This window comes from Vidua macroura, chromosome 2 (assembly GCF_024509145.1).
Source record: "Vidua macroura isolate BioBank_ID:100142 chromosome 2, ASM2450914v1, whole genome shotgun sequence".
NCBI lineage: Eukaryota > Metazoa > Chordata > Aves > Passeriformes > Viduidae > Vidua > Vidua macroura.
In genome coordinates this window covers 62,804,395-62,876,483 of record NC_071572.1, presented here as the reverse complement: position 1 = coordinate 62,876,483, position 72,089 = coordinate 62,804,395, and the positions used below count along the sequence as shown (strand labels likewise).

At 38.7% G+C, this 72,089-nt stretch overlaps 2 protein-coding genes across 4 annotated transcripts; one reads left to right on the top strand and one right to left on the bottom strand.

Annotated features, from left to right (window-relative positions):
• Window positions 1-43,705: 43,705 nt before the first annotated feature.
• Window positions 43,706-49,180, top strand: LOC128803997 (T-cell receptor-associated transmembrane adapter 1). Its single transcript, XM_053971373.1, has 5 exons — window positions 43,706-43,811; window positions 44,947-44,983; window positions 46,405-46,466; window positions 47,731-47,789; window positions 48,923-49,180. Exons 1-5 carry the CDS (start codon window positions 43,709-43,711, stop codon window positions 49,178-49,180), a joined length of 519 nt encoding a protein of 172 aa, XP_053827348.1. The 5' UTR covers window positions 43,706-43,708.
• A 3,101-nt stretch (window positions 49,181-52,281) lies between these two features.
• On the bottom strand, window positions 52,282-71,721 carry HJURP (Holliday junction recognition protein). 3 transcript variants are annotated; one of them, XM_053971993.1, is made up of 13 exons: window positions 71,445-71,721; window positions 70,559-70,625; window positions 68,727-68,791; window positions 67,737-67,764; window positions 63,974-64,020; window positions 63,346-63,385; window positions 60,321-60,379; window positions 59,066-59,164; window positions 58,264-58,324; window positions 55,766-57,357; window positions 55,206-55,269; window positions 54,959-55,046; window positions 52,282-52,911 (listed from the first exon to the last, which is right to left on the bottom strand). In XM_053971993.1, exons 1-13 carry the CDS (start codon window positions 71,523-71,525, stop codon window positions 52,866-52,868), a joined length of 2,337 nt encoding a protein of 778 aa, XP_053827968.1. In that variant the 5' UTR covers window positions 71,526-71,721; the 3' UTR covers window positions 52,282-52,865. The 3 variants fall into 3 exon arrangements, with proteins under 3 accessions (XP_053827968.1, XP_053827970.1, XP_053827969.1); XM_053971995.1 differs by lacking the exon at window positions 63,974-64,020 and having other exon boundaries at window positions 71,445-71,535; XM_053971994.1 differs by lacking the exons at window positions 63,346-63,385; window positions 63,974-64,020 and having other exon boundaries at window positions 71,445-71,720.
• Between the last annotated feature and the right edge of the window lie 368 nt (window positions 71,722-72,089).

The window sequence follows — 72,089 nt, the reverse complement described above, 5'->3', positions numbered from 1 at the left end:
ACCATGACCATTAAAATGCTCAGATGTTTCCTTACCCCAAGAAACATCACTTACAGCTCATTGAAGCTTATCACCCCAGTGCAAACATTTTAAAAATACAGATTTTGATCAGTAATTTTCATTGCCTGCAGCTCTAACATTCAACATCACAATAAATGGTAACCCTTGAGAAATGGATTTGCTGATGCAGCTGGCTCATTCTATGTCCAAATGAAACATGATCTCCCTAAGGCTAAAGGTTGTTCTAAAATTATTTGCTTCAAGATTGATGGTATCCATGGGCTTTTTTCATTATTTCATTACTTATTTTGTTAAGTTTCCCCATCTCTGCCTTCTCTTACCAGCCTCTCTAAGAATGGTTTAGCTTTACATTGACTCCGTAGTTAGCCCTTCATTTTTCCACTGAAAATCCCTACATGAGCAACTGAAAAATTTGTGTACTTTCTTCATAAACAACTGATTAGTAGAAAAAAAGCTAAGTTACACTTTGTGTTTATATGGGAGATGCCACTTTTCTCACTTGGCAGCCACATTAAACAATGTATTCACAATCTGTTTTTGAATTGTTGTACTTTTTGTAACTAAAACTCATTGGAAGAAATTACGTGTCCAGTGTGAAGGTATGGGATTGATATACTTGTTACAAATATATATATTTTTTTCCCTGTTGGCACTGTCTGAACTTTTATTTGATCATTATTATGTTGATTCTAATAACGAAATTACTATAATTAGTGCTTTTTATGTATTACTAATGGAAAGGGGCAAACTTAACTTGCATTCTTTTCTTCTTAAGCATATTTGGGTGTTTTCTTCAGTGAAAAGGCAGATTTTCAGGATTCTTATGCCAAAAATTTGTTTATTTATTAGTAGCAGTTATTAGGCTAGTTGAATGTTCCTGTTCAATGTGGTATATTTAAACTTTGAGAACAATAGACAGACAGAAAATATTTGATTTTTCATGGAATCTATCATATAAAAATAATACTAGAGTGAAACAACATTTAAAAAACCAAAACCAAACCAAACCAAAAAAACAAACCCAAACCTGACACAGTAGTTGATTAAAAAGATTTGCCTAATGTTTTGTCTAAAATCTCTTTCCCCTTCCACTTTTTTAAGGAAGAGAATGATTTTAGAATGAAAGAAAGATTTTGCTATTAATTGCATGCAAGTCAAGAATAAAAGATCTAGAAGTAAACTTTTCTGAATCAAAAAAAAAGGACAAAATGAGTTCTTTAAGAGAAGTTCACTGATTAGTAGTGACATGCTAACAGAAAAAATCCAGCAAGATGTAGGTGGGGTGAGATGGTGGTAGGAACATCTTCATTTGGGTTACAGCAATCCAGCTCTCAAGAAACTGGTCAAAATCTGATCATATACATTTCTTTAGAATAATTGTCTGTGTTCTCAACACTAGCTGGATTTCTGTGTGTAGAAGTCTTTCCTTTGAAATTTATCATATCAGCATTCAGGACTGAAAATTTAACTACTTAGTTGCATTGCACTGTTCTGTACACTAACAGTCCCCTGTCTGTTAAATATTTGTAGCCTGGGAGAAAGGCTCATAACTAACAGTGGTTGTATGTAACTAGCAGCTTTGGTGGTTTCTGAAGAGTAAAGCAGTGCTTGACAGTGACACACCAGTGTTTCTCTCTGGCAAGTTCTGTTACTTTATTTGCAGTAAACAGGTTCTTGACAGCTGAGAATTGCTCTGAATGTAATCCAGTTGAGTGCTCAAATGCATCCTTAGCTTTAACTATGCAAATATCCCTGCTGAGTTCAATAGGTGCATTTAAGACAAAATATATGCTACTCAGTGCTTTGGTGAATCATGACCAGAATGCACAAAACCTGCAGGATTGCATCACACAGGCCTTATTTTCATTGTCCTTGATACTCACACTGATATTTATGGGGATATCACTTTTAATGATAATATGGACTGGAAAGCATAACAGTTTGGTCTATGAAAGTAAACAATTTAAAATTTCAGAGTGTATACTGCATATTTGACACTAGGAATCATACCTAGACAAAGTGGGATATTACAGTTTAGAACAAGAATCCCAGCCAGAAAATTACTTTTAAATGCAGAAGGACACTCTTCTTTCCAATTGGAACCTGTTTTGTTCTTCTTTTGGTGATCTTTACAGAACTAGCATAGTTAGAGAACTTCTTTTACTTGACAAAAAAAAAAAAAAAAGCCATTTGTTTGATAAGAGCATCTATTACAGGTCTTACATGGTTATAGAACTTTGACAGAAATAATTTTGCTATTGAGTTAAAAATACAGACTATTTCTTCTGCTGGTACTCACAACTTTAAACCCATGAAGAATGCTATAGTGGATTGGAACCTGCTAAAGCAGTGACAAAAATAGCCAGTGACTCAAACTGAAAAGGATTTTAGGCTTTTGTCACATGAAAAACACATAGGGCTTAAAGCAAGACCTTGACATGGCCATTCTCTTGCATCCCCTTTTCCATGGCTGGAACAAGCACATTCTCCACGAACTGCCTGTCTCTGGATCCACAAGATTCAATAAATAGCAAGTTAATCCCCATGGCTATAATCCAGGATGGGCCTTAATCTGAAGTATTTTTTATGGCTCTACTTGGAAGACATAAACATAATTGCAGCTAACTCACTGATGTGAAATGTTTTCACATGTGCAAGAATTTGCAGAGCCATTTCTATAGGCACAAGTCGGAGCCAGGATGTACTTTTGTATTCAATTGTAGGATAACAACAGCCTTCAGAAATTCTGCAAAATTAAAGGAGAGATTTGTTTGGTTCAGGTTATCCCTCAATTTTCCAATACCTTTTTCATCCCTTACATGCTCTGAGGGCCTCTACTGCTTACACATTACCTTTCCTTTTCTCTTCTGGGCCTTTGCAGGAGTGCAGTAGAGAAATTTATCTGTTGGGGCAGGTGGCAATAGGCTGATCAAGATTTAGGCAGGAAAAACTAGAGGTGAAATTAGAGGAGGGATAAATCAGACTCTTCTTCCCTGCAGCTTTCATAAAGCTACTCCAAATCCTTCAAACAGCCCAGTCTACCTAGATTTTAGAACTTCCTTTCAGCCACAGGTAGCATAACTAAAAGATCTAAAATCATCTCCCATTTTATCATCTATTCAGAGATTCTGCTGTATGAGGTACAGCAGGATGGAACTTTGGTGTTTCTTAGCACCTGGATTGAGCAGAGAACTATTTTGCATTTCAGTTTCTATCTAAAACATCGATGTCGGCTCTTCCCTGTATCATGAAGAACATCATGCCTATATATGCACTTTTACACCTGGATACTGCACTGAAAACAGACCAAAGATAGACCTTGTTACATGTAAAACTGTAATACCTGGGGGGGGTGACCTGCTTCCTTCATAGACTGCAAGCTCTCCTTTTTACTCAATCTGCTGGCACGTCCCTGAACGTCTCCATCAATGTGGAACACTGAGGCTCCTCCTGAGCAGCTCGGCTGTCTGCTGCAGGCAGGCAGTGCTCTAAGTCCATGCCGATTGCTCCTTCATCTCCTTCATTTGGTGAAATGTGGGATGCATTAGTCTTCGACTGACTATGTCTCACTTGCTCCTACCTCCTCCGCCCCCCCAAATTGTCTTTCTACTTAATATGCATATGAAATTACAGTGAATTGATTTCATCTGAATTTGAAATAATTTCTGCATTAACTTTGCTTTCTTAAAATTCTTCATTTTCAACTACACCTCTTATGACCCTAATCTAAGACTCTGTTTTTTTTTTTTTTCTTTTGTAATAGGAAAGACTGGTATTTCTTTGTAAAAACAGTTGCAATAATGATACATTTATATTCTGAGGATGAAGCACATTGAAACTTCCAGAATTCCTGTGCACCTGTATTCGTCCCATTTATGCAAAAAGCTCATGTTCTTAACCAGACATTCAGTTTTGTAATAAAAACCTCTACCTTGAAGCACTTGCATAGTTTCATGTGCCAAAACAAGACTTGTTGTGTTTGGAGTCCATTTAATCAGCTTGGGTTTTGGTCTGTGTACCTCTGAAGTTGAATGTAAGAGTGCTTCTTTCAGGTTACAGCTTGTGGTTCTGCTTAGTGAACCTCCAGCTATTTCAAAAAGCTTTAATAACTGGTGAGAATTTTGATCATTTTTATACATATTTCATAGACTGTTGAACTGCTCCCCCTTCCCATCTGCTATTTACTTTCCTGTAGTTCAGGTGAGCATTGTTATTCTATGTAGGACTAATGCAGTGTGATGGAGGAATCCAAACACCAGAAATAATCAAAGTAAATGGTTTACTTATTACCAGTGGGATGCAGATTCCTTCTCACCATCTGGGAAAATAAATAGTGGCTTTTTTTGTTTTTCTCCAGGATGTTTGTAAGAGAAAATGCACAGTTTTATGGGAGACAGAAAATGTTAATCAGCCCTTGAAACATCAAATACTGGCTGCCTTCAGACACAGCACTTCAGTAATTAAAAACTTAGTTTATCAGTTCAAAAGGAGAAGTAGCATCACAAACAACTTCTACTGTATAACTGCATTAAGTATCCCTGCTGCTATGACAGGCCATACTTTTTCTGGGAAGCCATTTTAGAGCTGAAGCAAATAAAAGTAGTTTACCTCTATTTGAATTCTTTGTCTCAAATATTTTAAAAATTAAATTTACACTGCATTTTTTTTTTGTTGGTGGTTGTGGTTTTTTTCCTAACACCAAGAATAAAACACATTCTGATTTAATCATGGGAGTCCAGGAGCTGGGTGGGATTCTTGGTCTAGATGTGGAGTGCCTATACGTCAAACCATTCAGCAAGGAGATTTCTATAAGCTTCAAGTACTCATCAAGGGTATTGTTTCTAGGCCATCAATTCAGTTCTATCATCACATCTAAAATTAAAGTTACAGACTGTTTTCCAAATGACATGTGTGTGAGCTTTTGATTTCTGCTGAATGCCTGACTGTATTTCACCAGCTTGTTCTTCAGAAAAAGAAACAGAACCTTCTGCAACACTCCTCATTCATCCACAAAGTAATTTGCAGACATCCCTAATAAAAGAGCACAGAAATGAAAACCAATTAATTGCAAAATATTTGAAAAGTCATTAAAGTGATCTTCACAGCCTTATAAATGAGAGGTAATTATAAAACGGAAGTATGACATATGATAAAAGTTTATGTTTGTTATTCCATGATGCTTTCAGACTAATTACTATGCCAAATTTGGGAGAATTCTACTGATTAAAAAGGGAAAAGAAAATAAATAATGTTTTCCTCATAGAAAATATACCTGTCTTGACTGAAAAAGCAAGAATTTACTCTAAAACCTCAGTTCTCATTAGTTGGCTGAAATGCTCCTGTTGTAGATGTCGGTGAACCCAATGGGAAGAATGATGATGTCTAACTCCATTTCAGAAGGCTGAATGATTTATTATAATTTTGTTATAATACATTAATATGCTATATAAAAGAGGATACTAAATACTACATGCTACTTTCTCTAACTATCATATCTCACTAACTCACAACTCATGACCCTGTTCTCTAGAGTCCAGACACAGGTGGATCTGATTGGCCATCAGGCCCGAACAATCCACCATAGTCCAACCAAGCACTCACTCTGGGTAAATAATTCTCCAAACACATTCCACAAGAGAAAAACAAGGAGCAGAAATAGAAATTGTTTTCTCTTTCATTTCTCTCTGTGCACCTCAATAAAAAATCCTGAGAGAGAGAGAAATGTGCTTGTCACACGCTCCACCTTTTCTCCACCTGCTTCTTCTTCCATGCCTCTTGCACAAGAATGTGGTGATTGTTCTGGCTATGAGCATTAAAAAAGTAAATTGAATTTTATCTGTTCTGCAGAAGTATTAATATATTTTTTGGTCTGTAGCCAGCTGCTTCCCATTTAGGTCCTAACCTAAAAATCACTTTTCACTCATTGTAGTGATTATTACACATAAATTTGAAAAAAAAAAAAAAAAAATTTGCATCACTTTCCTTAGTTATGTGTCCTCCCAGGATCCATGAATTAGTCCCCTCTCAGACAGTTCTGTAGGCTCTCAGCTTTTGGTGAAGAAATCTCTAGCTTTTTTTTTTTCTAGAATACATGCAGAAAAATGTACAGTTTTCTTGACTCAATAAACTAATGTGGGTAGGGCTATTTTTGGTTATAACATTTGAATAGGTAAATCTGAATTTAACATTTTCAGAAATGCTCCAGAGCCTTAGGAGCACAAAGGTGTGCTGACTGCTCTGAGTATTTTGCTGCTGTAAAGTATTTCACTGTTCATGTAGCACAAGCACTGCCTGGTACTTAGAATGTTCTTTGCAGCTCCACATTAAACTAAGCACAGCATTAACTTGCTTTGAAATATTTCACTTTGAAATCTCTAAGCCCTTGAATAGCTTGGAAAAATACAATAGCTCCCTCACCCTCTGAAGAAGCCAAGAACCAGTCAAAGGACTTTCCCACAAAGATGCTCTGGCTTGGAGTTTGGTTTCTCCAGTGCTTTGACACTTGTTAAAATTTGAGCAGAGTTTCATAGTTTCATTATCTCAGTGTAATGTGCACATGCATAAATGCCTCTCAGGTGAGAGCACAAAGCAGGATCCTGCTGCTGTGCCCCCAGTGGCCAGTGCTGTGGAAGTGCTCCAAATGACAATGAGTCCTACGGCACCTGGCTCCATAGAAAGGCAGATCACACAAACCTTTTTCAGTGGATGATGGATAGGACAGGACTATGGGTATCCAGCTCTGGTGCCTAATCAAAGCTAGACCATTTTTGGATGTGAGAGGTTTAGTTTATGTAGGTTCCCCTAAAAAACTCTTTTTACAGAATAAATTGGATGAATTACAAAATGAACAGGATTTTCCCCCTGTCCTGCACACAAACCAGTGATGTTTAACTAGTTGTTGTAGGACAACAGTTGAGCATCTCCCCACTCCAAGGCTGTGTAGTTGACAACTGCTGTACAATATTAACAGTGCTGCTTCCACAATCTTCACAGTGGTTTTAGGCTTAGAATAGAGGCTCTTTTTAAGTACAGTAATGTTAATAAGCGATTACACCAGGATATAAATGATTCTTTAAGCTACCACAAAGGCCTAGGAATAATTTTGAAACATTAACTGAAGAACTAGAGAAGGAGCAGATCAACTCCTTCTTTTAAGGTTTATTTCCCTGCACAGCCTGTGTTAAATATGGCACATCTGCACTACTTGCTTTTATGTTCAAGTCTCTGTTTGATGCTACGTTTGAAGTCTACTGGAACAGGCAGCTCCTAAAGAACACCCAGATGAAACTAACCCTGTATTCTGAGCACACACAGGCTGAAACTAAAGGCATCATCTCTGAACATGATGGGGAAAACAAGTTTGAAGGCAGTCTTCTGAGTGGAAACCTTGGTAAGACTCTCCAGCAAAGAGAAAAACCCTCACAACGATCTGGCATGCAATGAAAGAACGTTAAATTCACAATGATCTTAAAGCCTCAAATCTACAACAGCAGTCATGGACACTGAAAGCCTGTGCTTATCCAGAGGCTGAAACCCAGTATGACCACAAATAATTCACAAGTTTCCTTACAGTCCTATACAACACTCCTGTTTTGGCATGGAGGTGTGCTCCAGTCATGGGCTTAAAGCAAGTAAGAGACCTGTGGCTGCTAGAAATCCTGGTGGTAGCAAGGTGGTGGACAAATCATGTATTTCAGATATCAGTTCACTCAAAGTGACTTCTCGTTTATCAAAGTTTCTAAAGTTTACATCTTGGAATGAAATCCTATATGCCACACTTATGCCATGCAATCAGCAAACAGTGATGGCATATGTACGGATTTTGGTTTAGAGCTTGCCAAGGGGTCAGTTTCTGCCAATGTCTTCCCTGTTTACTAATATTCAACTTTAACAAAGTGATTTGAAGCAAAAAGGATTTCTGAAGAAAAGGTGTGGACATATGCTGTTTAGACACATTCATTTTTTAAAATCATTCCTGTCACAGGTGTGTGTTTTCAACTCCTTTCTAATCTGTGGATCTGGTTATAACAATGAAATCTTTTCACCTGTCCTTCCCTTTCCTCCCTATTTCCTGAATTTGGGCTCTGCTTGTAGCTGGGACAGATATTTTGACCTAATTTTAAGAAAGTGTGCAAAAGTTACCAGGACTGGATCTCAATCTTAAAGTTGTGCCACTCTCTGTTTAGGAGAAAAAAGATATCACAAGCCTCTTCTGGGACATCAGATGCAGTGTCTAGTCTGCATTACAGTTGTGGCAACTTGTACATCTGGCATAGTTACAGCCGTGGGTAGTCATGGGTAATTGTTTTGCTTTAAAGTCATATACGTCCTAAGTGGGGTGGAAAAATCCCAACCACCTCATCCAAAGCCTTAATTCACCTTAAAAAGGGACCCTATTAAGAAATTTTCGATACAATTTTTTCATACTGCCACAGTGGAATAAGGATGTAGGAGGTCTACAGTTACATCTGACTTTTCAAAAGTCAAACTTCACAAATTAACTAAATTTTGGAAAATCCATATTGGCAGAGATGTAGGTTCAGTGGCTTGGGGTTAGATACCTTGGAAGCTTTCTACAGTTTGCATCTGAAAGGAACATTGTATGGGCTCAACACTTCCCTTTGTTAGGGAGTGAGTAACCATCCTCTGCTGAAGAACTGGAGACAGGAACACCTCACCAGAGAAAACACAGGGACTAAAACCTAAACTGTATTTTTGCATTAACATTGCCTCCTTGAGTGCAAGTCATTCCTCTCTTCTCTGCCTTAGTTTCCTCTGTGGAGTGAGAGGCAGAAGTGACAGCTATGTAAATACTTTGCACTTCATGAATGGAGAGGCATCAGATTAAAAAACCAAAACCCCAACAATTACCAGGGCATTCACCAGAGCATTCTGCTGCAAGGAGTATCTGAAGGAACAGGGGCACCAGGTAGCAGCAGCACATCACCACCTCCTCATCCCTGACTAGTGAATTACAGGACACATTGAAAAGCAGTGGTAGGCACTCAGATGATCATATTCCTTGACAACGTTTTCAAATTGCAGAGCTCTCATAAATACTTCTCTTCATTTAGCTAAGAAAGAAATATCATCAAGCTACTGAAAGAAACAATTCATGAAAAATTTCATGCAAGATGATACCCAGATCAAAAAGTCTCCAGTGAAATGAATGTCTCCCCAAGTCATAACTGTCAGTAGAGTGACAGCCATTTATGCACAAGACTAGGGGCTGAGTTCTCTCATATTCTTGTCACGTTCCCAGTGCTTTTTATCCATCTTAAGGTTTTTTTCCTCATATTTTCAAGCAGTTCAAAAGAATTTGTTTGGCATTTTTTATTGTGCCAGCTGCTTATTCCTGGTGTTGTCTAATAGTATTAGGGGGATGCAGAAGGTGGGGATGTGCTGGCCCTGTAATACTTTGGGAGATTAAATGTTTTCTTTGTAATGTTTTAAAGTCTTATTTCATTTTGCAGCAATTTAAAATGAAATGATTTCCCCCCCTCCCCTCCTTCTCCACCTCGTCCTATGTTTGAAGAGTGGTGTGTCACCTTGAAAAACAGCATGTGGGATCGAGATGAGAGAGGTAGGAGAGAAAAGCTTTCAGAAGCAGATCTGTAGTCCTGTGAGAATCAAAACTCTAAATCTGAAAAGCACAGGATTAACTATAATCTGAGATTTCAGGAGAGAAGTAATGAAATTGCATGCTCTTCTACATTCTTGTTAAAAGTAGTTTTCTCCTTAGAAAGAGAGTGGCATAAAATATCAGGTAAGATTTATCATTGCATCTCAGAAGCAATTCAAAAGGAACCTGATACATTTGCTAGAATTCTTCAGTTTATATAGATATTTCTCTTTTTTTCTATAAATAAGTATTTTCTAACAAGTGGGGTGGTGAGATATTAAGAAACCCTACTGCCCAGTAGTTAATTAGAAGTATACAGCACAGGAGCCCACAGATGTGTCTACACAGCATCCTATGTAAATTAAGATACATTACCTAAAAATCCTATTACAACATCACTGATGTTCCTGTGTCTGAATGCAACATGAACAACTACAAGTATAAGATATTGTTCTAGGTAAGGACATAATGCTGTAATGGACACCTCTGGAAGCCTTTGTCCCTTCCATGAGCAGAGCATTTAGCAAGGAAGAAGGATCAGGGAGTAGAATATTTAAAGATACAAAAAGGCAAGAGCAGTTATGCTTCACAAGAGGCATTGCTTACTTTAATTTTGTCTCAGCTGCTTTCAGGTACAAAGCAGAGTACATTAAGTGAGGCAAGTGGCCAGGCTGCAGTTGGCTTTCACCCTGACTAGCAACTTAAACAGCCTTGACCTTCCATGCATGAGTCTCTCTTGTCACATCTAACTGCTCACACATGACACAAGTCAGGGCTAGCAGGAAGCAGCATTATTCCCATGCTGCAGATACATGCCAATTGCTCTTAAGGAAATAAAACTAAATCTCTAGGGCTTGGTCAGAGGAGTTACAGATCCAGGTTGTGGTCAAGAAGGCTTAGCTCTTTACTCTCTAAGTCACTCACTGTTAATTCACACATGGATTACTGTAAAAGAAAAAAAATGCATTAGTTATATGGGTTGCTTTGTTTTTAAGCTTTAAATTTATCCTTAGACTTTTCTGTATCCTGTCTCTTTCACCCTTCTTTCCTACCCTGTTCTCTATGCCATTTCACCTTTCCTACCAAATCTGCATTCTGCTGGATTTTAACTCCTACTTTTCCCTGTGATTGTGATCCGCACATAGGGAAAGTTAATGTTCAAAACCAGCAACTAGAGATATGTCAAAGCTGCTAAAATGAGCTGAATTGTGCAAGTAGACAGTCAGGTAAGACACCTGTCTTGTATCTATTTACTTCTTCCACAGCAGATTGGTCAATTTGCTATTGGTAGGAAGATGCTCAGCATAATTCTGAAGCACAGATTCCCATCTGTAGGAGGAGGGGTTGGGGAAGGCAGTCTAGGGTTGCCATGGGAAACAGCAGTTCTCCACCCCCTTTTGTAAGAGAATTGTACCCTCCCCCTGTCCTGTCAGTTATTGTTCAAGTCTGCCCCTTAGCCTAGAATCTTCTCTGTTCAACGTTTTCCCTTTGGTTCTTCCACCAAGAACACTCCTTTCCCTTTTCCCCACTGGTTAATTGTAGAGAGCTTGGCAGAAGAATGGTTAAACAGCAAGGGACATGAAACTGTAAAATTGGTCAAAGTATGAGGGGCTACGTGACTGCTGCAACGGTCAGCATGACCCTGGGTGTAGAAATCAGGATATGTAGAAATCAGAGTCTGCAAGAATCAGGATGCTGAAACTGCTTGGTATGTAGAAATAGATAGAGAAGAACCAAAAAGTATCAACCACAAGAACAGCAAGAGCAACCGAACAAGACAGTTGCGCAAATCACACAGCAACCAATCATGAGCTTGGCTTTTGCAATATGCATGAGCTAATTAATGAGTATATATAAACTTTGTAATTTGTTGCAATAAACTGAGACTTGATGATCATGATATCATGAGTCTTGTCTCCCACGGCACTTCTCCAACAACTGGCGCCCGGAACAGGGACATGATCCGAGGCAAAGGCGGGAGAGGTGCTCCGTTGGGTTCGGGTCCTGCAGCTGGAAGGACGGCGACAGAGCTGCCAGTTTTTGCTCTGCGCCCTGAGTGACCGCAGCGGTGGGCTCAGCTGATACATGCTGCCGAAGCTTGAAGGGGCCAGCAACGGTACCGACGCAACCATGGACAGGCAAGCAGCATATGATTTATTTAGTGCTTTTCTCAGAAAAAGACAGGTTAGGGGGATTGACTTAGATAAGGATCTCCCTTCGCTCTTACATCATGCTCATTCTTATGGCTTTTTTGTAAACCCCCATACTGTTCATGAACTTTCAGAATGGAGAAGATATAGGGATAAGTTGTGGGAATTAGTGTTAGATGATGATAAACTGGGCAAGAAAATGAGTAAACTTTGGAGAGTGATCCATAACGAACTGTTGATGTGTCAGGCAGAAAAAAAGGGCGGTGGAAGGGGTACGAACAGCTCAGGAGAAAAATAAGGAATATGAACCCTCGCTTCTCTCCAGTGAGCCAAACCCTCTGGTTCTCACAAGCTTTCCCGTCCCCATCTCTGCTTCTGCAATGCCTGTACCTCCCACAGACCCTGGTGGCATTGAAGTGCTACCGTCAGCTCCCCCTTTACCCCCACCGCCGCGTCCCCCTCCAGGCATACAAAACGTTACTGTAGCACCCGCCCTGCAACATCCTCCATCTCCCGGCCAGGAGCCTGTCCCTGGGGCAGAATCTGACCTCGCGGAGGCCATGGCTAAAGAAAGACGTGAGGTATGGGCTGCTATCGCACAGGAGGGTATGCAGACGGGGGACGCTGAGCTCTTCACGGCAGCACAGGAAACCCTTGCTTTTCCAGTGATATTTACGCCAAATGCTCAAGGGGGGTACACTGCGCAAGACCAGAGCCTTGACTGGAAAATTGTAACACAGCTGCGTGCCACTGTGGGGAGCTATGGTATTACCAGTGAGCCCGCTAGGCAAATGCTTGATTTTATTTTTAATGCTCATACCTTATTACCGTCCGATGTTAGGGGAATGGCCAAATTGATTTTTACCCCACATCAACGCTTACTCTTTGAGGCACGCTGGAGAGAGGAAGCGGTAAGAAGCGCCAATTTACCTAGGGCTCAGGGCGACCCTTTAGCAGGGCTTACTGTAGCCGAGCTTCTGGGAGAGGGTGCCCATGTACGTCTGGAACAACAGGCCACCCTAGGACCTGACAAATTAAGGGAAGCCACAATAGTAGCAAGAAGAGCGATAGACAAGGTCAAAACCCCGGGTGGAGTCCCAATGTATATGGGGATTAAACAGGGTAGAGAGGAGCCTCTTGGCACCTTCGTGGATAAGATAATGGAAGCATTGTCCAAAGCAGGGGTGGCCGATCATATGCAGGATGCCCTACTCAAACAGTGTATACTGCAGAATAGCAATTCTACAACCAGAAATTTGATTACTTCCTTTCCTGGGGATTGGACCGTCCAAGCATTGTTAGAGAAGGCTGCTTCAGTGCCAGTTGGGTCTCAGGCGTTAATAGTTAATGCTTTACAAGAAATAGGACAGGGGTTACGGGAACAAGCAATAAGCTCTCAAAATCAGGTTTTAGCAGCCCTTGCTCCCCTTCAAGCTGCAGCTGCGCGCCCCCGTTCTAACACTACTGGAGAGGCACGAACAAGATGCTACCGCTGTGGAAACTTAGGTCACATTCGAAAAGAATGCGGAGCGACAGGAGTTTGGTGCCGCAGATGCCAATCAAATACCCACAACTCCAATGCATGCCGAAAGAAGCAGGGAAACTCCCAGAGCAGCGCGAACAGCGGCCGCGCCGGGACACAAATGGCAGCTGCAGAAGCGAAACCTCCCAGCAACTCCAACCTGCCACCTGCGGGAGCCTCGGCTTGGACTTGGCAGCCGCAGTAGAGACTGATCTCTTGACCTCAAAATCATATAAGATTCCAACGGGAATTCATGGCCCCCTACAAATACACGGACAAACTATGGGAGGACTCATTATTGGCCGCTCTTCAGCCGCTATATTAGGCCTCTTTGTGGAACCAGGAATCATCGATGCCGATTGTTGCGGCGAAATTATGATCATCGCTCATCCGTCATATCCCCCGGTGACAGTACCAAAAGGTCAAAGAATTGCTCAGTTGATCCCACTCCCACAAATGACCAAGGGATTAGAACCTATGTCCCAGGTCCCTAGAACTCCGGAAGGATTTGGTTCGACAGGAGGTCTTGCATTGCTTACCCTAGACCTTAACACCCGCCCCAAAAAATCTTGCCGCCTGATTCATCAAGGACATAGCATTGTGCTTAAAGGACTTTTAGATACGGGTGCAGATACTAGCGTCATTGATCCAGGTCATTGGCCTGCGTCTTGGCCCACTCAGCCTGCAGCAACCACGGTGAGCGGTATTGGTGGGATGACACTTGCGAGCCGTACCCCGGTGCTGACTGTTGAGATTGAAGGGAAACAGGCGTCTGCAGCACTTTCTATAACAACTTTTGCAGAAAATGCTGAATGCACACCTTGTTGTGCAAAAAGAAAACAGGGGAAGTGTAGAGAGCTTGGCAGAAGAATGGTTAAACAGCAAGGGACATGAAACTGTAAAATTGGTCAAAGTATGAGGGGCTACGTGACTGCTGCAACGGTCAGCATGACCCTGGGTGTAGAAATCAGGATATGTAGAAATCAGAGTCTGCAAGAATCAGGATGCTGAAACTGCTTGGTATGTAGAAATAGATAGAGAAGAACCAAAAAGTATCAACCACAAGAACAGCAAGAGCAACCGAACAAGATAGTTGCGCAAATCACACATCAACCAATCATGAGCTTGGCTTTTGCAATATGCATGAGCTAATTAATGAGTATATATAAACTTTGTAATTTGTTGCAATAAACTGAGACTTGATGATCATGATATCATGAGTCTTGTCTCCCGCGGCACTTCTCCAACAGTTAATGTTATATTTCCCCTCCCTTTAGCCTTCTCCCGATTGTACCCTCGAATGCTAAACCCTCCTACCCCTACGCAGTAAAAGAATCCTCACCCCGCCCTTCGGGGCTCTCGGAATCTGCCTCCCTTCTGCTTCGTTGTCTCCCTGTTTGCCCCTTCTGCGACCCTTCAATCAACGAGCAGGATTTCAGCAGCCCGAGTGTCCCTCCCGTTCTTCTGGTGGACCCTCAGATGTACCAGCTATCCAAGCTTCATGCTGAGTGGCTAAAAGCCCCCACGGCTTGGCACCCATCCATCCTCCTCCACTAATCTTCGTGAGCATTTGGCTTGAAGGAATCCTTATATTCAATATCCAAATTCATCTCGCTCAACCTCTCTATTATACCCTTTTATTAACATCTGTGATGTGACTGAAGCATTCAGGGTTTCATTTGTAACCTGTACCAAACCTAGCTACAGACATTGATGATAAATGAAGCACCAGGTTCTATGTGAAACATTATTACACAATACATCCGTTTTATGCCAAAGTTACTGATGTTTTCATGGTCTCTCTATTCAGAGAAACTGAACTCACAGGGACTTCACAATTTGAATAGCAAGCATCTTTTAGATTGACAAAGTAATTTATAAAACCTGCATCATGACTCAAGGCTAGTTATGTAAATGAGTTTTTCTTTAAGTGAGAGTTGCTGTTGCTTTCTGTTGATGAATGTGGTCTGCAAGTTCTCTGGAGAAACTCCTAATCCCTACCAGTATCCTGAAAATAACATTATGCTAATGAAGGCCATTTTTCACTTGTAGTCCTACCCAATTAAATTTGAGCAATGGCTTTTTGCATATGGACATATGTAACTTGATTTCCTGAGCAATTATTTTCGCATGCCATAATCATTGTAAGATCCCACAAATTCCAAGGCACAATCCTACAACAGCTGTTCTGAGTCATGACAAAATGTATGTTTCCTACTTTGTCCCAACATAATCTGAAAAATAAAGGTTGAGATAAAGCAAAGAGTCTTCAACAAAGTATTTCTGAACCCTCTTGAGAAACCTGAGTTCAGCTGGTAGTCAAATATAACTGAGTAACTGCTGATTTTTTTTTCTCTCCCCTCTAAAATATGTTTTAAAATATCTCTTAAATGTATCTCCCAGGTGTAAATTAAGGGAAATTTGATTCAATGCACAGATGTGACCAGTTGCTAGCAATGCTAGATTTGATTAATTTTCTCAAACTCATCATTGCTTCAATGCTTCCTACAGGTTCCTTCTTCTTTTTCTGTATTTGTCACATTTCCTGTCCTATTGCTTTGCCAAAATCCTGAGAATCTGAACAAAGAGACACCCCGGCAATGCTATTGCAGGACATCATGGTGTGTTCTCACTTGCTGTCCTCGTTACCCAAATGCAAAGCAAGTGCACTATATAATTAAAGTTTGGTCTTGAAAAGTTTTGTCTTCAGTGTGACAAAGCTGCTCTGCAGGGTTTCTTTAATCTGAAAACAGGGAAACTGGAAGAAAGTCCCAGCAGTTTATCATTATAAACCACACAACCCTAAGCTGGTAACAATACATTGCCTTAAGTTTCTTCTGTTAATCCTGTTATTCTAATGTTCTACTAAGATGTGGAACAATATTTCAAGACAGCGTTAGGAAAATGGTTGGAAAGTTCTAAGTCCATCTCAAATCCTAAAATATCCAAGTGGGAATGTTTTCTATTTTCTTGATGCTGGAAATAAGGGAACAAATTCCCTTTTGGTGTGAGGCTAAGCAGAATGGTTCTGAATCACCCTTTCCTTCTTGCTACTGAAGCAGCGAAGGTCTTACTAGAAACTATAAAACTCAACTTGCTCCCTTCTGAGCCTGTTGCAATCTCTGGTTTATTCATGGGAGGCAGGAACTTTCCATATTTAAAGATTTTACTGTGTTCCCATGAAATACTCTGTTTTGATCTCCTTTTATATTTGAAAGGAAGAAGGATGAGCTTTGAAAAGGCTTCGTTTAATTATCAGAAGATATTATCTAAGAAAAGCAGCTGTAAGATTTAAATAACTTCAAGTGGCCATTTAGAGATCTGCAAAGCATTCAGTCTTTTCATATTATTTAACTACTGTAGGACTCATTCAAACAGCCATGAGAGACTAGAAAATGTATTTCTAGATTAATGAGAAAGTTATTAGGAAAAAAATCTAGCAGGTCAATGAAGATAACCTACCTACACTCTCTTCATTTTCGTGTTTCATGTTGAGCTAATTAGCACTTTCCAATGCAACATTATTTCACAGCATTTACATTCTAAGTGCTGGAGAAGGAACAATGACTCAGATTAACAGGTTTGGAAATTAGTGTATTGAAACGTTAGGAAATGTTTAAACATGAGGGGAATAAGAGGTACCATTTATAGGCTAGGTAGCTATGCTGCTGAAGAAGAGAAAGGAAAGTAAAAGGTACTTCAGGTTAGTGCTTTCCTGAAAGAAGACCACTTGAAAATAGATTAATAGATATTGCCTATGATCTGCATGAGGCCCAAACCTTTATTTAGTATCAGGCCAGAAGACTTCCCTGTTGTCACCTCATTTTTAGTTCTACCTACTACCTGACACTTTGCAACAACAGATTAATATAGTCCCTCCTCCAGGATCCTTTCTGCCCTCAAAGAAAGGAGCCTACTGGGCAGAAAAAGCAACAAATTGTAACAATGAGAAGATCTAATATAAATATTTGAGTAATTATGCCTTTAAACTGCTGAATTATTATGGGGGCCTGAGAGTGTGAACATACTGTTCACACTGTTACATATATGTAAGCATATATGCAAAGGAATATTAGTCCAGAACACTAAGTACAAAGTAGTTACATGGGTAGTTTGTGCAATGTTTAGAATATATAAAAGATTTGTCCTTTATTCCTATTTTCATGTTTTTGTAGTAATGTTTGGCAAGCAATGTAATACTGATAGTTACTTATGTATACATCTAGTTTTTGAGACAGCATTAGTCTTTCTGGCATCCCAGGAACTTTAACATCCTTACCTAAAATATACACATAATACCTTAATTACAAGGAAATCTAACTCCAGCCTTTTAATATGTATATTTACCAATGCAACTATAAAATAATGCATGAAATATCTGCAGATTTCCTTCATGTTCTTTCCAGCTTCAAAGGAAATAATCTGCCAGATGACATTTACAGCCACCAAGAGATTCTTTATTATATATGGATATGAATATTAGAAGACTTGTGGGAGGGGTCCCCGCTCTCCCTTAGGAGGCGGCTTCAGTATAGAGAAATTGTCAATCACCTGTTGCTCCCCTCCCCAGTTGAGCTGCCCATCAAAGTTTAACACACTCCCCGGTTCTGGAAAGTTCCCCTGTTCTGTTAACCCCATCGGACCCTGTCGACATGCCACTCCTCTCCTGTAACCCGATTGGTTCATTGTATGTCACCCCATCCCATCTCCTCCCCTCTGCCCGTTACCCATTGGTTAAGCTGTACCCTAGCCACGCCCATCCCTCTGCCCTTATATGCTCTGTCCCGCCTTTGTTCTGGGCTCCCGGAGCCAGTTCCCTCCGAGAGTGCTTGTGTTCCTTGCCTTCTCCTCCTGTTCCTGATCCTTTCCCTCAATAAAGCCTCTTGGATCCTACTGCTCGGGAGACGTCTCGTCACTCCGGGTTTCACCTACCCCTCCCTGCGGACCGGTCAGCCGAGGATCACTCCCCGGACTGGCTGGGAACCCAGGGAGCCCCCAGAGCGGACTTTTTATTACAAAGACTGAGTACCAAGACTGAAAGATGAATGACCCTGAACTAAAAAAAAAAAAAAAAAAAAAAAAAAAAAAAAGATCTCCTCCTATTCTTCCTGTAGCTTGCCAGGAAAGTTAAAGACAGAAAAACTTACTGGTATAGCACAGCATGCAAGTAGCACAAGCCTTGCTTGGTTTTTTTCTTGAGAGCTTTAAAATTTAATTTCATGTAGCAACTTGCAAGCCAGTCTCAGAGTATTTCAGTTGCCTGGAATAAAGGCAAATACCAACTCTTATAAATATAAAGGGACTAACTTTATTTCAAAAGCTGATATCCTTAGAAGTTTTTTGTATATTTTACAGGTTTTATTCTTTGGCCTGAAGAAAAAATAAATTGTCTTTCCCTTTAAGTGCTTTAATACAAATTATCTTAACAAGCCACCAATAATTCTTTTTTCCAATCAAAATAATGAAATCCTAAGATGAGCACCTCAAGGAAATATTATTTGCATGCTTTATATTTATTATAATTTATATTTATTATATTTATTATATTTATATAATTTATACCTGCCTTAAATTACTGACCACCCAGCTGATCCAGTGGGCACTTCTCACAGCAGTATATTTTTGAGACTTACCATTCATGTCAAGTACTACTTGGATGCTGGCTTTCAGTGTGCTTTCATTCATTAACACTGTTGATTAGATGATGGTTTTTTTCATTGGAACTCAAACAATATTCACTTACCTCTATGAAAGTATCAGTGCTCTTAGAGACAGCTAAAAACCCATGAGAGATGCTCAGTGACCATGGACCAGCCTCATACTTACTCTCAGACTGTGTGATATTTAGTCACCAGCCAGGGTTAAACCATGACATCATTAGTATGCAGGAATTACTGAACACCACAAATCACTGCTTTTCCTTCCCTCTTCTGCTAAGATAATGTGTTGCTGTTCACTAGCACCAGAAATGACTAGCAGGTCCTGTAATTCCTGTTAGTTTTGTATCAGCCAGCATTTGTAAAAGCAGTCAATAATTTGCATATTTACCTGACCTCAGTGGAGCCATCCTGCAGAGACCCTGCCACAGACTTTACTCCACATGACTGTTTTCCAAGCAGGTTTGCTCTTGGATGTCCTCAGCCACTTGACCAGCAGTCATGACAGCCTCCACATACTGCACAGCATCTAGCAGGAAAACAGCTAATAGCCCAAGAGACAGTTCCTGTGGATCTGTTTAATTTCTGTCCATACAAGGTACCGTGTGTGAAGATTTGAAGGTAACAGGTAAAACAACCTTGTGTTGCTGGCATGAACAAGCTGCTGAAAAGAAAGCTCTGCATGGAACTGCATTTCACTAGACTCTGTTTTGTGTGTGTAAAACACTGGAGCAGGGTGCCCACAGAGGTGGTAGATGCCCCATCCCTGTAAGTGTCCAAAGTCAGGTGGGACAAGGCTCTGAGCAATCTGATCCAGTTGAAGATGTCCCTGATTACTGCAAGGGGGTTGGATTCGGTGACCTTTAAATGCAATTCCTTCCAACCCAAATGACTCTATAGTTCTACAATTTAGGACAGGAAGATTTTCAAAAAACCCAAGTGCCACAAAAATGTAAGTAAATATGAAGAAAATATTCATGTTGCTTGTTAGTCCAAGGAAGCTTCCCCAAAACATTAATAACTCTTAGTTCATAGCACACAAAAACTTTGAAATAAAATTACTTTGCACCAAAATTGAAAATGTAGGCAAGAATATTGAAGTGGGATTTTTTCATTTTGAAGATAGATGATCATCAAAACCAAGTATTTTTCACAGTCCTTTTCAATATATGGCATTCTCCAATTTGCAGTAGTTTTGCCAGAAGTGAGAAAAAAAGAAACCCCAAACCCACAGACATACCTGTCTGGCTTGTAAGCTAATTTCTGTTTTAAAGTAGGTTTTTAAGCTGTTTGTGTGTTGAAAAAGCTTCCAAAAACTAGATGTTAAAAAGAGTAAGGGTATGTGCATAGTGAGTAGTAATCCAGGTTTTCAGTTCTTTGGACAGCCTTGCATGAAGAGAAATAAATAAAAGAAGACACAGAAGGAAATTGGTTGTGTTACCTACTTGTATTCCCAGTTACAAGACAGCTGTTTCTTGCAAAGCAAAAAGGGAGCAGAATATATAAAACAGCTGTTTCCTTCAGTTAGAGAATTTCCAAACTTTGTCACTACTTGGGGAATGGATTTGTACAAACCCTATGATTTACCTGGGTTTGTAGTATTCATGGGATTTGTATGCATCCCCCATCCAATTTGTATGTATCTGTAGGCTTCAGACAAACTCTAACAGTAAGCCCAAGGGTTATCCAAATGCAGCAGTGTTTCAGGTTCACTTAACAATAAAAGCAAGTTTGCTCTTTGTGCTCCCTCTTACAGCAGGACCTGTAAGTGCAAGGCACTTGCAAGGCAAGTGCCAGAGCCAAGAAGAGCAGAGCTGAAATGTAGCTGCAAAGAACATACAGAACTATTTTAGGAATATTTAAGTCCTGGGTTACCAGTACTGACCAAATGATGAGATGTCATAATGGCTGAGTTAATCTTAAATTATACCTGCCTTAAATTATACCTATCCTGAATTCAATATTTAGTATTTCAGGGGATCACATCCCACCATTCCTGAATTCAAAATAGCTTATTGCAGGGGCAAATTGTTTGCTCTGCTATACCCTGCTCTAGCCATTTGAGGTATCCTGCCACCAGACCTCCTAGAGCCTGCTCTCTTACCACAAGCCAGTTAACTCCTTCATTACAAACACTGAAAATAAAAGTGTGGGTGAAGGAGGAAGCAGGATTCACATGTTCTCAGAATCCCAGTAGTGAAGGACTTGTGAATTAGATCAATTTTTTAGCCCAGAATTGCTATTATAACCTTCTCTGTATAGTTGTTGCTGGTATTTGCTCCAGCAGTTAATTTATGAACCCACCAAGCAACTTCCTACATCTTCTGGGTAGCTGCTGCTAAATGAGTTTGACCTGGATTTACTTGGAGCTCTTGCAGTTGTTTTCTTCCAACCTTCAGAAGGAAGCTGATTTCTCACTGGCTTCCTTGACCTAAATTACTCAGGAATTAAAAAGAGAAAGACTAAGGTCCAGGACACTGGCTGAGAGATATTAATATGGAGCCTGGAACCATGCTGCCAAGACCCTCCCAAGGAAATTAATTTTCCAGGACACCACATCTTCAGCCACACACTGCTTTCACTACCAAAAGGACAGCTCACCTACTACTACAAGGAATCTGCACAGTATAGTCATCTAGCCTATAATTTGTGCATGAAAATTAAATGTAGGCTTTAGCCTCACTTATTTCTTATGCAGCTGAAATAGGGGGTAGGAGTAGGGACAGAATTAAGATTTGAAGAGGGTATAGTGAATTGTATTGGATTGAATTGCAAAGGTTCAAATGGGCTTATCAGCCAGTCAGGGAAGCAATATGAAGAAAGGATAATTCACTGTGTAGCAGTGTTGCTAATAAGGGCTGCATATCATGAAAGGTCAATGACCTTTTGTCATACCTTTGGCATTCATCTTCTAAACCACTGTCTAATTCCTCTAATTTGCCTAGTTGTGTTCAGCAATCCCTTTGTGCTTTCCGAGATAGTTCTCGCCCACTGAGAGTCCCGAGCTTTTCTCTGAGAGCTGAATGCTACACACGTTACTTCATGTCCCCATAAAAGCATTTTCCATTAGAGGGCCCTCAGACTTGTTGAGAATTATTAGCATGCAGAGGTGGGGAGCATCTTGAACAGTGGAGAGGCAGCAGATACCAGCTGACTGAAATCCTCAGCAAGTCACTTCATATCTCATAGGTGCTAACCAGCTACCCTACATGCTTGCTGCAGTAAGGGATGGAAATGTTCCAGCCCCTGAAGATCTGGCTTCAACCTGTTGAAAGCATCAACAAAAAACTTTCCTTTTCTTCCTCCACTCACCTTCCTTCCTTTCCTTATGAATTCACCACAGTTCACTCTCCCTACATCTCTTCACATCTCTTCAGTGATAAAAAACTTTCTTGCCTTTTGCTTTAGGGTCTTGTTTTTTTATAAAAGTGTGCCCTTTCATACAGATGTCTTCAGTTCTATTATTTGTTTGGCTGTATGTCTTTTGTTGCCCTAACTACTGCTCCTTGCCACATAATTTTCCACTTCCCTTACATTTATGTATTATTTTTGTTTCATAGCTTTCTGTCTCTTCAGTCTTTGTTCCATTTAGTGTTCTCAATTTCTGCTGTAGACCCACTCAAAGTAATAAAAGTTGTTTCGATAATAAACTTAGAAGAACATGTTACACTGTGATGACACATTAGTCTGACTAGTCATAGCTACAATACACTTTGTCCTTTAAAGGAGTCCAAGGTTTCAAATGATTTTGACCCCAAAGGGAACAAAAAATCAACCATTTAAAATTAGTTTCTGAAAACTATGTATTATATATCCACAATTTTTAAGGGAAGAAACATATGGTGACCTGGTTTGGAATCAGAAGATTCAAGAACGTATTCAAGAAATACTTGCTCAAGCAATTACAAAATGAAACATCAAAACAACTTTAATGAAAATTTTAGATCTCATTTAAGATGATGTTTTGGAGGAAAACTCATACAGTGAATGTTACCACCTCCAATTGTGAGCTTTCTAGATGAGCTACTCAAACAGAAAAAAAGTGCATATTGCCATTTGTATAATCATTAGCTAAATATAAATTGGCTAATGTCGAGTCTGACACCACAAGAGAATGCTTTATCTTGGGTACAGACATCTGTGAAGGTCATTAGTGCTAGACATGAAATGCAAATGGCACCACGGACTCACCTCCAGCAGAGCCCTGCTATGTCCCCTGCAGCACCCATGCTTCCAGTGTGCCCTGGGCTGGGCTCACCAGGGCTGTGCCACTTCAGGCTCCCATGGGAAGATCAAACTGTCCCCACAGGGCACACACACAAGGCAAAGATCAGGGCTGTGTCCCCACAGTGGCTCAGGAAGAGGTGGCAGTGTTGAATGCTCAGTGAATTATACAGGCTAAGTAAGGTACCAGTGCTGATGCAAACCTTGGGCAGGCACTGGGAACCTGTCTCCCATGCTGCTAGTGATCAGCTATTAGATCAGTTATTAACTCCAGATGCAGGATTTCATCTCTGACTCGCTTCCCTGGGCACCCACTGTTCCCCCTCCTACCTTTGTGCCTGAATAGACAGCGCCGCGAGTCTTCCACAAACTTCATGTGTTCATGTGGAACTGGGAATTCCTTGAGATAGGGCTCTTCTTATCTAGACATTTTTGGCCCTAGATACAAAGGAAAATATCCATTCAAGCATTAGAATTACTACTAAACAAACCACCAACATCAAAACCAAGATGACATATAAGGTCTCACTATCCTACTTGTTCCCCAAACTTCCCAGGAGTAGATTATAACAAAAGAACAGTAATTCCTAGAGAAAATTCAAGTTTCAAGACAAAATTTTAAATTTTGTGAGCCATTGGTATGGAACAAATGACAAATACACAGCTAGAACACTTTTGTATTTCTGTTTAGCCTTACTTTGTTGGAGTGTTAAATCTTATAAGTAAAAATCTTTCCTTGCAGTTTAAGACCAAACCCTTGAATTTTACAGAAATGTCATGAAGTAGATTATTGCACACTGTGGTTCCTGAAACATCATCTTTGCTGCAAGATCAGCCTGAGCTTCAAACCTGAAGAAAGAGATACAAAGTAACAATGCCCCCCCAAAACTGTGCCCTTTTTTTTTTACCTACACACATTTTTAGGATAATGAAACAGTTTTAAAAATTGAACTATATCATTAATTTTTCCTAATCAATATGCAAAGATACAGTAGCTGCACTACTCATTGTAAAAAACAATATAGATCACAAAATCTTCTGTCCAATCTGGAGATCAGTTTTTGGTCCTAAATATATTTTGTTGTGAAATATTAAATTCTTCTAGCTGTAGAAACTGTCATCAACTGTTCATTTGATTTTTTTTACTAGACAAATCAGTTACTAACCAAATTATATAGTGCAGAAAAAAGAAGCAGCAAAGTCTTCTTTTAGTTCACTTGCTGAGTGAACAGGAATCTGCAATGAAGTCTTACAATAAAATAAGAAAGTGGCCTAAATTAACATAGAGCAAACAATGCTTTTTTTCTGGCAGGTTTTGCCAGATAACTGTGATAAACTTAGAAATGTCACACTGTTGTATCTCCACACTTCCCCACTCTTGTTGAAAAACAGAGGGTATGATGATAGTCAAACCCATGTATAAATAAATAATTATATAAGCATAAGGGCTGTTTCATAGTAAGTTATTTAGTATTTTTGAACATATTTCCCTTCACAATGAAATAAAAAGAGCCAATGCTTTCCTCAGCTTGATGCATTTTCATGCTAGATGAAGGTATTTAGGCCCTGGTCCCTCAATGATGCATGACTGCTGGACACATTACATGAGAGGAGTCTCCTTTTCCTTTGTGCCCTGATCCCAAAGATCTTGCTGTCCTTCTGCAGCTGTCACCTCTGTACTTTGTTTTATCTACTACACATGGGTGCTAGGCCAAGGAGGCTTTTGGAGAGGACAGTGGAGATTATTGGCACGCGAAAAACTACCAGCAGAACACCGGGATATTGTCCTTGTCCAAACATTTAGAACCTGGTGTGCTACAAACAACAATTTCTGCTGCCTTTTCTGTAGGGAAACTCTGCTCAGGTGTCCTGTGCTCCCTCTCCCAGCTTGCCTAAGGCACTACTGTTTGCAAACAAGCATTAGCTGGCATTTTCTTGTTCAGAAAGAGACCGACACATCTCAAGCCTGTATTCAAAGTGTCACATTTAAATATATGTAAGATGCCGGAAGTATCATTTGGTATAAGCCTATGATGCACAAAAGTCTTACGTATTTCTTTTTGCTCATGTTTGTTTATATCTTGGAGCAAGGTAAGACAGCAGTAGCTTGATCCATGTCTTACATTCCTCTAACATTAGGAAGAACACGTTCAGAAGAGTTCAGTGGTTTACTTGTCCCTTTCCCTCCTAGGAAATAAGAGGCTACTATGGTTCCAGATAAGTTTTTTTATTCAGTTCAGAGATAATGGACACAAGCAGGTTAAAAATTCCTTGCCCCTCTCTGTAATCACCTGCACCAAACATACCGTACCAGATTGTTCAGTTTCTGTAAAACAAAGGAAGAAGAAAATTCCTCTATTAAATCAGCTGATTAATGGATGGAAAAAAAAAAACAAACAACAAACTAAAACCAAATCCAAGCTGGTAGATTGCAAGATCTGAAGATCACTTTTGTGTTTTTTTCACCAAACAGAATAACCAGTTCTAAGATTCTGTCTCCCTTGTTAATATTCTGACTTTATTAAATCTGTTAATATCTACTAGATTTTATGAAACTTAAAAATGCAGAACACCCAGAATCTTTAAATTTCTAACTGCAACAGTTTCTGGATCTATAATTTTAGAACTTACTGGCTGACGGCTGGGAAGGGGTGGCCCAAGACATGAGTTGTACCCTAGACTCCAGTGAATAAGCTGTGTACTTGCAAATGTACTGTTCCAGTAGGAAAAGATGCTGAAATTTCTATGAAACGGAGGTAGACAGGGAAGAAAAAGCAAAGACAGAGCAAAAAATTAGTTAAGTGCTAATACAAAGCCTCACAAATGAGGGCTTCACTTAGAAATTGAATACTATCATGTCTAAACATATGTTTCTATTAGTGACCTCTGGAACATCTCAGCACTAAATGGTGCTGGTGTACAACAAAAGAGGGAGCCTTGTGCTTCTGTAAAATAGGAAGCAAGGCTGTGCTCCCTCTTCATACATCATCAGGTAGTAACAGGATAGAAAGATTACAACATCTGAGACACATATATCTGTGCAGGTCTAATCATTCCTATCAGAGTTCCCTTAAGGCAAACTTAAATTAACTAACTTGAGATTCTGAATGATGCAAATTCATGCCCAATCTAACACTGAGAAAGAGGCCCTGATGATGGAGCACTAGTCAGTGACTAGGAAACAAGATTGAATGTAGAGTTAGTCCTCCCTAGCAGAGGGGGGCAGGTCAGGCTGACTGAGATCCAGAGGAACAAAAAGTGCATTTTCATTTTAAGACAACTCCAAATTTCTCAGGTGAACACAGCACGGTCTGCCTAGGAGCTGACAGTGACAGGACCTTCATGATCCACTCCCATGCACAACAAATCATGACAGTGTCAAGTGCATAAAGGTTGTGGAATGTTCCAAGCATGGAGCACATAAAGCTGTCAGGTGAGGTTGTCACAAATCATTCAGCTCTCAGCTAGGAAGCTGAGGGGAGTTGGCACCAGAAAGAGACCACGATGATGTGTGGCAGCTCAACATGCTGTTCTAAGCTGATACTGAAAGCAACTGCCATGACAATAAGGATTAGGCAGGCAGCTGATATATTTGGCATGCATATCTCTTCCTATCAAGGGTGCTAATGAGGCCCCTTCTTTGCTGGGATTGCTGAGGATCAGAACAGACCATGTACAAACACACCCTCTTCTCTATCAGCACCATTAGCAAAGAGAGTCAATAGTTAAAATATCTTGCTAGTGACAATCAAAATCCAGATTAAAGTCTGTATTCAGAAAGCCACCAACAACTTGTCTAAGGAGAAGGAAAAGAAACCAAAAGGCTTTGTATGCAAATGGTTAATTTTCTTCTGCATCAGTAGATGGTGCTCTTCATATTCTCTCAGAGGTTACTTCTAAGAGCAGTGCTTTTATGCACGGGGCTGAAATCTCTAAGTGCTTTTCCCACACACTCTTCTTCATCTCCTTAATTTGTCTCCTTCTTCCCTCTAAGGTGGCTGGACAATAATCATATTAGTGCTCAATGGGTTCAGTCAGGAACTTAATATTATCTGTCATGGTAAATAATCAAAGGAGGCAGAGAACATGTGGGATTTCTGTGCCTTTCTGGAAGGCTACCACTTGGTAAATTCTAATGTAAGTTTTGTAAGTGCTTCTGAAGACATCTCACCATGGTTCTGTCCGTGGCTGTCCTGAGCAGCAGAGTGACACCACCTCTCCCAAGTGCTTGTGGGTGCACAGTGTTTACAGCCAGTGTATAAATTTAACACTTTGGAGGTGCATGAAAACCACCTTGCACACCTCTGTAACACCACCTACTCCTTTTAAGCTTCTCAGAATCCTAAACACTGCAAACAGTCACATTCAGATAAAATTTCCGAGTGCAAAATGAGAGAGGACACATCCTAAGAAAGCAGCATAAACACCATCCCATTTTCTGATACCCAAAACAGAGACATGCATGATCTATCCAGTAGCAAAACCAGCTGTCCTCATCTCCACAGAGGCACAAATGCCCTTTCCTTACTCTGGAAATGAAGCATCTGGGCATTTGTTCCACTGTATTCACTATAACTCAGGCAGGTGATGGAATATCATGCAGGCTGTAAATAGGCTCAGAGGCATGATGAAAGAGAATCAATTTCTGGGATAATAGGAAGAAAATAACTCCAAATATACATACACATAAATCAGGGAAGATGGCACACTTGCATGAAAGTGCTATAAATTATGCACTCTGAAAAATAACCTTATAGAAGGTTATAAGTCACCTTATAGAAGTCTATAGACTTCTATAAACAGCATTCTCTCTTCATGGCTTCCTTCTGAGTCTGGCTCTAGAAATTGCTCTAAAGACAATGTGTGGTATGAAATTTTCTAAATTTATTAAGAATATTGCAAAACACAGCTAGTCCACAACAACAGTGGTAAGACTACAAACCACAAAAAGTGGTACTGACACCACTGAGGTAGCAATACACAGCAGTACTTGTCCATGAGTTTCCCCACCAGAAGGGAAACAAACTAATGAACAACATGAGCCAAAATTTCATCCCCACCAAATTTCATCCCCCAAAAAATCTCCAAATCTCAAGGGGGTATCTGTAACCTGTACAGATGCCTTAATTCCATGGCACACCTGGTCAGGAGAAGTTTGTTATTCCTCAGAGGCCTGAGATTGAGTCTTTAAATTTCTGGCACTGAAGGTAACCCACAACAAACCACACAGAGAATTAAGACTTCCTCAAGAATTAACTCCTCTGCAGCTGCTCCCTTCTTAAACCCGGAAAAGCCCCAGGATTTTTTTTTGTTTTGGTTTTTGTTTGTTTGTTTGTTTGTTTTGTTTTTTGTTTTGGTGGATTTTTTGGGGGGGTTTTCTGTTTCTGTTTGTTTGTTATTACTCTTTTGCCTTTGTTTAGAGCCTGCTTTGTGTCCTTAGCAGGAGGTACAATATATCCTTAGAGTAGGTGAGAGGAAGAAGCATATAGTGGCAAGATTCAACACTCCAACAGACTTTTTTCACATAAATGGATAAGGTTGATATCTCCATTACCTATTGTCCTTGACTTGGTACAGTCCTTATGTAAAGGCTCAGTTTTGCTCTTGCAGCAGGGCTCCCAAAGATTTCAGGAAGGATGCTGTCCAAGAGCTCCACCACAGAGCTTAGCACCATCCTCTGAGGCTCAGTGCCTCTGGCTACTTTAATGAAGTGTGGCTCAGTCATGAGGCCTTTGTTATCTATCCTTTATTGAAATGATAGAGTTCTGCTCTGTGTTTTTCACCCACATATCTTTCTTTATTTTTTACCTATTTTTCATCTTGAATCTTGCCTTTCTCTTCCCTGCAGTATTGCCCAGTTGTCCTTTCCAGTAAGACTCATGATCCCATTCAAGCCTTGATGTAACAGTCATTGTTAAACTCAAGTATCTATAACCTGAGGAATGTCCTGAGAGCAAAGGAATTCAGCTTCAAAATGTGCTGCTGAAAAGCATGCAGAGACTTTGGAACCTACTGTCTCAGTCTTCATTTTCATGATTTGTTTCTGAGCTAGGATATTTGCCCTGAGAAAGCGCTGAATATGGCACTCAGTGCACTCTTCTTTTTCATTTGTTATTCTAATGAAGCAACACAAGCCCCAGTATTTTTTTTCCCAATAGAAGCCATGTATCTGGTAGCCCAGAAAATCCCTTTCTGTACCTTAAACACCTCTCTTAGAAATGCCACCCTGCTGTGGTAAACTGAATTATGTATCTTCACCTGATGTTTACTAAACATATAAATTGGTTTGGTTTTGCTCCATGCTCTGTGCTCTCTAGATAAGACACACTTTGAACAGAGAAGGGAAGAGGAAATGGTAACAGAGTATGAGAATTTACTGACACTGGGAAGGTTCTAGCTCCTGCTGAGGGCATGGGACAGGCTCTATTCTTAAAGGTAGAAAAATGAGTACAGAGCTGAGAACAGAGCTGACCTGAAAGAAAGGAGCTTGAAAAGCTCTCCAAATTAACACAGATGTCAGCTGGTAGGATCTGATGCTCTGGCTGCTCAGCTTATCCTCCCAAGAAAGTCTTTGCACAGGACAGATGGATGTATTTACCATTTTAAAATCCTCTAATTAAATTTTAGTTAGGGTTAAGCTAGCAGAAAAGTCATTATGCTTGCCAGAAATCACAGGCATTGGATACAAAGCAGCACAGGTATTGATTCCACTCCAGGATAACAAACATCTTCATCTGAGCTGCAGCAAGGCAGCTGCCAATTAATCGGCAGCCTCAGTGAGCCAGTGAAGAAAGGGAAGGATATGGCTAATCTGTACAAAATAACCCTGAAGTGAGATAGGATCTCTTTGACCACTCAAGAAACTAGTTGGCTCTAAGAAATGCTGGTTTCATAGGTGACACCTCACAACCTGGTCAGCATTCTCTAAGTTTAAAAGATTTGCTTGCACTCCTCTCTGCCTTCTATTAGGAGACATCAGTAACAGGCTGCTAAAGGATCATGCATGCAGCCAAGCCTCCATTCTTTTTCCTATTAAGGCTGTCAGGTCTCTCATCTGAGGTAAGACAGCCTTGCCCAATTGCCTCCCATCACATGCTTCACTGTCATCAGAGCTTTCCTTTGGGAATCAGTGCAGGACAGACACTCCAGCTCTGATCTACAGCTAGGGAAGCAAGTCATGTCAGGAAGGACAATGCTCAAAATGTAACCTTTCCATAGCAAACGGCCCAGGGGGAGTCCCTCACCCACCACAGGACCAGGATGCTCAAAGCAGCAGGTGTCACAGCAGAAAAGCAGAGATATAAAAGGATGGTACTCTAAGTACTGCCAGCCACACATTAGTGAGATGCCTGATAACAGTGCTCTGCTCCCTCATTTGCCTCTCCAAAGCTGAAATGTAACCATCTAAATCATCTATATGACATTTTTAAAAACACTGGCATCAAAGTGAGAACTTCAGGTAGTATTTCATAGTTTCTTTGTCAGGCTCTCTACAGCCACAGGGAAATATTACCCAGTTGATACAGTAAGTCATGTTACATACCACGAGCCTGTTAGGTAGGGTAGGAACTGGCTCACCCCAGGAATTGTAGAAGTACTAGCACAATACCCTTCCTGAAAACCTGCACACATTTATCTATAAATGCATTAAATCTTCAGATTTCTCTAGTGCTAAACTAGACATTAATTAATGCTCTCAGCAAATCATTGGAGACCTGAACTTGCAAATACTGTGATGCTCCAAGGAAATGCAGAGCCAAGACTCTGCATATATACCATAGGTCAGTTTGCAAAGAGAAAAAATTACTGCAGTGTATGAAGGAAACTGTAATTACCTGCACTCAGCAGAAGCTAACCTGCATTCCTTACTGGGTATTACCCTTCCATCATGGCTTTAAACAACCTCAGAGATGCTGCTGGGTGAGGTGTGCATTCTAATTCAAGGTTGGGTGTATGATCATGCTCTGTGTGGTGCATAGTATTTATTGGTTTCACTTTATGAAGAGTTTTGATACGTTTCAAAGACAGACAGTCCTGTAATAATACCAGGTTTTAAAAAGCACCTCAGTACAGATTCTTTTTTGTATGGCTTGTCTCTGGATTTCATTGCCTAAAATAAGCAGGCACATTAAAATACAGAGCTCCATTATAAGATAGCAGGGAAAATAATTAGCTTCAAGTCACAGCGTTAGCATATGAATCATGCACCCAATTATACATTTAACCAGTGACAGAGAAAACTTAGGGAGGCCTCAGAGCTTTTTCCTCCCAACTGAAAAAAAGAGAAGCTATCAACAGTTTCTTTAAAAGAACTTAGCCTCCAGTTATGGAGAAAGGAACTCTGGGTTTTGATGTCAAAATTGCATGTTTGTTCAACAGTGTTACCAGTGCAAACTTTTGACGTATACTGGAAGTCAACAAAGGTTAAAAGAAAACCAGTCATGTGCATATGAAGAAGATTCCAGCTTTTCTTTTCATGCCACAGTTTTGCTATTTGTACTGAGCTGAGCACAACTCCAGGAAAACTAGTGTAAAGCACATCAGAACCTGTCATATCTGTGTGATCCAGTGACCCTCTGTGAACTGTCTGTCCCATGATGTAAAGTCATGATGTGCATGGTTTCAAACACAGAATAAAAGCATTCAATAGGAGAAAGCCACAAACCAGAATAGTCAGCCTTTACCACCTTTTTTTCTCCCCAAGTAGCTGAAAAACCCAGTCTGAGACTGTTCAGCTAAAATGGATAACTGTTTTCAAAACTGACAGAAAAAAATTTACACTCTTCTCTCAATTTTAGCATGGTAATCTAACTCCTAAAAAATGTTTCTCTTCAAGTAAAGGGGAGAGCAATGTATGAAACTGATGCTTTATCCATGCTTGAGTCACAGCAAAAATGAACAGTTTTAAGCATACATTTATTCATGTACTGAGAAGAAAATAAAGCTCAGTGCACAAAGATCAAATACTAAAACTAACACAAGCAAGTGAAACTTGCTTGTTTCACTTCACTTTCAAGCTTCAGGCATGCTGGTACATTTTTCGTTCCCTCACTGAGGTGTGGGTACAGCATTTAATCCACTTCTCATTTCCTCTCTATCCCCCTATACTACTTAAAACCATCCTACTTCTGTGTTAGGGAGGTGTAGGAAAGGTTGGAAAATGGCTTGATCTACCTGCCTCCTCTGCTTGAAGGGATTGCCATCAAGTTCCTGAGCTCCACTGAGAAGAACCTTCCTTTTCAGCAGCTGCAGACCATGACCTAAGGAGTATTCTATGAACTGCATAGCTATGGCACACTTTCTGATAAATTATAGCCTGTTTTCAAGATGGAAATGCCATCTCTTTCTGCAGTGCTCACACAGAGGGATAGCACTGCTGGCTGCTTTGAAGTCATTCAACTCCCATCTCAGCCACAATGTCTTTGCTCCCTCTGGCTATACCTGACATGGAGAACTGAACCAGCAAACACGTGCACATTAGTGGTGATGCAGAAGGATGTGCATCTTATTTTGTGCATCAGTTACCTCAGTATTTGAATAGAAATCTGTAAATGGCAACCAAATCACACAATTGGCTATCACCTTTAAATATTAAGTAATTTTGTTCTTTAGATTATAAAAAGAGAAAATCCACTCATGCAAATATTTCTTCATCCCTGGATAGTGCTACAAATAAAGCACTGACTAAGCAACCCAGCAAGAATTTGTTGGCACCAACAACACACAGAGCAACTCTTTCCTAGTCATCAACTATGGAAGTGGAAGCTGCATAAACACAATAAAGAAGACAGAAAATACTCCTGAGGAACACATTTCATAAAAAACACCTTTCTTAAACAAACTCAAAATAAGAGTTATAAAGGACAGAACATAAATAAAAAGAACTTTAGTAGCCTAGATTATAAATAAAACAAAAATTGAAGTCACAGGATTATTTTGCTAGTTCAAGGTAGGCACAACAGAGCTTGTTTAAAGCCTATCAGTGTTTTGGCAATCCCAGACTTTGAAAGACTATGGTCTTGTTAACCAGGAAGCTTAGTGAAATAAGCCATGACATTTCTCTTGGGAAATTTCTCTAGGAAAAATTTGTCATAGAATCATGGAATGGTTTGGTTTGGAAGGAACATTAAAGATCATCTAGTTCCAAACCAAAGTCCTCCCTTTGCAGCTGTAGCATTTGTGCATGACAGAGTAAGGTCACCCACAAAAGTAATGGGGTCCATGACTGCATTTTTCATCTCTCACACAGAGACAGAAGTTCTGCCTATGCCCTGCCTCCTTCACATTGACACTTTAGTCCAAGACTAAGTGTCACGCTCAAAGAAAATTCCTGGAACAGGCCTCTGAGAAATGCCAAAATATACATGCCAATGGTGGACAGTCACTTCAGAGGCTTTCACCATTTTGTGGGACAAGACAACCATTTTCCCTGCACCTGTGTTCTTATTTTCTGTAAATGCTAACAAGCATCTGACAGTTTAAACTTCAAGAGAAGGAGCACATGCTTTGCTGTGCCCAAATGTGCTGCTCAACAGGAAGTAGTAAGAAAACAATGTTTTAACAGCCATGAATGTGGCAAGATGAGCACTTTGATCTGCTTACCAGAAACTTCTTTAAATAGAGATGCAACCACAACACTGTTAAGCTGAAAGGCTCAGTAGTTAGGTGATTCACTTCAAATTCATTACTCCAGTGCATCACTGATCACTTTTTAAGGCTTAGCTTAGCTTCACAGTTTTTATTCCAAATCTTTCTCTTAACCTACACACACATTAATTAGATATAAGCAGTCATTAAGCTGCATTCCAGAGATACCTTGGCGTACTGGTAAATATTTGCAATCACAGATGAGGTTGAGGTAGGCTCATACATTTTTTCATTTCCTTGTCACTGTTTCTGACTTGTCAGACATGTGCATGACCTACACTTTACTTCCACTTCAGTGGTTCTTCTACTGCCCCCTGGCAGCTGTGTCATGAGGGAAATAGTGTCCCTCTGGATAAAATTCAGGAAGGATTTCAGAGAAACATAGTTCAAGTGCTTTCACCTGCAATGTCATAGCAAAGTGAGGTGGGAGCATTCACATATATACCAGAGTCTGAATTCTAACAAGAACCCTGAATAAGACAGCCTAGAGTAGGTCTCCATCAGATTTTAAAGAGCTCAGAGTTTTTCTTGTGCCCAGAAGGACAGGCCAACATGAACCATACTGTGATATAACAGTCTCCAAAAAATGGTGGAAAGAGACAGTGTTCAAATGCAGAGATGGCATCCTGAGTTACAAGAATTCATTACCTGAATACCAGTCACTCAGTAGAGCACAGGAATTGTTTTGCCCAAAATAAAGCCTATTTTCATTCAGAATTGTGGCTGGGAACACTTCACTCAAGGTAGAACAAGTTTAACCATTGGAACACGGAGGACAAGCTTTTGACATTCTCTTAGCCACGATGAGAAAGTCCACCATGAACGCTAAACTGGTGAATGACACACTGCAGAGCAGGAGTCAGCTTCATCACCTCAGCAAAGAGGACACGTGGGACTTAGACTGTTCAGGGTGATTCTCTATGAGGCTTCAGGCCACATGTAGAGTTTGGGATTTCTACACTGGGTCCAAGAGAGCCACATGGACATGCTTGTGGTAGTCCCAAGAAACTTTTAAAAGAACAAGCTCAGTATTTTAGAGTTGCTACTTTCCTCACAAATTCTTCTTGCAGTTTGGTCAAAGTTGCACAGAAAAAAAAAAGCACAGAGTGGAGCCTGCTGGCTTCACTAGGATGTCTCACATGAGAAATAGTTGCAGGGCCAGGCCTTTGGCTGCCCAGAGGAAAGTATTTGCCCACACTCTTGTATAAATGTGTCAAGAGGGAACTAAAAAAACCGTAAAACCAGGTGGATGATAGCACTTTAATAAGAAATTAAATCTTCTTGTGGCTATTGAAAGACAAATCACTAGATATTACACCTCTCTCAGAATATAGTGTCTATCTGAACAGAAAATAAAATCTAGTGAAGTCAAGGGAAAAGCCACACTATCTCTGCAGGCTTTGAATGAAGTGGCATCTATTCTATTTTCTCTCTGCTAAGTACACAGGGACTGCTCTGCTATCTCAAAATGTGCAGCACAGAAAACCCCACCCAAAGCTGCACAAGTATGCAGTGTTAGATTTCAGTGGAAATTTTTCAGTGCAGAATTATCAAGATAAGAAATTTTCTCTTTATAGTCCTTGATAATAAGGTTTTGTAGCATTCAGAATAAAACCACCCAGTGGTTTCTCCACAGGAAACCCATGAAATTGCTTTTAATAGAAGCCACAATTTCAGGGGCAGTTAATGAGATAGCATTCTGCTTAACACTGGTTTTAAGTAAAGTGGTGATTAAAGACAGGCTTGTCTACAATGCACAAAGAACCCTGATTAGTTTTTTTAATTTTATCATTAAGTGCAAAATTCACTGTGAGAGATAGAAGACGTCTCTGCAGCATTTGAAGCGCACTTGAAAGGCCTCACTGTTTCTGGCAGCTATTTTAAATCAACCTCTCTCTTGTAGCACTGTTGCTCATTTGTGTTGACAGCACAAGAAGCACCAGGTCTGCACCCAACATCAAAGTAAAGAGTCACATGCTCAGCTTAAAAGAACAGTTCTATTTCTCCAATATGTTTGTGAGACTAGAACCAGAGCAGATTCCACTTCAGCATAAACCTAATTAAAAACATTTCTGCTGTAGTTACTTTGCCTAGAAAATTCTGAAATTTCTTTATTAAAAATAGATTTCCATTTCAAACAGAAATATAATTTACATCTTGCAGGAATACCTATTCTTTTCAAGACTGCTACTACAAAGCTTGTCTCTTACATTCTTCACAAGGGGATTTCCACTACAACACCTAGCATAGAAAATGATACCATTTTTCAAAGAAAGGTTGTAATTTGAGTAGTGATAGATAAAATAGGCATTTGAGGCCTGACAGTGCTGTCATGGTTATGCAACTTATTTCACCTTCAGGAAGCCAGAATAAACATGCATTCTGCAGTCTTAGAAAAGCACAACTTGCTGGCAACTTGCATACATTACAAAATGTACTTTTATACTGTTTGTTTGACTCAATTTCAGCACAGATTCAGTCCTTCATGTACATCTGTGCACATCAATATTTAATCGTGCTCCATTTACCTTCTCCAAGAATTCCAGTAGCAAGAGCTATTCCCAGCCAAGGCAGATGTCCACTTGAGACAGACTCTTTTCTCGAGATACCAGCATCATATGTTTACTAAAGATCACATAAGTAATTAAGCAGGCAGAGACACTTTCCCAGAATATGCATGCAGGAATTTATAGCTTGAGGACTTAAAACAGAGGAGGAAATGCCTTTGTATGCAATAGATGGGGATGAAGTAGCATTGCCTTATGTCCTCTCTTTCTAAATATAGTAATGATTTGTCCTTGTCTCTATTGTCCTGAATAACACCATTTAAAGCAGACTCTCTAAGTTTTTTAACATAGCACTGATACAAAGGAAAGGAAAAAAAGAAACATCATATTCCCAATGGATTTTACTGCCTGAAGTGAATATTTCCTTGCTATCTAACAGAGCCACCTGTCTCCTGCAGGTTGCCCAAAATAGCATACCAAGTTCACATTTATTCCAATAGACTTTGCTTTTGCAGCCATTCAAAGCTGATACAGTACAGCAATGATTTGCTCTTGGAGAGCAGATTTATTAACACACCAGCAGGACTACAAACTCAGAAATCCCCTGCTGCATACTCAGTGTTCACCTTTCCATTATGCTCCTAATTACCTCCGAAGGAGTTTATTTCTTGTAAGCTTCTTGTTCAGGCTGATAAGCATTTTATTCTGAATCCTCTGCATATTTCAGATTTACTCCACATTCTCCTAGCTGAGAAACTGTCTTCATTTTCACAATGCACATCTTCCACCCTCTCCAGTTGCTCTCTCAGTTCAGTATCCTTCAATAAGTATTCCCACCATTTTGAGTATTTTCAGATGAATTCCTCTTGCTCTATTCACTTCATTATGATAAAGCTCTGAGTAGTTAAGAGTTTATATCACCCTTAGACTTGAATGGGATATATTATATTAATCAAGACTAATCTGTTCCTTCATGTTCAAGTAAGATGCTAATCCAGTAAATTATTTCTAAAGCATTGATCCAAGTCAGTTAATATAAAAATAATAATCCAAAGTAATAGCAACCCAAGTAAACACAGATTACAGAAGACATTTTCTCACATTAGAGAAAGCGTACAGCTTTACATTGCTCCTTAGACTACACTGAGGGCTATTTCAGTTTATGTATTCCAAAAAGACAAACATAGTCATGTGATTCACATTCCTTCTACTTCTACATCATACTTTGTAGGAAATAAAACCATTTTCTCTGAAGAAAAACCCCAAAAAACAAACTATACCTAAAACATCAGAAGTTAACAGAAGGTTTCTTTGACAGTGCTCAGCATGCAAGCTTCCTCTGGAAGAAGCTACTCTGATTTTGAGAATAAAATGGCTTCTCTACTGAAATACAGACATGTTTCATTAAATTCTAAAGACAAACACACACAGTAAGCCACATACTGGTTTATCCTTTCTTTCCAAAACTGTACTGGACTGTGGCCCCAGATTCATAAATTCTAAAGAATGGAAGAATGACATTATGTTATTCTAACCTGACTTTCAAGAACTGGCAGTGTTATAATTCCTTCATCATGCCTCTGAATCCTGTTGTTGCTAAACTGTAGGTTCTCAGCAATGATTTTCTGCCTTGGTTTAGAAACTTCAAGAGAGGAAGAGTCACATAGCACTCCTAGGTAAAATAGTTCCGTAATTTAGTTTAAGAAGTATCTAAATACTTCTGTTGAATTAACAAAACGTTAAACCCAAGAAGACTTACAGTGTAAATATGAATATTACAAAAGTAAGTTTGTATCACATAAGTGAAACTAATAGTCCTGTACATGTTCTTCTGAGGCAAGACAGATGGGTAATAAATACAAGGGTACACATAAATACTTTAATTCTCTCTTGGAGGCAAACACTGAAGGAGAATGTGTGTTTGCTTGTAAAAGCTGAACCACATTTCCTGTTTGTAAAAAAGGAGGTGAAAAAAAAAAAGACTGGAGGGATTTGAGATCGACGGCAACTCTAAAGACAGGTTCATGCTGCCAGGTTCAAAACAAAAGTATCCAACTTCTGCCAACATAACTTGATTTCATTTTGGATAAAGGGGAGGGGAGTATTCCTAGAAACAACAGAACCAGGTAAGCCTCATCTTTTACATTTTTCAGCACAGGAGCAGTAGAACCACACTATGGTAGATTAGCAGTCTTCCAATAAGGTGGCTTAGGGTGCTAAACCTTCATGTATTAAGGTATTAGTTTTTTGCTGAAAATACTGTGCTGTGGGCTTTCTTATTTTACAATGTGCTGTTTCCCTTCTGAAGTAGGAAGTTGATATCTTACAAAGCAATTAGTTGTGCACTAATTAATTGCAGTTTAAGGAATCTTTTCCAGAGAATTAATCCTGTATTAAAAGCTCACACAGGTGGAAGCATTTTTAATGTTAATTTAACATTTATCAGTCTCTTAATAGGCTTCTTTTTCTAAGGGCCATTAGTACAAAATATTATTTATATCTATGTTTAATTGGAAGGGCGGGAGGAAAAACAGTTTTATGTAATCTTTAACAAATTTGTAGACAAAAACAAGAGGAAAGAAAGGCAAGAAACCATTTTGTCCTCCAGATCATCACCATAAATCTGGTAGCAATTAATCTGCCTCTGTGGATTATACATTGATACCACACACAGCATGTCCAGCTAGATGGTATCTATGTTCTTCACCTCATGTTCCTTTTCAGTACAAAAACCTGGTAGAAGTATACTTTCTCCCTGTTATCCCTTGTGATGGATTCTCTAAACAAAACACATTGGAGCAAGGAGGAACAAAACATAGCACTTCTGCTACCTATTCTTATGTTGTTAAAAGGATAAATATCCAACACAAATTGTTAAATCTGGCTCCACTCCCCACAAATAAGTACAGGATTATGTCGACTCCTTTGAGTTGCAATAAAATGAATAGCAGGCTTTTGATTTTTTGGTTGGCTTTTTTTTTCCTTCTTTTCCCTCACAACGCTCCAGTGACAATATAATGAACTCTGTAAAGAGAAAACCTAACAACAAATTACCAAAACTCTATTTATTCCCATGTTTCTGTTGGTGGAGAAACTTGTCAATAGACTTTTAAAGAGAAAAAGCACAATTAACTATGTATTTAGAAGTCTTTTGTTTGTCTGTAGTTCATAGTGTGAATTTGGTACACTCAGTTTATAACACTACAAAATATACTAAGAGGTAGTGAGTAACCCATCCCTAAAGTCAGAAGAGTGAAAACATTATCCAAATTAAGTAACTTACCTAAGATAGATGTTCTACCTGGATGCTACTCCAAGTTTAACCTGGTTTTCAAAGATAAATGGAAGAACAGCAGCATAAGAATGTGTCATTAATACAAGAGAGAGTCTGATATTAGTTAATCAAAATACTGTTATCTTTATAATTATTAAATATAATTCTTCTCCACTCATGCATCCCAAAGTCTTCTAACAATATAACAAGAATTGTTGTCCCTCTCATGAAACCTTGGGTATGTAATGACCTTTTTCCTTTCACAGATGAGCACATTACTTTAAGAAGACATCAGTATTATTTCTTGTAACAAACTACTACCACCCTTAAGTTTTCCCTACTACAGATAAACTATCACAGAAAACCCTGATGGAATTTGAGCTTATCATTTTAGAATCATAGTGTTCTATTCCCAAGTGGCCTAATTATTCCATATGACTTTTTTCAAAAGATACAACACTTTTTTTTTTTAAATATTCAGTTTGATGGCTTGAATGAGAATGTCCCTGAATACAGTGTCATGGGTTCTTTGGACAAACTATATGTTATGTAAGAAAATATTAAAATAGTTTTGCTCCATTTGAGAAGAGATTACTTGAATGAGAATTAAAATTAGAGAATACAATAAAAGACACCATTTCAAAATGGAATATAACTAGTCTAATAGATTTGCTGTTTATTTCTCACTCACCATCTACAGTCTCCTTATCTTCTTTTTGTTTTTAGCACAACCTGTTAACTGTGAGAGGTTGCATCTGCTATTGTACATTTAGGGAGAGCAGTGTAGTTATCTGTGGAGACAAATTGTTCTTCACACAGACAGCTTTCCTTCTAATGCTGCTGTTATCAAAGTAGTTAATATTGAAATAATGCAATTATAAATGTAAGCAGCATATCAGAAACACCTATAAGAATTAGAATACATGGGAAAGATCTGGGAGTTGCATATCTGTAAAGCTTGGATATAAAATCGGATTTTCTCATATTTTAAATCTGGGTAATATGATTAGCTTGAAACTAATGTTAGAATGGCATGGAGCTCTCAGAAGAGCACCAGTACATCTCCAGTCAAGGTGTTTACTATGGTTTTATGGGCTAAGTAAAAACTGCTGTTGTTTCTCCCATATAAGCAGTGTTGTCTGACAAACAAATAGGTAATACTGCAAAAACAAACAAGAATATACTGAAGTCACACATATGTTTGTATACGTTCTACTGAAACACAAGCAGATGTTTAAGACAGTGTTGTGGAAAATAAATTTAAAAATAAACTAAGTAGTGTTCATCTAGGAAGAAATGTAAATGTTATTTTCTTAATCTACCCACACTCATGACATTTCCTAAATTGTGCTTAAGAACTATAGATTGCGAGATTTAAAACATTGGTATGTTTTATGAGAAATCCAAGTTTCATATCTTTTTTTTCCTAGAATGTTTTTAAAGTTCTTGAAAAGTAGGATGGCTCAAATATTATAGAATTTAGAAGTTAAAACTAAAAAGAAAAGAGTTTTATCCAACCTTTACTATTTTCCAGACAATAATTTCAATTTAAATCAAAACCTGAAACAGGAAAATAATACTTGTCAACAAAAAGTGGGCCAGTTAAGGGCTGAAAATAGTCAAACTGAAACTAAGAGTTTTCCTTCTACTCTGGGAACACCAGGCAAAAACTGGATTCCTGAATCAGAGAGATAAATGACAACATTCTATATGAAGAAAAAGGAACAATGTTAGATTGTTACTGTACTTTAGGTACCTGCTCTCTCCTTTTATTCTAATGAATCTCAGTGTTGTGGCTTGTGGAATGGGCTGCCCAGGGAGCTGGTGGAGTCCCTGTCCCTGAGTTGTTTCAGGAAAGACTGGCCGTGGCACTGAGTGCCATGATGCAGTTGGCAAGGTGTTGTTCAGTCACAGGCTGGACTGAATGATCTCAGAGGACTTTTCCAACATGGTTGATTCTGTGATTCTATCACAGTTACATGTGCTTCCCTTCTTGTGGGCCACAATACTGCTTTTGCTCCCTGGGAAAAGTGTTTGTAGGAAAAGAAATATGAAATGAACATGAAAAGAATGGAAATGAATCACATTAGAAAAGATAAAAAGACAGGAAAAGAATGAGAGGATTCTGATTATTTAGGCACAACACTGAAACTTGAAATTTCTTGTCCTGGACAGACTTGTAGTTTTGGACAGGTTGCATGGGATACAATATTGAGTGACTAATTGCACAGTAACCAGGTTCCAAAGACTGGTGATTCTTGATACACCCTGATAATATCTCCTCAGTGTAGGATGTCCCATTCTTTTAATTCCTTCCCTGAAAAACTGGAATGCTGTAACCCTCTTACAGGTTTTGCTCTATGGGGATATTGTCTCTCCTCATAAATGTCTGTATCTCATCGCATAAAAGCGCCTTTCAACATGAAAAGGAGAATTGCAGTGATAAAGAACTCTCCGACACCTTTGGGAGAACTCAAGTGGTGGAAAGGAAGGGAAACAGGATGTTTAGTTTAAAAAGAAGAATAAATGGTCACTGAAAGTACCATGTGAAAAAAGATGTTAAAAGTCCATCAGAAAATTACAGCTTATTTGCTTTGCTTTGTTCCTTTTAAAAGAGAGTTCTGCTCAGGAAAGAAACTACATCCTGGAAGCCCAGGTGATTTGTGATTTTTTACTACCAGGGCTTATCTTATCTTCTTTTGTCATTATAAGAACACCTGGGGGTTGGAGTACAAGAAAACAAAAAGAGCTTTGACAACACCAGCACAAACAGGGGCAAAACCTGTAAGAGGGTTTTGAGCTGGAGCCCAGTCAGTCAAGGAACAAAGTTCAGCAGGAGCAAATGCATTGCCACCCTCCCCTGGCCAGCAACATGGAAAAGTGCATTCCTGTACTCCTTTAACTTGGCTTTACTTAGGAAACAAACAAAATATGAGCTTCCTGAGGGAATCCAGGTATGTCAAAAAACAACAAAGTGCATTAAGGATCAGTATTGACTGCTCTGCTCCAGCTACACATTTCTTTTTATGCACTATTAGAGCTCATTTGTTCTGGGCACCAGGTTTTATTTCAAACACTCCGAATTTCAGAGAACATGAAATATGCCGCTTGGGAAAGTTAAGAATAAAGCTGAAAGCTCCTTTCACTAATTTATTTGGCTCAGTGTTTCTCTGTCACGGAAGGCTTTTGCAGGCCATTTGTAGCAATGCTGATAATTTTGGCCAGTAGACGGCCATAAATAGGCTATTTTCTTCAGCATGGTTTGTGATGGAAGATTTGTATGAGCCAGGTTAATCAAAGCATTAATTAAATGACAGTAATAGATTTTGTGCAGGAGGATTCTTTCCTATCTTTCTTATTGCAAGGAGTGGCAAGATTAGAGCAAAAGAAGACTTTGTTCAAATAAGTGGACTCACCTTTTACCAAGTGATTTTCCAGGAGCTGTTTGAACTTTTCCTTGCAGTAATACTTGGGGCTTCACTGGTTCCCAGCTGATGCTTATCCTTTACCATCACTTTCTCTGGTTTCTCAGGCAAGAAAATAAGAACAAGTAACTGGTTTTAATGCTGGAAAACAATACAAGAAAACATAACCAAATTTTGACCTTTTTTGCAGGGATTGTTAAAATTTTACAGTCTTAGCTATTATTCAGAGACACATCCAGCAAATTTGTTTTGACTAAATTCAGAACTACTTTCATGAACTCTACAATTTAGCTAAGAATTTCCTTAATTTACTGCAAATACTAACTTAAAGACAACTGCAAATATAATTTCAAAGCTATCCAGTAAATTTACTTTTTTATTAATTCCTGATTTCTTACTGCATCTTACTGGCAAACCAATAGCTTAATCTTTGGCTGAATTCCTATGAAACAGTATTTCTTCTAACAGTTTATTGAAGTTGTTTTCTTAATATTTAGCATCTGGGTTTGATATTGATTATTTAGCTTGTATAGCAATAGCTGTCAGAGTAAACAACAAAAGAGCAGCTTTGATTACAGAAAGCAAAAACCAGCCAAGCATGAAGAATACAGTAAAATTGTTAGACAACACAAAGAATAAGTTTTCTTTTACTTACAGGAATGGACTGCCATATTTCTATTTGGGGAGTTTTGGCCTTCCTGAGTTTGGCTCTGCTTGTTTCACTGACACTGAATATTGTACACTGTATCAAAAAGAAGCAAGGTAAGTAATGTCTCTTGTAAGGAATCAAATTTCAGTGTTTAAAGCCATCCCTGCTCAGAGCTATCAAGTCAACAAATTGATTCTTCTGAATCTTAAAGTTATATTTTGGCAAGAATGATTTTACTAGAGAGGATTTTTAGGAGAATCAGGTATGATTACATAAAAACAGCTACCGAGCTACTTTTACTTTTTGACAGATTGTGCCAGTGCAACCTGTAATGGATGCAATTCTATGGTTAGGAAGTTGTACAATCCTCACCATTCCTTTTACACAGGGAAAACTGCCCCTGTGCTCTACATGCAGGGGTGGGTGGGCAAACACTGGTGACTTCAGCAAGGCTAAATACACCTGTGTATATAATCTACATAAACAGAAGGCTTGTGCTTATAAACTGAGCTCACCAAGTATTAGAGAGTCTGATATTCACAGTGAGTCTCTTTTGGGATGGGTGTCAGTTGAGATTTTTGGTTTGTGTTTTAGGGCTACTAGGCAGATCTCTATAAGGAAGAATCACAGTCATTTACAAAACTAAACTGACCAAGGTTTAAGTCAGAGTGTCTGATGCTGCATTACTCATCAAATTGGAGCTTACTGTGGTAAATTCTGGAGTCTGGGAGCAGAGTTTAGAAAGTCAAGCATTCCTGAATTATTCATCAAGCTCTAGCATGAAATCTCTTTGTAGCCATTGCCTCTCTGCTTCAGTCTCTTCATCTGTGTGGATCACAGGATGTCTTTTTCAGACATACCAGCAGAAGTAGTGAAATAAATAAACCTGTCACTTTATAATATTAACATGATTCACCTCTCCAGAGAAAATCTGAGAGAAAAAAAATGAGGGAGAAACAAAATGTGGAGGAAATCAAGAACGAATCACACGTGTTACAATATGTTTTTTGGGTACTGTAGACTAATGTAGACTTTGCAGACACAGCACAGGGACATAAACATTTCTTGTATTTGACAAAAGTATTTGAGAAAAGTAGCAGGACAACTGAAGATCCTGAGAGCCAGAGCTTTCAACTGTATTCTCTAAAACAAAACCAAAACCGTACCTGTTGAGACAGTTATCTGAAGCGTTCTAAAAGAACATGTTTCATTTTCTCTTAACTTTTTTTTTTTAAACAAATTTTCTAGCTAAAATGCATAAAAACTATGAAGAGAACAATCCAAGGTAAGTTGCATTAAAAAGTTTCTTTCTGGCAAGGGTAAAATATACAATAAATAATGACAGATGGCTTTGGAGGGATGGTATAGAGGAAAATTCAATATCTCATGCAGTGTGCCTGGAAATGTTGGTAGAGGAAAAAAAGTTTTCAAAATAACCTAGGGAAAAAATATTCACGTGTGAGGTACATCCTCCAGTCATTTTATCAACAATGAAATAATTGCATGCTAATACTATAATTTTATCTGAAAGTGCAAGGTATTGAGTTAAACCACCATTACCTATAATTATAAGTTAGTAATTCCATAATAATTCAAAAGAACTCTCAGCTCTCACAAAACAGTGACAAATTATAGTCTGATAGTTAATCCTTGTGAAGCGATAATTTACATGTATTTACATTTCATAACCATCTTTAACACATAGCATCCAAAAGCAATAAAAGAGTCTGTTTATATCTCTAGGATATCTCATGATCTGTTACACAAAAGCAATAAAAGAGTCTGTTTGTATCTCTAGGATATCTCATGATCCGTTACACATGATCTGTCATGATCCGAGACTTGTTTCAAGTCTCTCTCTCTTATGCCACACAAAAAAAAAAAAAAACAAACAAACCAAGCCCAAACTTTAGAAAACAGAGATGGATAGAGTTTCATCTCAACCCAAATATAAAAACCCTTGAAACAAAAATACAAAAGCCTGCACCTGTTACCCAAAACCAATTCTCAGTTACAAATTTTCTTGAAATTGGGACGTCTCTATTTGTCTATTGCTGCCTGTTCAGATGAAAAATACCACTGAATGTGGTGTTAGAGCACAACTTCACCCCCTTGATGAGATGCAATACAGGGGTGCAGTAGAAAGGTTACACAGTGCTTCCCACTAACAATTCCCACTTAGGAACATTTTCAAGTAACACCAGGTAATGAAACACAATATACGATTAAAAATGCAAAGCAGAACTTGACTTTTGTCTTCTCTGTTCGTGTTGACAGAAGTATTGTAGTTGAATCAAGAGGGGACCTTTTAAGAACATCATCCCAAAAGACACAGTTTTTAGTTTGTATTGCAGAGTGGTCTCAGAGGACAGGAAGTGGGTTCCTTTCAGTGATCATTAATATTCTGTACCCTACCTCAAACTGTTGTTTAATAGTCTTGAGATTAGCTTTGTGCTTAATGAATTTACAGGAAAGGAGAGTTCAGTTCTGGGCTAGGTAACAAAACTCTCCTGAGAATACCCAGACTGCCATTTCTGTCCTCTCTGATACTTTTGATCTTGTTTATAAGATCACAAACAATATGCTATATATTGATATACACACATAATCTGCATATGTGCATAAAACACTTAGTAAAATATAGTATTGTGGTGCTAAATAAAGCATATTCTGTGAAATAAAAGTATTTTTTCATTCCCCTTGTAGCTATGATGGCTATCACACAGAAGATTATCCAGTTTATGGCAATCTCAATCAAGATATTTTAGGTAAGCTTCATTTTAGGAACATGTGTTTATTCAGTGGCTATAAAAATGCATGATTAAAAATGACTGACATATTTTGCATTTTGCAAACTTGAGTATCTACATATTTTCAACTATTGATATAATTGAAATTATTAAAAAATACTTGGGATAGAAATGCAAACTTTTATACTGCACTACTATTTATAAGAACAGATCTCATACCAAATTTGATTTTTTACAGTCTATATGTTCCTGTTCAGCCAAGTATCTCAAAACAAAGAGCTTGCTTAAATGTAAAGCTGCGCTAACTGAAACAGCAGCTTGATCCATACCTATTAAAGCAATCTAAACCACATATTACTCACGGTCCAAGGTCAGTGCTCCCACAGAAGCAGGCAGAAGCAAACACATACCAGCTCTCTGCTGTGGCTATCCATGTATAACCAGCAACACTGACAAATGTGCTGAAGCCCAGCAGCTGAATGGTGGGCAGACAGCTTGGCTCTGCTTTACTGTGCTCCAGTTAACAATCCTTGGCAGGGACACCACATTAAAGGCTGTAACATCATGTAACTGCAGTGAGAGCTGGATGTGCAGAGGGTTTCAAAGCCCTTATAGAGTTAAAGCAGTATTTAAGTAATGAGAACACAACTTTTTCTGCAAGCCTTAATTGGAGCTAAGCAAAATGAAAGCACTTAAACTGCAGGGAAAAAAAATCCAACTTTTTCATACACAGTTTGCATAAATTGAATCAAGTCAACACTCAAATGCAGTGACATTGTAAAAGTCTGAAAACTGTAAGGAGGTAATCTCTTTTATTGGTGACTAAAATGAGATATGAGAAAATAACTAGAACCAAATTTACAGAAAACTGAAGTATACTCAGGAACAGAATTTAATCATCAGCTGCTGCAACTCACAATCTCTTTCTCAGTCAAAGGAAAGGCTGCCCGTGCTGAAAAATTAATCAGTATATGGCTACCTCTTAATTGCAAGAAGTCCTCCCACCACTCTAAAATTACACCCATATAAGTAAATAATGAGAAACCTCTTCTTCATATGAAGACAAAATTATTTTCATTTTCACAGTATGTGTCTGAATTTCTTAGCTATTTATCTCTCTATAATTAGAGGGAGAGAATTATGTGTGATTTCAAAAACAAATGTACTACCAAAGCAGACTGGGGGGAGTGCATTCTCTAACAGAGAGAATCTGTTGGTCTGATCACTTAAGACTCAGTAGCATGTCTTAATAAAAAGATTTTTCTACTTTGATAAATTACAGAAGAATGTTGTTACGAGCAGATGAAGTCCCAGCCTCAAAGACCAGTTAACCAGCTACAGGTATCTTTAATTTTAGTTACAGATTTCTGAATTAGGGTAACATAATCTGTCTCAGAGTTCCTTTATTTATCCTATAAGAGCATATAACAAAAATTAGTATCTCAGTTCATCAAGATATTTCAGTACAAACTTGACCTTCCATTCAATCTGAGTCATTAATAAGGAAGCATAATTATAGACAGTTCAGATCCATGCAATACAGTATGATAAAGCTCAGCCACAGGCATACAGATCACATAGAATTAAATTTGCATCCACAGCCATGGCTAAAGTAAAGAATTAATTTTATTTGGTTTAGTTATCAACCAAGTGAAAACACAAGCTGCATCACATGATACTCATGAGTTTGACTGCCTCTGTCCTGTCCAGTGCAAAATCTATATGCCTTAACCAGGGAAAGATTGTTTTCTATTGATTTGTACTTTGAGATACTTGTATGCCTAAAAGCATGAAAGCTTCAAATGAAGTTTGCCTGTAATTGAAGCATTCCTAGCATCTATTTCCTGATTTGATTGCCACATATTTCATAAGGATGGATTTTCAGACTCTCTCACGGGGTACTTCCAGCAGGTAAAGAACAACTTTTTAAATCTAGACATTCCAATGTCAATAGTCATTGATAGTCTGGCTTGAAAAGCACAAAAAGCAGGGGAAAGACATGAAAAGCATACATTTTGCACATAAAATGAGATCGTATATACAATGATAGACTATATATATATATATATATATATATATATACACACACAAATATTTCTGCACAAGCAAAGCCTGTTAATAACTAGATTCCAACTAAAAAATAAAAAGTGAGAAGAAAACCAGATCAAATAATGTCTTGCATCCCAAAGAACCTGGACATATTACATGAGCTTCCCTCTTTCCCAGAGAATCTTTCCAATGATACCTTGATGAATTTTTCCATATTGCCACAATCACTCATTTACCATTAGCTTATACTGATCTGTTTTCCATTCTCCCACAGTTTAATAATTTGTACTTTTAATGCATTGTTTTACAGCTAGTTTAGGCAAATTTCAGGCAGGCTTATGATTAGAGAATCGATATAGTTGAAGACTTAGATATGAATTTAAAGCAAGGATAACTACTGAACGTTAAAGTGAATTTTCTTTCAGGTGGAATCTGCCAATCAGATGTGCTATGCCTCACTTGATCACAGTGTCAAGAGAAAATGCAGAAAACCAAGGAGAAAGAAAGATCCTTCATTAGAGGAAGATGAAGAAAGATCATCTAACCCCATGGTGGCTTCCAAAGTTAGCATTTACCTCAATAGTGAGCAGCTGGCTGCCGAAAACACGGCAGAAGTAGAAGCCATTCATGATGATCCCATCAGATTAATGGGCTTGATTCATAATACAAAAGGGGAGAACTGAATATGTAATGAACCAAATATGTAACCAGGAAGTGAGATTTGCTTTTTCATTCTGGAGGAACAATGAATGATCAGAGAAAGTATTCTGGAAAGCTGACATACTAAACAGTGGTATGAAATGGGTAAGTTAAGTGTTCCAAACTGTCTACCAAGCATATTTATAGACTAAGCAAGACATAGGTCCAGACTGCCACTCAGGTGGATCTGCTCTTCTAAAGACAATTTGAAAGAGTTGCAGAAGCTGGTAGCTCAGCGTTCACATGATAGTGATTCCAGTCAGAATTTATCCTGTTTTAAACAATCATCAGCTTTCAAGCAGTCCTAAAAGACCCCTTTGTTGGCTATAGAGCTCTAGCAGAGTACAGCTATTCCATATTAACTTCAATACTTTTGAAATGAGATTGTGTTTTGTACTTGCACACTTGGTGGTTAGTTGTTTTACCAATTAAGAACTGATCTGCTGTTCCACACTGTGAACTTTCTGACTGTGACTGGTCTATGGCAATGACTGGAGAATAATTTAACAGCCGATTTTAAGTAGTAATTGTACATTTCACAGGACTTAGCAGCTTCTTTATGTATCTTTAGTTTCCTCTAACAATACTAGAATATATCTCAAATCTCAACTCCTCTACTGTTGTATACAGCTGTATTAAAGGGCCCACAAAGATATCACACAATCTGTAATAATAAATCTAGGAAGGATTTCTTCCTCCTAATACTCCATGTTATATTTATATTCCTTTGGGTTTTCCATTGCCACCCTTAACTATTTTACAAAAAAAAAAAAAAAAAGACCTTTTTATTTCCCCAAACCCTTCACTTACTGTGTGCACATTCATTTGAAGACTTAAACACTTCAAATGCTAAGTTTTATAGAGTGGGTATCTATTTTTACATTTTGGGAGTCATTAAGTAGTTGCAGCAGGAAACAAAGCAAGTTGATGTAACGTGTCTGCCTCTAGGTGTCAGACACTTCTGCCTTCTCAAAAACCCAGGATTTTGGAGCCTTTAAAATCCAGAGAGCAGTGCCAAGAAGCTTGAAACTCTGAAGCACAGAGCCCTAAAACTGTGTCAGGTCCTGAAAGAGACAGACCTGGAAACAAAAGGCCCATAGTACAGAGAGCCAATACCTTCTAACAGTAGAAATGGATGGACACATCAAGGGATGAGACAAATTTATGGGAAAAAAAAAAAAAAAAAAGGTTAAATTCAACCTGTTGTTTCAATCTTGTAACTAATTTAACGGAAATGAGGTACCCACTTCTCTCATTGAGTGTACATGTAAAAGTAAGCTCATTTCATGGGATTTAAGTACATTTAGTTTCCTTTCTAGTCTCAGTCTTCATTGCTTAGTCCAGCTATGTGTTTATGCTAATTTTCATCAGCTGCTTTCCCTTGCAACATAGTTTGTTCAAAGAGCAGGGCATTTTTGTAAATATTCTCTATATATATATCTATACACATTTCCACATCTAATCAATGCCTCCAATAAATTCTTGATTGTGGCTCTCAGGATGATCTTTAATAACCTATCAACTATTTCCAAGGCATTTGTAATGCTGCCACATTCAAAGATAGCTTTATTCTTTTGGCTCTTTACCCTCCATCTGCTTAAATAAGCAAACAACCTATTTTTTTTAAACAAGTTTTGGGGTAGTTTTCAAGTGACTACTGAATCCTTACATAAAAAAGCATGTTCAATATTGTTCCATCTTCAAGACATTAGAGAAAGACCTACCTAAACTATCATATAGTAGTTAAATTCTTTATGTATAAAGCAAGTTTCAACTAATTACAACATAAGAAGAGGTGCTAGGTTCTAGGTTTACACTGTCTCAGTAACCTCATCTGTTTTTCCACTGTTCCTTAAAAAAATTGTTACAGCAAAAAGAAGCAGTGTAAAGCTTTTTCTTATTAGCAGTAAGCTTAGTATTCAAGTACCAGTTCAATGGAACAGTAAAGAATGAGTAAAAAAGAGGAAATATGGTGGGAAAAGGCAAAACTGTTTGGAAGGGTAGAAGAATGGAACTCAAGACATGAGATATCAGGTAGCACCACTGACATCTTTGGCAGGTGTATTTCATCAGTAATTATAGCATTTGATAATCACTACAGATGTACCTGGCTAAACAGTATTGTTAGGAGAAACAACAGATTTTTGCTTGTATCATACTTCTAAGAGTCTGCTGGCTCACATGGCGTAGGAGGATCAACTCTAAAAACAGAAACTCTTTCTCCCTTTTTTGCTACTGCTAGCACCCAAAACATGGCATTGGTAGGATCTTATCTTCCAACACTTAAAGGTTTTCCAAGAATGACCTCTTTAATTTTTTTCAAAGTAATCTTCATGAAGACAATTTTGCTATGTTGAATAAACCAACTTACCTTCCTTACCTGTCTGAGCTGCATTTAAGTTGCTGTGTAGAAGTCATACCTAGATTCAGAACAGGTCCAAAACCCAATTCCAGTTGACTTCTAAATTACGTTAGAACAGAAAACAATGAATTATGCAATCTCTCAGTAGTAGTGTATCAAGAAATACTGAGAAATAATGACCTCAACAAATCCAAGAGGAAGATAGTTCATAAAGTATATTCCCTACGGTGCATCCATGTCTGGAAAAGGAAGAAAAAAGAACCCCAAGAGCATTTCTAAAAGACACAATTTTGCTGCTGTCATGGAAAAACACATAATATCCAAATTATGAAGGATGGAATGTGTGTACAGAAGTTCTTACTGCAGAGAAAACCTCACTAGGGCTGGCTTCTTGTCCGATTCAAGAACAATACTTAAGATAACATGATTTTGGTTTTAAGAGCTAAAATAAAACCCTCCTGTGTCTCTGGAAATAAAGTAAAGCCAAAGAAAACCAATTTCTTCCTTTTTGGAAGCTCAGAAAGCTAACAAGGGACAGTGCTGATAAAACAGCAAGTACCTGCTCTGACACCACTAACACAATCCCCTTGCCAAGTAAGGCCACAGCAGTGAAAACCTGTGGGACCCTTCTACCTCATTCTCATGGATTTGCTCATGCAGGTATACAAATTCTTCCTGAGAATTCACATAGGTGAAATAAAATGTTGAAGACAGGTATTTGTTCAGAACAGTTTTTTATTTAGAACATATACTGTGCCAGGTACAACTTTGTCAAAACACAGAATGCAATTATCAAATCTAATAAAAAGTATAAAGTCTTATTGAACAATCAACTCTGGAAAATTTTAACATTAACATTGCACAGCAGAGTCAAGTCATAGCATATAGCCATGATTTGGGTCTGCACAGATACATCCAAAAAACATGAATAAACAGCAGTTTAGGTAAATGAGCTTGTTCCTTGCTATTAATACAGTAAGAATTAAAGCTTATCAGCAAATAAAAAGAATAGAGATCACATTCTGTTATTACAAATACTGTCAAATATAAAATTCCAACTTAGCCATAAATTGAGTAAGAAGTGTCCTGTTAAAAGGGACGAACCTTTTTCCAAAGATTTGAACTACAAGGAAGTATAAACCAGAACTAGTTGTGTATTGCTTACACATATAATCATACATCCTTGATTCCTGGAAGAAGAAACAACACAACACTGAATAAAACACAACCTATATAAAACTTTTTTAAACTGTAACAGTGCATTAATGCTTCTTGGTGAGCTTTAAGTAGAGTCATCCAAGGGATAATCACAATTGGTCTTTCCCATCACTGTAGCTTAGTTTTCTGTATACCCTAGGGAAAAAAAACCCAAAACTTTTTTTTAGATGATTGAGTAAATGACAAAAAATAGTGTATTTGCTGAAACTCCAATGAACAGGATGAAATTGAAACAAATTGTCAAAGCAAGGTATCTGAATATCTTGACTGTGAACAGCAGCAGGGCTCCTTGTCTGCCTTCCTATGTGCTTTCAGAAGCTTTTCATGCTATGTCATTTTAATGCCTCAGTAGTGCCACTAGATGAATCCAAGTTATGTATATCCATTAAACTTTGAAATGCAATCTGAAATGTATTCACAAATAGTTAAAAGGTAAAGACAAGTGAGAACACCTTGCATATTACTTAAGAAATGGCATAAATTTTCTCACCTATTTTAAACTAATTTGGTTTACATGTGACAATTAAATATAGCAGTAAAGCTATAGGACAGTGTTCACGCAGAGCTGAAGAAAAGTTCCTTAGAGATGAACATTTCCTTTTCAGAAATCTCTTTCATAATCATCTTCTAGATAAAGTCAATCTGGTTCCAGAGAGAAAGACGTTATTCCTTTTCTTTTCACAACCATTCATTACAAAATTGAGCATTTTTCCACATGGCTTAGGCATTAAACATTTGAGGGATCTGAAGCCATTAAAAAGCTTCACTGCTGGGAACCATAGAAAGCTAAAAATATCACACCACATGCCTCAGGAAGCTTTCCAGCTGACAGTCCATTTTGGCTACAAATCAGCAAACATGTATTTGTGTAAGTAAAGAAGAAAGAAATAGATTTCATTCCATATGACTTGGAAGAAAACTCAGAAATCTTGACTTCTCTACTTATATGCATTAAAGAAAGAAAACCCATTTCCTTTAAAACAGTAACTAATCTTACAGGAATGGCTGTTTTGTATAAGGAGACAGGATGATGTAGTAAGGAAAAACAAAACGAAATCCAAGACCTGAGAAGAACTTTGCTCAGCTAAGTGGGCATACTCAACATCACAGAAACGTCCTTTCATACTCATCAGCTTGTCTCTAATCTTCCATGATATAAGAAATAATCCAAATATAATATTTATCAATATTTTATTTATGTCTTTGTAATACAAGCCTCTAAATTTCAATTCCATCTTTGCTTAAACAAACTTTTTTCTTTACATAATTGAACTTTTCTGGTCAAATTATCCATACAAGTAGTTTAGAAAATGCTTTCAGCCTTCCTTTGAACTTCTAATTCAAACACTGTCAGTTAATGTTGGTATCACCCTTATGATGAGCTCAAGCATAGTGAAAATATTTCTTGACTGAGCTTGGGAAGCCAGCATAGTGTCTGGTGACAAATTACACTTATGGCAAAAAAGCATGTAAAAAATGTTTTGGTAAATAAAATTAGGAATTTTTTAGAGAGCTTTTAATGATTTTAAAATCCTTAGAATATTAACTGCTTGTTATTAACAATCCAAGAGATCTGAAGCTTGATACTCCCTTAAAAGTTACCTATTTTTTATGAAAACCAGACATTTTAAGCCAGTATTCAGGGAACTGAAATGAGTGTCCTGCTTCCAGAGATCTAAATACACTGCCAGTAGTGATAATTGCAGGAGGAGAGGATCCCCTAACATATTCCAAACAGAGGCACTGCTTGTTCACACAGAACCAAAATGCAGGTAGTGATGCCCAACTGCACAGAGGCCAACTTTTGCAAGTCCTTTTAAATGGCAATATGCTGCATTCCTCTCTTCCTCTTCCTCTGCATTCAGCTTAAACACAGAGCCACAATCAAAACAATTCCATAGCACATCTAAAATAATAACTGCCTTTATAATGAACACCAGATAAGGATTACAGTAGGCATTAAGCCAGGTCTTGTGCTCAGCAGCTCTCCTTGCTGGAGTCTGGCTAATCTTGACCACACACACTTGCCTCTCAGTGTTCAAGTCTGCAGGTGTGATTAGCTTGGGCTCTCCCACACTCATTTCCACTCTACAAGTATGCATGCCACCTCTGTATCTTTAATACGGGTGTAGAGGAGTAAGAATTCATTTTGAAATCTCTTTAAAAAAGAGGTTATTATTACCTTGGGTGACACTTCCTCACATTTCTGAAAGAGCTGCAATTCTCCATTGCACCAGGCCAACCAGAGTGTGCACCTGCAGTCCCAGATTCTGGTGATTAGAAACAGTGGATGAAAAGGGCAAGAGCAATGTTGAGTAGCATGAACATTACAGAATGTTGTTTAAGTATTAGCATATTTAAACATTGGAAGCACTTAAATGGGCAAGTTTCCTTAAGAAAATACTCTTGCATGAATTAATGAAACTAACCTTGCAGGGAAGTGCCAGGAATACCAAGAAAACTTTCATCTGAAGAATCATGAGATCCAGAGCCCTGAAAATAAAGCAGCAACATATAACATTCATTAAAAACATATACGATTTCACAACTTGCCTCATAAGAAATGACTGTGAACTTGGAAATAAGTGTCTCATTTAAATCAACAAGTTTAATGATTCCTGTGAAATCCTATAAAGATTAATTTTTTTGTTTCACCTTGTCCATCTATAAAATTAATCTCATCATTTCAGGACAACACCATAACCGAGTCACTATTTGAGACCATTTCTTCCAGTGACATTGTCTATTAAAATGGAGTAAAAACTTTCATTTAGAACCATTTCAAATTTATTAAGTATAGAGAGCTTCATCACATGGATCCAGGAGATCTGATATCCCCAAGTCCCCAGAGCTGTAAAAGCTGACTGACCAAAAAGCACCAGAAGTATGCTATCCCTAGTTAAAACAGCTTGCAGCTCTAATCCATTCTTAAGCCCTTCTCCAAATATCTAAAGGTGCACAATTTTTTTCCCCCAAGGTCCTTAAATACCTGACAATGACAGTTGTGATCAGCAAAAGAGCTGGGGCTGCTACAGTTGTATTTGCTCAAGAAATCCATGCCACCTGTCTGAAGATTACCCTTTTTACTGTGGGAAATATCCTGACATTTCCTTGAAGAAAAACAATGTTCTGGTGTAAGTTTCAGTCGCTTTTCTGGTGAACAAGGAAGTTGGTTTTCAAAATTTCCTCTTTTAACTCTGGAAATTGCAGAATAAGTTCGGACAGGAGACTTAACAAGAGCATTTACAGTTTCAGGTATCTGTATTTCTTCATATTTCCTGAAATTTGAAGCTGTCTGAAGCCCAGGAGATTTTGGAACAGACTCCCCACACAGTTTTTCATAGAGCCTGTCAAATTCTATATCACACTGTTTAGCGGACCTCCCAGAATCACTTAAATTACTCTTCACTAATCTTCCTTTCTCTTCAAGGTTCTGTGAGTTTAAAAGAGGTCTTGTCAATGTCAAAGGCTTTTGGAATTCTTCAGAACACACTTTGTAGTAGAGTTCCTCAAATGCATCTTCATATTTATCTGGCTTCTTTGAAGGACTCTGCTTCATGAACCAGGAGGAAAATGGGTCTTTGTACTGGAAAGAAGTTTGTCTTTCAGAAATTATTTTTTGAGGATATACGAACACAGTATTTGATGATGATCTTGCAGGAGAACAATTTGTAATAGGGATAGAATTGTTTCTATTGCCATGGGAACTACAAGCCGATGAACACAACTCTGAGGTACCAACAAAAAAGTCTGTTTTCTGAGTCTTATTCTCTTTTACAAGATAAAATGCTCTTGAATCTGAACTGGCAGTAGATGTTATAAAACTGGGTCCTGAGAAACATTTGTAAGAATATTTTTCAATTTCTCTGTATTCTGAATGCTTTGGTGTGGCAGTAGTCTGTAATTCATCTTCAACTAGAAATGTCTCCCCCATTCTATCCATAACATCAGGAAAAGTAGTGTGTTTGCAGATTTCTAGGCTTTTTCCAGATGCCAAATGTTGTTCTAAACTTGAGTCAGAGTAGTGCATTTTGACTTCATTTTTATCAGCATAAGCATAAGGCACCAGCCCAGATGAATTACTAATGGGGCAACTGTCATGACAGAATTCTCTGCTCTCATTTCCAGAAGTTGGATTTTGGTTGTCTTCACTTCTACAGCTACACATGCTGTGAAATGATTTCTTTAGTTTACAGGGTCCGAACCCTCTCATTTTGTCTACAGTGACATTGAGCTTTGGTCTTCTAGAATGCCTCTTCTTGGACCGTAGGTGTCCAAACATGTACTTCAACACTTTTTTCTGAGAATGCTTCGCCATGAGCTTTGTAAATATCTCTACCATTGCTGGATACAAGTCTGCAAGAGTTGTATTGCTCAAGGAGCATTCCTCATCTGCAGACTGGTATTCTCCAAGGATACTATCACATGAAGTTGGTCTCAGTTCTGGACATGGTCGAATCCTGGGTGAGGCTATTGTATTTGATGAAATGGGAACAGCAGAATGGTGTAACTGTGGATATTTGGATGAAGAACACTTATTTGACAACTCTAGCTTCTTTCTGCAAACAGCAGCTTGACTGCCTATTCAAAAAAAAAAACCAAAAACCAAACAAAAAATAACAGTGAGTCAAAAACCAAAACAGAAGACAGAAAAAAATCCAAACCTATTAAGGCATTTCCAATGATATACTGTATGACTTAAAACCAACTGCATATGATTAAGATAACCTTACTGATTATTACAAAATAAAAAATTAATACACTTCCTAACCACACGGAATTCACATATTATAGAGGAAAGAAATTAAATGTATTGGAAAAAACACACTATTCAACGTAGCATAATATACAGATATCCATTGCAGAGGAAGACTTCTTTGCCGTTTTGTGACTCCTGGTCAGAAGTAACAGCCTTATACAAAAGGCTTTGTTACTTTTTTTCTGTGTCCCTTGAAAGCTTTGTACATGGCTAGTACAAGTGCAGCTTTTGCTTTCATAAACCATGATGAAAATAATGTTTTCTGTAGATGTTAAGCCTAAAATATTTACACTAAAACACTTTTGCTAGCACTAAGTCTGGAAAGTTCTGAACAAAGTTTACTAGCAAAGTATCACTTTGACTACCAGTTGCCAGCAGACCCAAAGCCACTGTATTACTTGCCTTAAATTTAAAATAAGGAAAACTAAAAACCACTGCTCTCAGTCAGTTAATGCTGCTGAATTTTCTAACTATGCATATTTGTTCCTGAGGCTGCATGAGAAAAGCTGGATTTATATACGCAAGTTATTTGCTTTCTGTTTTCCAAGTAGATTTTGCCATAAACAAAATCATGTCTAAATTTCCTTTGAAATCCAGGCGATTGAAATTTTCAGCTGAATAAATAATGCCTTTGTTTACAAGAACTGAAATATTTTTTCTATTGAATTTTAATGAAACCACATTTTTCTAACTAATATTTGACCAACAGACAAAAGACTTAATTGTACCAAGCAGTTTTTGCCCTGGCGAAGTTGAACGATGGCTTTTCAACGAAATTGGAGTTTTTATCTGAAAAACAAAGAAAGAAAAAACTAAACTAATGTTCTGAGCTTTTTGCTTGTTAAAGATATCGTCAAAACCTTACTTGTGACTTCCTTGCCTCTTGCTATTCTTGGTCATAGTCATGGTCTTTAGGGGCTCACCCAAGTTCAGACAAAGTGGAAAACATCTAGTCTAAGACTTCAGTAGGAAGTTTTAGGAATTACCAGTTTATTCTTGGAAAGCTATTCATTATTTTTTCAACTTACACATTATGTGTCATGTATTAATCCCTATCTCAAATATAAGAATTTATCCAGGGATCTATATCTACACACAGACCTGAATAATCTAGACATTTTTGGCAGCTCCAGCAGAAAAGAGAAGCTGTACCCTGTATCATGACACTTCACCTCTGATCTTCCTCACCCCCCAAATCAAAACAAAGGTAATCCTTTCTTTTTCCCCCCAAGTAGCTCAGATTTAGACTTTTTGGAAAACAGACAGCTCAAAGATCAACCTGCACATCAGGATTCAAAGATCAAAGTATAAAAGTAAAAAAAAAGTGAAAACCAATTTGTAAAACATTTGCTGTTTTTTACATATCAGAGCTGTCAAAACACCAAGATCCTACAATGTCTACCAAGACATCAAGCAGAAGAACAGTGGGAGAACCACAGAGAAGTTGTGTTAGAATAAAGTAAAAGCTCTTTAACTGGGTAGCAGTTAAATTAATTCTAACTAATAACTTAGAATAGGAAAGTATGTTACCTTTACCCATTTGGGAATATTTCTCTCATCACCTTGTAATATCACATCCACTGGAACTATTTCTTCCTTGAAGATCTGTCCATCATCTACAATCAGATTCTAGGAGGAAAATAAAATTATTAAAACACATAGAAATTACTGGCACAGGCAACTCCAAAAACGATTATTCTGATTTACAATAAACAAGTATTCTTCAGATGAGGATATGCAACCAGCATAAACTTACTTTTAATGTATACATCTCAGGCAAAAATCCCCCCTCAAAAACCAAAAAAAAAACCCCAAATCCCAAGAAGGATCTACATGCGAAGATGTATGAAAAAGAATAATTTAACAAATTTATTCAGGGAAGAGCACACACTGGCTTAAAGATCCACTGATAAAAACAATCAAACCAACAAACAAACCACCCAAATAAAGAAAAGAGAAAAAAAGGAAAATGGTTACAAAGCTCTGATAATTACAGCTGCAAATCTTTACATGTACTCTTAAAATCCCATGAGAACTCACATACAAATTAAGGTCTACTCAGCAACAATCCTCAATGTGAAATCCAAGAGAATTTTGTAAGAAAAGGCAACTCATTAATAAAACTGTCCCTTTCTGAAGCAGATTGTATTAGCTGTTGTCAGAGAGAGGACACCAGCACTGTGTTAAACAAGTAAGGAAAGTATATCCCATTTTTGGCAATGCTATTTGAGCAAGCAGAACACAGGATGAAAATGGCTGCACACACAAAGTGTGTGTTATATTTTTCCCCAGCAATGTAAATTCTCTGGCTAGTCCTGACCATAGTCTAGTTTGGGAATCAACAGGAGAAGATTCCAGGCTGCTTTTGTTACAGCTGCCATTATTTCATATTTACTGTTTGTTTTAAATCATGTTCCCTATTTATGCTAGACTCTCAGGTGAACGACCGTACTTCTTACAAGTGTTTTCACCTTATGCTCCATCTGGTTCCTCTTTTTCCTTACCTATAAAGGCCTTTCTCAGAGTTGCCTGTTGATGCAACTGGCCCACTGGTATTAGCAAGACAATAATATCACTTGCCATTGGTCTTTGTGACACTGTTTATTGAACCCCTCACTTGCTAAAAAATGTACAATAAGATGCAGACTATATCAAGTCTTCTGCTGACTGTATCAACTCATCAGGCATGTGTAAACTAGTCAAAAAGTTAATTAATTAATTAATAGTTAATTAATTAATAGTTTCTATTGAATCATTACATTCTATCAGACACCCAAAATTTTACCTGGAGGTGAATGCTTTCAAATTTTCTTTCTACTGAGACTATGTCACCACTTTCTTCACCTGCAATTTGAAGGTAAATATTAAATAAAATATAGCTGAGCTCAAAACAGAAATGTTTTTAAACACACACTCTGCAAGTTATTGACTGCACTGTCTTCATTCTAAAAAACAGTCTTCTACACTATAACTTTTAGCTGTATTACATTTCCATTTCAATTCCAATTGAAACGTATGGTTTGTTGGTTCATAAATGACTTCAGTGGAGCAATGAAAGGTAAAGAAAACTTGTTTGCAATCAGTTCATTAGGATTTATATTAAACATTTCAGAGAGCAAAATATTTTTAAAGGTCTTTCTTTTGTTGCTCTGTAGGATTCATTAATCATTAATGCAGAATCCCCACTACATTCCTAAATATCCCAACAAAGATAGCAAGGACTTCCTATCACACTTCCTCTTAGTAGCTTCCTCTTGTCAAGACAACCTTAGGATGCACAAAATAAGAAATAAGGCACACTTGAGAATATGAAAAAACAAGTCTGGATCTTTTAACTCAGGTTTAGGTATTCTATGAGTGCTTTTGTGAATGAAATGCAAGAAAATACTTTTTTCCTCGATGTAGCCAGACCTTCCAATTCATCATTAGGTAAAATCAGTCATCCATGAGCATAAAATACATGACTGCAATTTCAGCCCTGATAGCTGAATTTCCCAGCACTCACGAGAGGGAAGGAAAAAGGAGAGGAGAATAACATTGGAAATTGTGAGTGAAAAAAACCTCCGTTATGATACCTACCACCATCACTGCCTTGTCATACTACTCTTAAACTGCTATTACTCTTTCTGCCATACAATCTTCTTCCTCCAATATAATTGAGCACAAACCTGTCAGATTGCTTCCTAAATGTTCATCAAGATGAACAGACTGGACTGCTACAAAAATGGGCAGTTCTTGAGATAAAGGGAACAACTCCTGTGTCCAGGAGTGGTTGACTCCATCACAACAATTATAAACTATTAAAAAATAGCTTGTATCAAAGCATGAGTTGGTTTGTATACAAGTGGAAAATTCTTCTGCATGTGAAACCTCAAAAAACTAATTTTAGTATATTTTCAACGTGCTGGTATAAACATACTTTCAAATCACCGGAACTTCAGTAATTAGCAGAAGGCCATGGCACAGAACGGAAAAATAAAAGTATTTTCTCCAGGAAATCGGAAATTGGTTTTAAAGTCCAAAGGGAAATTCAGTAACACCTTTGCACCTCAAAGGCAGAACAGAGAGGAAAAAAGAAAACTTCCACCTTTTTCTCTCAAAAAAATGACCTTTATTACAGAAAGCTATTTCACGGGAGGTGCATCCAAAACACTATTATTCCCTAACTTATTTATCCCTTTCTCCAAATTAATTCCGTTTTCTGTGATAGGATAGTAGACACAAGTAATTGTTATATACAAGTTATTGTTGATGTACTCTGCCATGCTACTTCCTGAGAAAGGAAGAGGGTAATCCTAATAACTTTCCCTATTAAGGAGAGACTAATACTTGCAGGCCCAGGTGAGAGCTGTTCCACTTAACTTTTACCGGCTGTAGACAAGCTCTGCACACTTTGAACACAAAAATAGTGAATAATACCTGGAAGAAACTCTGCCTTCACTGAGAAGTGTGAATTGTTCTGAATGAATACTAAAAATGGAAAACACCTGCCTAAAATTAAAATTTTAGCTAAAACAGCTAAAGAGATATTTTTTTCTCTTGAGTTAGTATGCCCTATTGGTAAGCTTTTATATATCAAAAAACCACCAAAACCCAACCAAGAAAAAAAGCCCTGGAAAAACCCACCAAAACAACCAAAAGCCAAAACACCACACATCCCAAACACCACAGTGCACTCAATTTTTTATGTGAGGAATCCAATCCCATATCCCTAAGAATCTAAATTCTACATCTTACTGTATTTGGAGATAGCTGGAACTCACAAGAGGTTTCTACAAATCGTCACCAGACTCCTTGCAGACCATTCGTAAGAGGAGAAGGGGATAATAATTTTATTGTATGCTGCTATGAACAAACCAGAGTCTGAAGCACTTGACTCATTTATCCCACAAGCGCAAAAGGCAAAGGAACTTACAGAAGCCAAGCTACGGGTGCCTCTGAAATATTTTTCCTAGGCTTCATTGAGCAAGTTGAGAAAAATGTTCTGCTTTCTAAATTGGCAGAAATTATTGTATCATTCCAAGGCTTATTTGAAATTATCCTCTCAAATGACAGTAGGAAACATTTCCCTCAACAGGGAAGGAATTGTCAGCCTTAGAGGCAGCTATGTAGATGAACAAGCTAATTTAATACCAGAGTACTTAAACCCCAAACTAACCATCCTCTACTGCAACTTCTCTTTCAGCCATTAACTGCTGGCTACAGCCTAGCCACGGCTTAATTTATGAAAAACAGTAGAAGTTTTCATTTGCTCAAGAATCAAAACTGTTGGATAATACCAGCTATAAATATGAAAGAAAAAGTCAAAGTCAGTTCCCACTAATTAACAGAATCAAGTAATTATTTGGGAATACAAGGTCAAAACCTTGCTAAAAATCTTCACGACACTGATGTCAAGACCTTTACAAACACTTCTGAAGAATTGTTACAACTGACTGCAAACCTCTGTTTACCACTCCCCTAATATTTAATGTATCTATGTTGACTACTAATAAAACTTCTACTGACAACTAGACCAAGGTTTTTATTTCACTGTTCCTTCATTAGGAAAGCAGAGTTGAACACATTCCACATTGACTCTCAATGTATCAGGGAATCAGGACTGAAATTTCAATGAGGAATATAATTATTGATTTCATAGAACTACCCATACCTTAGACTCTTGCTATTCCTATTCTCTACCTTCTGAAAGGGTACAGAACATGTATGAAAACTAAGTTTACTATATTACAAAGTGATGAAAAAGCTATTTGCATCTTTCAAAATAAAGTTAAATAAAGGTTAGATAAGTAGTAAGTGAAAAAACCCACCTGTATCAGATATTTCCGCACCAGAGTTCTCAGAAGATTCCTTAAAAGCACGTGAAAGGAATTTCAATAGCTGGTAACTTAAGCTATCTTAATTAGTCCATAGAATTTTTCGGCTTTCACTACTTGCTCAATTTTTTTGGGGGGTGGTGGTAGTGGTGAAACAAACACCACCAGTTGTATTCCACAAATTCTGACCAAATCACACCATTTTTACTAACAAGTCTATACACAAACTTACTTTGAGTCAAAAGAAGCTATTCTAGACTACACAGATTTTACAAATAATACTTTAAAAAGTTACACCCACATATTGCCTAACTAAAAAGGTACTTGATGGTTAAAAGCCTATATCCAACTGCTCTCCCTCTCCCCCTTCAAATAAACCTAGTAATTCAACTGAAATCCAGTACAGATATCATGATACAGGACCACCTGCTCATAAATGATTTCTTAGCTTGTGACTCCATAAATACATTTTCCCAAAGAGGCTGACATAAGATGGTTGGGGTTGGAAGGGACCTTAAAGTTCATCTCGTACCAACCCCTCTGTGATGGCCAGATTGCTCCAAGCCTCACCCAGCCTGGCCTGGAACACTCCCTCAAAACAGATGCAATGTAGCACCCATACCTGGTGTACTGTTGAGTGTTCATCTTCAAAATCACTGCTCTCTTCCTCTGATATTTTTTAGCATGAAAGGGGGGGAAAAAAAAGTTCTATTACTCTTATAATACTTAGCCTCTCTTGTTATTTTTGTTCTCAATTTCTTTTCTTTTTCCCTCTATTTATGTTCTATCACCAGTGGCTCTAGTAATTGGTTTCTTTTTCTGACTCACTCTGGCCGATCACACGATAATGAAACACAAACCAAAGTACTCCAGCACACTTTTTATCACTGTTGAACAGTGCAGAAAACCTGTTTTGTGTGCTTCATGTTCAAGGCACCTGTGCATATCTTCTAACACGGTGTGTGCTACTTTTACAGCCGAGTGTGATATCCTTGGTCGGCTCAAACAGCTTTCAAAATTGTCTCTTCAGCATTTGATTATTCCAAAATAAGTCTATTACTCTGAATTTCTTTGCATGAAATTGAAGAAGTTTTACTTTAAGTTTCAGCCCTAATTTGTCAGACACCTTTCTCCATGGTCAACCCTACCTGCTATCATCTGAGAGTTAATTACGGGTATTCCCTCTTCTGTTATTTACTTAAATAAAGCATAAACCAATAAAGCGTGCAGGAGAAATCCTGTAAAAAAAATCCCCCATGCTTCCCTCAAATTTGGACACAGACCACTGATAATTATTCTAAGCACAATTTTCCAGCCAGTGGCTATAAAATCACTCTCATAAAATTCAGCAAGCACATACCTAGAAGGCTCTGGCTTAAAGTTGTAACTGTCTCTGGAAATTAATTTTCATGATTTTACAAAACACTATTGTAATACTTCCTTAACAACATATTATTTTAGAAGCTGAACAGTGCCTTTTCCAAAGATAGCTGGATTGGGAACAGAGGGAATTAGAAGAACAAAGTAGTGTCCAGTTGAAATCCCTTACTGAGCAAAGTCTATGAAACACCACAGAGCATATTCTGTTTCCACAAAGCTTCTCAGAGAAAAAAAAATTAGGCAGGTTATATATATATATATATATATATATATATATATATATATATATGATGGAAATATCACTTCTCTGGGAGGCTGAAATTTAACATACCTGGCCCTCCCTCATTGAGAGCTGCAATATATATTAAAAAAAGCCCTCCACTCAAAAGGATTGTCATTTGAATCAGTAAAACTTGATGAGGCTGCTGGACATTCTATCCAAATATTAATGCTCAAATCTAATAAAATTCAGAACTGTGAGTTGGAAAAAACAACACTAGTCATATTCAAAGGAGAGGGGTCCATTTACAGGTATTTGTTTAATGCTTACATGTAATAGCAGAAAGCTTTCTGTATCTTCATTTAAAACACTTAGGTCTACTTAAGAGAAAGTGAGTAAAATCTGTACATCACCTTTAATAATCCATAGTCAGAACTATCTTTTTTGGGTTGAGGGTTTTAGGTGTATGGGTTAGTTTGTTTTTGTTTTGTGGCCTTTTTTTTTTTTAAGGCTAACAGCAAACACAACAGTTGAAATGTTTACTCATGTGCCTTTGTGATTTAAATAGAAAAACTCAGAGCAAGGTATGGTTTTCTTAAACTGGATAAAATCTGTGAAATTCTATTTTCTATGGAATAAATATAAATAAATACAAGCTTAAATACAAATCTATGCAGGCTTGTTTTTTATAAGAAAGCGGTTCACTCAACTTTAACATTTAGTTAGAAATTTCTTCCCTAGGATGACTTAAAATGACACTTTACTCAAGTAACATTAGAAGTTGCAAAAACACATTTCTCCCATTTTCCTCCTTCTCTAGGTCATCTGTAATGCCGTACACTGAACTTTAAATTAATACGATCAAGACTTTCTAGCATTAAAGAACTCCACGTAAACTCCTCTTTTTTTTTTTTTAAGAGCTTCTAGGACATTCAGATCTCAAAGTAGATTAGCAAAGATTGGCCAAATACTTCTTGTAAAATACTTCAAGTACTGTATCTTTGAAAAGACCTTTTGTTCTCTTCAAGTTTTACAACAGACTATAGCAAAATTTTTCTATTACTCCACCCCATTAGCCAAACGGAACAACCACTAAAGACTGGGACCATCTGAAACTTTTTGTACCAGACCCTTATTTTCCAGCTCTACATTTAGATTTCTTAGGCTGATTCAAAACCTGTATCTGACCACCGTATGGACAAATTTGTTGGCAGTGCTGTGGAGGAAGAGAGGTGCTAGGCAGTGCTTTGTCCTCTGGTGCTCCAAGTTTCTCAGATGAAAGCCAAAACATAATACAAAAAAAATCCCACTTCAAAACCTTGAGAGGATAGAGGCCAACATACCCTCCCTTAGTGAGGGTGGCATGGTGACATTTTGGCCACAATAGCACCCAGCAATTCTACAGGCTGGGGACGGTGTGGCTGGACAGTGCCCAGGCAGAAAGGGACCTGGGGGTATACGAATATGAACCAGCAGTGTGTCCTGGTGGCCAAGGCCAGCAGCATCCTGGCCTGTGTCAGGAATGGTGTGGCCAGCAGGAGCAGGGAGGTCGTTCTTCCCCTGTACTTGGCACTGGTGAGGCCACACCTTGAGTGCTGTGTCCAGTTCTGGGCCCCTCAGTTTGGGAAGGACCTTGAGACGCTTGAGCACGTCCAGAGAAGGGCAATAAGGCTGGTGAGGGGCTTGAAACACAAGCCCTGAGAGAAATGACTGAGGGAGCTGGGGTTGTTTAGCCAGGAGAAAAGGACTGAGGGGTGACATTATCACTCTCTGCAACTTCCCGAAAGGTGGTTGTAGTCAGGTGGGGGTTGGTCTCTTTCTCCAGGCAGCAACCCACAGAACCAGAGGACACAGTCTCATGCTACATCAGGGGAAATACAGGTTGGCTATTAGGAGAAAGTTTTTTATAGGAAGAGTGATAAAACACTGGAATGGTCTGCTGGGGGAGGTGGTGGAATCACCATCCCTGGATGGGTTTAAAAAAAGACTGCATATGGCATATGGTGCCATGGTTTAGTTGAGGTGTTAGGGCATAGCTTGGACTCCATAATTTTGAAGGTCCCTTCCAACCTAGTCATTCTGTGTGATTCACTCTACTACACTGGAAAATGTTCTCCACCATCATTTATCCCAGCAGAGATATTTTATTGGAACACAGAGCTCCTTTTCCAAAAAATGTTCAGATGTCACACATCCCCCCACAAGTAGTATCATATTAACACTTTGGTGTACAGACGTGCTTTGATTTCTATTCTAGAACTTGATTTCTAATAAAGTAGCTGTATGCTACTTTTTCCTGGAGCCATCCTGATTCATTGAGTACACTGAAGAAGCTGCTACATTTTGGATATTCAACCTCATGAGTTTCTTTTAGTACATGTTTTTTAACATGCCCACTTAACTAGAAATTTTCAAAAAGCTAACAACATTCATATTTCAGCACTACATGCATGGAAGTCAGGCCTGGAATTTTTAAGATTCAATGGTTATCTGACAAAACTGACAAATACAACAAAAAACTCTTTGATTAATTGAGAAGGGGTGCCTATTTTAATCAACTTGTTATGATAGCACCATGAAATATAATATATTTAATCTTAAACATTTTAAATTACATTTCTGAATCCTTGAACGGAAGTATTGATGACTTATTAGACAGTTTCCCACACAAAGCCCAATGAGTAGCCTAAAGGGTTTAGCATGAACCTGAATACCTTCCTTTAAGCCAAGACTCTTGGCTTAAGATAATTTATAACAGGATTTTTTTTTATTAAACAAACATTACCTGTGTTCTTTGGTCTTTGACTCTTGTGCTGCAATAGAAAAAAAAAAGAATAATCAAAAAATCAGAATAATCAAAGAAAAGCAAAATAATTTTAACCATTGTCTTTATTTACTTTAGTATAGCCCACAACTACAAAACCATTCAATTTGCTCAGGTTTGCCCTGGCCTGACCAGAAAAGCCACAAGTGCCTGGTAAAACTTACCTGATCGTTCACTCTTTCCCTTACTGTTGCTGCTGAAGTCACTGCAAGAACATACCCTGGCCCACATAAGAGGCTAAGACAGAGAATTTCCCTCACAGTCTCTTATGGATTTGGTCAGGAAACTTGTGCAGCAATGCTTTGTGCACGAGGTATTACCAGGAGTGGAAAGGGAACCCTAAATACAGCCTCTTTTTGGTCTCCATTAAAGGCACTCTTGTTCGCTCAGTCTGAATTTCATTCCTCATACCCTCACTCTGTGCAGTTCAGAATAGCTTCTGGGTTAACTGCCAAGGCACGTCATACAGGCCATGGGTTTACCTGACACACTGACTAGTGAGACTGCAAAGATTCTTTAATTAATCTGGCATTGTTTCACAAGGAAGGAAAAAAGCAACTAAAGATGAAACCAGAAACCCCTGGGGAATCAAAGAGCTGATTACCTGAACAAAGATAAATTGATTCAATGCATTAACTGCACTGAAAACATTCTGATGAGTTCCATAAACTAGACCTTCCCAACAGAAAGCAATTGAAAAAAAAATTTTCTCCAGGTTGACTAGTGGTGCTAACCACTGATAAATGGTCATCTATTTTAGCCTAAAGCATAAAAAAAAAAAAAATCTTAAACTACTCTAAAACTCCATTTCAAAGCAGATGTTGACCTCTTCAATACCTCTGAAATATTATATGGCAAAGGTAAGATTAGAATATAATCCTATCTATCTTTACATCCATAACAAAATATTACTGTATTTTGGCTGCATGGTAGGACTGTATTATTAAATACCTCAAATAGTGTTTCTTTCCATTTTCTAACATCTTTGCAGGATACTTTGTCCCACCGTTTTGGTCCTAGAAAAAACAAAAAGCAACAGTAGTACTACATATTATAACACCATCTATACTGAATATCACTCTAACAAACATTTAGGAACAACTTATTACAGACTAACAAAGCATTAGCAAATCTGAACTGTCTGCCACCACATTTGCTGAAATAAAAATTTAAAGGAAAACAAACCAGAAGAATATGGTAATTCAAGCTGAGAAGTCAGGCAAGACAAAAAAGATAATCACATGCTGAGTCTAACAAGACTGAGCTACAATCCAAAGAGCATTACACACCCATATTCTACCAAGACAGGAAAAAAAGGTAAATGATTTTAGTTTCTAGATTTTAGTCGATGAAGGCAGACTCCATGGCATCTGAGGTTAGTTAAAGCCATAATTAAGGCTCTTCAGGACTGAGATCCATATTCATTCCATATTGAACAGAGCCCACTAACCCAAAAGCATAACAAAACCTTTACAAATCCAAAGCTGTACAGTAACAGCATCTATTAGAGTACTCTAGGAATGTTTCCTCCCTCTCCCAATGGATAATGTATATGAGATGTAAGCCTGCCAGTCTGTAAAAACCTTTGGTGCACAACTGGTACTTCCCCCATCTCTCCAGTAAGTTATAAAATCTGATGTGGCAATTCATGGTAATTTTGATAGGGCTTGATTTTTGGTGAAGAGGGAGAAGGCCAGTCACAGAAGTGATTTTCAGGGAAGAGCTGCTAAAAGCTTCTCCCGTGCCTGGCAAAACTAATCGCTGGCTGGCTCTGAGAAGAAGCATGCTGCTAAGCCCATTAGAGAAGCTGGTAATGCCTCGATGACAATGTATTTAAGACCCAGAAAAACTGCGAGCAGCTCATTTTCTCCCTGGTCTCCAAGGAGCGGCCAGGGTGCCGGCTGCTCCCTTTCCCGGCGGAGCCCACAGGGGCACGCCGCGGGGCCCGTCCGGCACCGCGAGCAGCCAACCACGTGGCTGAGAGCAGCGCCCGGAACGCGCGGCAGGATTCGGCGACCGGGGCCGCTGCTATCTCGGCACGGCTCGCAGTGAACTCAATTCTCTTGGCCGCTCGTAGCCAGCCGTGCTGCGGACAGAGGGGCAAGGGCGGCGGCGGCTTTTCTTTTCTGGCGCCCGCATGAAAAAAAGGCGCGAAATGTAGCCGGAGGGGATCTCGCCTTCACAGCGAGGAATTCTCCTGCGCAGAGCCCGGACAGGGTCCACCTTTCAATGTTGCAGAACTCTGATCGACCAATTACTATGAAAAACTGGATAAATCTTGTCATGGGTCCACATGGTTTAGATTTATGCTAACCACATTGGAACATTCAATGAAAAGGTAAAGAGAATGTCTACCTACTGCACCCTGATGTTTGGCATAGCAGCAATTTCTCAGAGCAGAATTCAGAATATTAAGTGAAGATGAAAATACAGAATCCATTCATGCAGATCAACTCCTCCTAATGTCTCCCTTCCTTTGCTTCCTCAAAGTCTTTTCCATTTTGATTTTTCTTCCTTCATGTCATCCAAAAATTACCTGTTTTTTTATCCTGAACTTTTAGAATAAGCATTGTCTTGTCTAAAATGGGGCATGCAATAGACTAAAAGTGCGCATAGGAGTAAGCTCTTGGTATTATACTAAAGTCTACATATGAAATGTCATACCTTAGTGAACAAAATTCAGTATCTGTCACACTTAAATATTCTGTAGCTGCCAACACATGTATGCTTTACTAAGTCCACACGCACAATATGGAAATATTGTAGCTTTAAGGAGATCTTACCTTCAGTTGTATCATAGGTGAGAGTGTATATGGACACAAGTATATCATCCTCGAAAGGCTGGTTGTACTAAATAAAAAGAAGCATTAAATATTAGAACAAATTATCAAAGTAATGTCTTTAATGTCTGTTTTATGTATTGTTTTTAGGACAATTTTTTGTTTTATGCTAAACATGAAGTTATCAGTATGTTGTTTTATTGGCTAAAGCTAGAAGTCAGCAATCTGGAAATATTAACTCCTAGAGGAAACCGGTGTATTTTAAGCATGTGTGCAAGCAATTCAACCTAAGGCATAAGCCAGCCACTGCTAAAACAGGGCTTCAGTGAGTTTTAAAATGCAATTAAGTCGCTCTCTGTGAGTGTCACCCAAACTAAAAGCAGTCCCCAGCTAAGACCAGCAGCTCATGACATGTAAAAATATCCGATGTGCCACTAGCCGAGAAGATCCTTCTAGAGCCCGATTTAGCCCGGCAGCAGCACAAAACATATTCCGAACGGGAAAGCCCGCATCCCGAGATAAACGCGTGTCTGTGCAGGGAGGAGTATTCCCACACCTTAAATATAGAACGGCTCCCAAGGAGAAGGATTCACGGATGGAGTCCCCCACTTCCTGTAGTTTCATTGAAAACCCCCCATCTAGCGCAAGCTAATCGGGGTTAAGGACACTATGAAGTCAGCTCGCACTTGTGACTAAGTCGCGTATCCAGCGCGGTCAGCCCCAGGTGTCCGTCCTGCGGCTGTATTCCGGGAGCCGGCTCTTGCCGGCCCGCTCCTGCCAAGGCACAGCAGTGCGCGCCCCAGCACAGAGGGCTGCTCTCAGGCCCCGCTTCCCCGAGCGCCTCAGGACGGCGCCCGGAACGCATGGCCACCCCGGTCCCATAGCTCACCTGCTCAATTATTCGGCTCATAGATGCCAGGAAGCGAGCCTTGCTGCGGTGCAGCCCTTCCTGCATCGCCTCGCTGTCCATGCTGAAGGACTACTCTCGCCGCCAATCGGACTCACTCTGCACACTGCGACGGGCCGCTACCCCGATTCAAATCGCGCGCGCCACCCCCTCGCTGCCTCCGATTGGTTGTTGTTCAAATCAGTTCTGGCGCTGTAACCAATGGGATTCCGCGGCGGACGGGCTTTGTATTCTGATTGGTTGCTGGCGCTGCTGCATGCCCGATCACTCCGCCTCCGAGTCCTGGCCTTGGGCGTGGCGCGGGCACTGTTCCACCTGTCAACATCGGCTGGCCGTGGTCTCCCATTGGCTGCGGGGCCGGCAGCAGCGGCCGGCCGCGGTCTCCCATTGGCTGCGGTGCACAGCGCTGCCTGGGCACAAGGCCTGTGTCCCACTGGCTGGACGCGCCGCCGCAGGAGAAGGCGGCGCCTCGGAGCGCGCTCCGGCCTGCGCAGCTCCTGGCCGAGATTTACAGTGTGTTGTGTCTCTGTCGGATTCGACACAGACGGCCACAGGGATCGGAGCTGGGGAATTTGGCGTTCAGTGGCCGGCGGTCACGCCCTCCCCAATCGCTCCCCAGCTACTTCC

Excerpts from the sequence above, each read along its gene's own strand:
- HJURP (XM_053971993.1), bottom strand. The coding sequence starts at position 71,525 with ATGGACAGCGAGGCGATGCAGGAAGGGCTGCACCGCAGCAAGGCTCGC. Across the intron at positions 70,626-71,444 it reads TGAGCCGAATAATTGAGCAG|TACAACCAGCCTTTCGAGGA; the intron begins GTGAGCTATGGG and ends CTTTTTATTTAG. Across the intron at positions 64,021-67,736 it reads TCAAAGACCAAAGAACACAG|AGGAAGAGAGCAGTGATTTT; the intron begins GTAATGTTTGTT and ends AAAAAATATCAG.
- LOC128803997 (XM_053971373.1), top strand. The coding sequence starts at position 43,709 with ATGGACTGCCATATTTCTATTTGGGGAGTTTTGGCCTTCCTGAGTTTG. Across the intron at positions 43,812-44,946 it reads CTGTATCAAAAAGAAGCAAG|CTAAAATGCATAAAAACTAT; the intron begins GTAAGTAATGTC and ends CAAATTTTCTAG. Across the intron at positions 44,984-46,404 it reads TATGAAGAGAACAATCCAAG|CTATGATGGCTATCACACAG; the intron begins GTAAGTTGCATT and ends TTCCCCTTGTAG.